Raw genomic sequence first — 72,089 nt, forward strand, 5'->3', positions numbered from 1 at the left:
TGGCTCGGGATATAACCAAATTCCAATGTACCCACCCGACCAAGAAAAAACCTCTTTCTTAACCCCAAAGGCAAATTACTGCTACGTTGTTATGCCCTTCGGTCTTAAAAATGCGGGAGCCACTTACCAAAGATTAATGAACAAAGTTTTTTCGGATCACATCGGAAAGATCATGGAGGTCTACGTAGATGACATGCTAGTGAAGACGCAAAACGAAGAAATGTTATTATCCGACCTGACACAAGCATTCAACACTATAAGACGACACAGCATGCGACTCAATCTCGCAAAATGTACCTTCGCAGTAGAAGCTGGTAAATTCTTGGGTTTTATGATCACACAGAGAGGAATCGAGGCAAACCCAGAAAAGTGCAGGGCCGTACTCGACATGAAAAGTCCGACTTGTATCAAAGAGGTACAACAACTCAACGGGAGGTTGGCAGCCTTGTCCAGATTTCTGGCTGGATCAGCAATAAGATCTCTCCCCTTCTACGCCACTCTAAGCAATGGAAAGAAGTTTGAATGGACACCAGAATGCGAGCAAGCCTTCCAAGACTTCAAAAAGTTTCTGTGACGGCCACCTATATTAAGTCGGCTACGGGAAGGAGAACCACTCATATTGTACCTCGCGGTGAAAAATCGGGGAATAGCCTAAGCACTGGTCCGAGAAGACAACAGTGGGCAACAACCCATATACTTTATTAGCAAAGCATTACAAGGATCTGAGCTGAACTACCAGAAAATAGAAAAGTTCACTTACACTCTCATAATAACATCCCGATGACTTCGCCCATATATCCAGTCTCACATCATTAAAGTTCGGACCAACCAGCCCATAAAAGGGATCTTACAGAAAACAGACTTGGCAGGCAGAATCTTGCAATGGGCAGTCAAGTTGTCTGAATTTGACCTTCAATACAAAGCTCAGACGGCCATCAAATCTCAATATCTGGCCGACTTCATTGCGGAATTTACGGACACATAGGAAATCCCGATAGAATGGAATCTATATGTGGATGGCTCCTCAAATAAAATGGGAAGTGGCGCAGGCGTAATAATTGAAAGCAATCAGGGAACCCAAATCGAACTCTCCCTCAAATTCGAGTTCCCTGCCTCAAACAATCAAATGGAATATGAGGCACTACTAGCTGGTTTAAAGCTGGCTAAGGAGGTTGGAGCTCAAAAACTTATCATCTTCAGCGATTCACAGGTAGTCACTTCACAAATAGCAAGAAGCTACCAAGCCAAAGATCCCACTATGAAAAAGTACTTGGACAAAACCAGGGAACAGCTTGGACAACTCAGAGAATATGAGATTCGTCACATACCTCGAAAACAAAATGCCCGGGCCGATGCACTCTCAAAACTAGCCAGCACCAAACCAGGAGGCAACAATAGAAGCCTCATACAAGAAATTCTACAGTATCCATCAATCTCAGAAGAAAAAAAGGTCCTAGCCATAACAGGTCGCGACCACGGATGGATGTCTCCCATAATTAACTACCTCAGAACAGAAGATCTCCCTACAGATGAGAAATAGGAAAAGAGGTTAAAACGAGAAGCACAATACTACACTGTTCCAAAGGTTACCTGAAACTGTAGGTCGATCTCGGTCGAGATCTTCTGTGTTGGTCGGAGCCGTCGTGTCCGGCAGGTGTATAGCGGCCGGAGCTGGTGTGTCCGACTTGTGGGACTGAAAGTGCTGCTGATCCTTCATCCCCAGAGGGTAGGGGATACCTGCAAGGGACTCTGATGCTTAAGTTAGCAAGGGTATTAAGTAGGTATTGAGTAGAATCAGAGTATGAGTTATACCTGGGTGCTCCAGTGTATTTATAATGGTGTGGAGTGACCTTTTTGGATAAGATAAGTTAGTTATCTTATCTTATCTTTTGAGTGAGGTCATCTTATCTTCAAGGGAACCGCCCTTCTCTTGTAGGCTTAGGCTGCCTTAGGGTCTGGGGCGTGTTCCTCTATTTTGGCCCTTTGTTTGGGCTTTCTCGTGATTTTGCCGAGATCTTTGAGAAGAGGTCGGATTGATCTGACCTGAAGAGGTCGGTCACTTTGTCTGTAGAACATCCCGGGTCGGGTAGCTCGACCCAGGGTATGAACAGTGCCCCTGCTTGAGCTCGGTCCTTTTGTTGAGGTCGAGTTTTTGACTTCGGTCCTTCTATGACAAAGCCGAACTCAAGCATTTTGTCGATTTCTTCCTTTTGTAGAATCTTTTGAATGTAGAACGTTTTCCTCTAAAAGCGCGCGCTTTTATATCAGCGCTTTTCTTTTGGGAACGGAGAGGGTTTAATACCTTCATTAATTGGTATTAATTGCCCCGTTTTCTCCTGGTTTTTATTTTGAATTTTCTTCAATCAAAAACGGTTTCTCTTCTTCGCTCTTCTTCGTAACTTCTCCCTTTACTCTCTCATTTTCTGTTTCTTTTGTAATTTCTTCCCGCAACGTCTGTTCTGTCAATGCTTTCTGTGATAGAGGGGTGATTTCCAGATTTTCTCCTTCTATCTTCGCAGTTTTCCGCTTCGAGGGGTGGCTTTGTTGCTTCTGCTCTTCGGCTTTCTTTCGAGGGTTTCTTCTGTTTCTCCAGGTTCAATTTTTCTTCCTCTGTTTCTTTATATGTCTGTAGAAAGTTTGAATTTTGCTCAGAGAAAGTTTGGATCTTTCTATTTTTACCGTGCCTGATTGTTGCGTGTTCTGGAATTTCTTCATTTTTGGTGCGAGTCTTTTTGCTTTTCTCGTTGCTTGAATCTTTTTTTAGGGCTTTTGCATGTTGTCGCCACTTCTGGTTGCGCTTTCAATGATGGTTTTTGCTTGATTCTGAAAAAGTTTGCGTCTTTGATGATTTTCCGCTTGGCATTTTTGATGTTTTGACAATGCTTTTTGCTGATAGACTGTAGAAAGGTGGTGACTTTGTGTTTTTACTTCCTTTGTTTCTTTTGAGACTTTATTTTCTTTCTGATGAGTGCCGGGACGTAAGCTGTAGAAATTTCTTGAATCCTTGCTTTGTTACTGCCTCCAAAGGATGCCCCAGGACTTTGGTTTGAATCTTGGGGCTTTCCTTTTTTGTTCGTCCGTCGAGTTGTTTTGCCCCTCGTCCGAGATGCTTTTTTAGTAATCCACTCTTCTTTTCTTATTGTAGGATTTAGTTGGCCTCATGTCTTCTCGCAATAACGTTGTAGAGATGCCTTCCCGGGTTCCTGAGGGCATGGCTGATTGGGTGGACTCAATGGTTCTTATGTGTGTCTCTTTGGTTGATCCAAGTTTTGCGCGCAGCTTAGGCAGTTTCATAGGGTCTGTAGTAATCATGGTGATGAGAAGAACTATGAACTTGTCCCTCCCTCCTCTGAAGAGAGAGTCTGCTTCTCTACTCGAGTTGTTGACGATCGCCCTTTCTTCTATGTTTATGACTTTTTCTTTGGTCAACTGGGTATCACCCTTCCTTTTACTTCATTTGAGGCCGACCTGTTATGGTCCTGCAATGTTGCCCCCTCTCAACTTCACCCTAATTCCTAGGGTTTCATAAAGATTTTTCAATTGTTGTGCAATGGTTTTGGTATCCCTGCTTCCCAATCTCTCTTTTTCTATATGTTTGTCTTGACTAAGCCTGGAGTGGTAAAAAAGAAGGCAGCTTGGGTCTCCTTTCGCTCTACCCAGGGAAAGAAGGTATTTTCCATGTTTGACGAGTCATTCTGTGATTTTAAAAACTACTTTTTCAAGGTCCGAGCTGTTGAAGGAGCTCGGCCCTTCTTTCTGGATGAGAATGACGAGCCTGCTTTTCCCTTGGAATGGCAAAAGGATGTGAGGGTGTCCCGATATACGTGAGAAATGTTGGATGAGGTTGAGCGAGACTTTGTGACTGTCCTGGAAGAACACTGGGGTCAACCTCCCCATCTCAACACAAAGAAATTTCTAACCAATCCTTCTCTTCTTCAAACTGAGCTGGGTATTTTGTGTTTCCTTTTTTATCTGTTTATATTGCTTGTGACTGTCTTTTCCGACTTGTGGCTTAATTTCTGTTTTATTTGCAGAGGCAATGAAGAATAATGAATCCATGAAAGCTTTTAAAAGAGCGCAGAGGGCGACTGCTGCTAGAAACATCTCGGCCAAGGCGGCTGGGGAAGGATCCTTCCAAGTGCGCATGAAGCCGTCTGTGCCGAGTTTCCCTGGGGTGAAGAAGGTGATCCCTACTCCCCGAGTTCGTCTGGTAGATCCTACTTCTGCTGCTCCTTCTGTTGCTTCTCCCAATAAAAAACAAAAAACAGCTGAGCCTTTCGACCTCGATGCTCCCGATTTTAATGCCATTGAATTTGTGGATCAGCAAATCGGTCCCTATGGTGCCCTCTCTATGGACGATGTGTCCATCCTCCATCATTTGGAATTTATGGCCCAAAATAACGTAAAGATGGCGTATATGGCGGCTGCTATATACCGAACTGCTCAGAATCTTCCTCTCCACGCCACCAAAGCATTTATGGAGGAGGCAAAGCAGGAGTTTGACCGGATGAGGGAGCTGAAGGAGGAACTTGAAGTAAAGGTGACCAAGTTGGAGAAAGATCTAGAGAACGAGAAGGCGAATTCCCTTTCACTGGCAGCTTCTTTGAGGTTGGCCGATGACACAGCCATGATGCATAAGGAAAGTTACTTTACATCTTATCGGGAGGTGATGCGCCTGAGGGGGGAGTTGAACAATGTCCGGGAAGATTATTCTGAGCTCCAAGGTCATCTCGTTGACAGCGTAACTGCTGCTTACGAGAACTTGAAGGAGCAAGCTCGGGTCATTGCTCCCGAGGCGAATCTTACCCCTTTCAGCTTGGACAACGTTGTCAGGGATGGCAAGATTGTCCCTGATGACGATGGTGATGATGATGCTGATCCTCCCCCTGTGTCCTCTGCCAAAGTGTCGACATCTTATGCTCCTCCGGTTGCACCTGATTCGGATTGCCAGGTTTTGAACCGGGAGGATGGAACTATAGACGCTGTGCCTATTCAGACTCGTCCTCCTTCTCCTTGTCCTGATGATGCCAAGAAGGCTCCTGATGCTTGCTGATCTCTTTCTGGATATTTGTGTAGTTGGCCCCGCTTTTGGGCTCTTAAAACTTTTTTGTTTATTTGCTGACATTTTCTAGTTGCTTGCTTTAGCAACTTTTACTTTGAAAAACAAAGAGTAGCTCGCTATCCTTTTAAGGTAGGTTTTGATGGCCTCCGAGGCTTTATAACTTGTTATCTCTTCTATTTTCTGAGAATGTTGGAACCTAGTAGCTTGACCTCTCTGAATTGCTTTGTACGTATTGTTTATAGCTTGGATCCTTTGAAGTTGTGTCTGTGTGGGTCCGACTTGTTTCTCGATTTTCTCGCTTTTGTACGTATTTTTGGCGCTCCGTAACCGATTCCTTTGCGTTGGTCCCTTTCTAAGTTATTTCTGTAATCCCCTTTCTTGGACCTTTATCAGGTTTCTTTCGGGGATTACTTTTATAACTTTGTTTTGTAGGAAACCGACTTCGTTAGGTCGATCTCTTTCTAAGTTATTTTTGTAATTCTCTTTCTTAGACCTTTGTCAGGTCTCTTTCAGAGATTACTTTTATAACTTTGTTTTGTAGGAAACCGACTTCGTTAGGTCGATCTCTTTCTAAGTTATTTTTGTAATCCTCTTTCTTGGACCTTTGTCAGGTCTCTTTCAGGGATTACTTTTATAACTTTGTTTTGTAGGAAACCGACTTCGTTAGGTCGATCTCTTTCTAAGTTATTTTTGTAATCCTCTTTCTTGGACCTTTGTCAGGTCTTTTTCAGGGATTACTTTTATAACTTTGTTTTATAGGAAACCGACTTCGTTAGCTCGATCTCTTTCTAAGTTATTTTTGTAATCCTCTTTCTTGGACCTTTGTCAGGTCTCTTTCAGGGATTACTTTTATAACTTTGTTTTGTAGGAAATCGACTTCGTTAGGTCGATCTCTTCTTAAGTTAAAGTAATCCTCTTTAATAGGGTTGGCCAGACCTCTTTCCAGGGTTTACTTATAACTTGGGTTGACTTGGTCCGACTTCTTAATGTTGGCCAGTCTTTAAGTTATTATTTTAGCTATCCGTAAGACCTTGTCAGGTTCTTTTTTGGATTGCTTTTGATAACTTCTTACATTATTCTGTGTTCATCTTTGCCGATTTGCAGAAAGTGGTTGGCATCTTTAGATCGTCTTTTGGGTGAATCGCGTTTTCACCTTTATCGGACGGTTATCTTTGTCGTGATCGTGCAGTGAAAGCCATTCGACGCTTTGATTATATCTGGAAGCCATTCGACGCTTTAGAGCTTCCTCCTTGATCCGAGCTCTTTCTTGGATTTCAGGTAGTAGGTCGAGCTCTTCCCTCTGAAGTTGGGAGTTTGCTCCCTCATTGTAATGAACTACTCTAGGAGATCTTTCCTCAATTTCTACTGGAATCATTGCCTCTGTTCCGTATGCTTACCGGAAGGGGGATTCCTTTGTGGTGGAATGTGGCGTCGTTTGATATGCCCATAGGACCTGTGGAAGCTCTTCTGCCCAGGCTCCCTTTGCATATTGTAATCTATGTTTTAACCCGGCCAATATGACTTTGTTGGCGGCTTCGGCCTGTCCATTGGCCTGTGGATGTTCGACGGAGGTGTACTGGTGCTTTATATTCAAGTCGGCTACTAGTTTTCTTAAGCCTGCATCTGTGAATTGAGTGCCATTGTCTGTGGTTATTGAATATGGGATTCCGAACCTTGTGACAATGTTTCTATATAGGAATTTTCGGCTTCTTTGGGCGATAGCGTTGGCTAAGGGTTCTGCCTCGATCCACTTTGGAAAGTAATCTACCCCTACTATGAGAAATTTAACTTGTCCTGATCCCTGGGGAAAGGGGCCGAGAAGATCGAGTCCCCATTTTGAAAACGGCCAAGGCGAAGTTACGCTGATGAGATCTTCTGGCGGGGTGATGTGAAAGTTGGCATGTTTCTGACATGGTGGACATGTCTTTACAAATTCTGTGGCTTCTTTCTGTAATGTTGGCCAATAGAACCCTGCCCGGAGTACCTTTTTGGCGAGGGCCCGTGCTCTAGGATGGTTGCCACAAATGTCGCCGTGTACTTCTTCTAACACTTCCTTTGTGTGGGAGGTCGGTACGCATTTTAATAATGGTACTGAGATCCCTCTTTTGTACAGGATGTTGTTTATGATGGTGTAGTACTGTGCCTCCCTTTTTAGCCTCTTTGCCTCCTTTTCTTCTGTGGGGAGTGTTCCTATTTTGAGGTAGTTGATTATGGGGGTCATCCATCCTTGGTCCTGGTTTACTATGGCTAGGACTTCTTCTTCTGAGATTGACGGGTTTTGTAACATTTCCTGGATGAGACTTCTATTGTTGCCCCCTGGTTTGGTGCTGGCTAGTTTCGAGATTGCGTCATCTCGGGTATTTTGTTCGCGGGGGATGTGGCAGATCTTATATTCCTCGATTTGTCCGAGTTGTTCCTTGGTCTTATCCAAATACTTTTTCATGGTGGGATCTTTGGCTTGGTAGCTCCCTGTTATTTGTGATGTGACCACTTGTGAATCGCTGTAAATATCGAGTTTTTGAGCTCCCAACTCTTCAACCAGCTTCAAACCAGCTAACATTGCTTCATATTCTGCCTGGTTATTTGAGGCCGGGAACCCGAACTTGAGGGAGAGCTCAACTTGGGTTCCTTGGTTGCTTTCTATTATTATGCCTGCGCCGCTTCCAGTTTCATTTTAAGAACCGTCCACATAGAGATTCCATTCTGTGACAGTTTCCAGGACATCTGTGAATTCTGTGATAAAGTCGGCCAGATACTGTGATTTGATGGCCGTCCGAGCTTCATATTGGAGGTCGAACTCTAACAGCTCGACTGCCCATTGTAGAATTCTGCCTGCTAAATCTGTTTTCTGCAATATTCCTTTTAGGGGCTGGTTAGTTCGAACTTTAATGATGTGAGCCTGGAAGTAAGGGCAGAGTCGTCGGGATGTTAAAATGAGAGTATAGGCAAATTTTTCTATTTTCTGGTAATTCAACTTGGATCCCTGTAGTGCTTTGCTGATGAAGTAGACGGGTTGTTGTCCATTCTCGTCTTCTCTGACTAGTGCTGAGGCTATTGCCCGGCATCCTACTGCGAGATATAATATGAGTGGTTCTCCTTCTCGTGGTCAAGATAGGATAGGTGGCCGTCCTAAGAACTTCTTAAAGTCTTGGAAGGCTTGCTCACATTCTGTTGTCCATTCAAACTGTTTTCCCTTTCTTAAAGTAGCATAGAAGGGGAGAGATCTTATCGCAGCTCCTGCTAAGAATCGGGATAGGGCGGCCAATCTCCCATTGAGTTGCTGTACTTCTTTGACACAGGTTGGGTTCTTCATGTTGAGTATGGCCTGACATTTGTCTGGATTTGCTTCAATTCCTCTTTGTGTGAGCATGAAACCTAAGAATTTGCCCGCTTCTACTGCAAAGGTGCATTTCGCGGGATTGAGTCGCATGTCATGCTTTCTTATGGTGTCGAACACTTGGGCCAGGTCGGACAATAATGTCTCTTCACTTTGTGTTTTTATTAGCATGTCATCCACGTAAACTTCCATGACCTTTCCGATGTGATCCGAGAAGACTTTATTCATTAGCCTTTGATAAGTAGCTCCTGCGTTCTTGAGACCGAAAGGCATCACAATGTAGCAGTAGTTTGCTTTTGGTGTTAAGAACGAGGTCTTTTCTTGATCTGGTGGGTACATGGGGATTTGGTTGTACCCTGAGTAAGCGTCCATAAACGAGAGATATCTATATTCGGAGGAAGCATCTACCAGGGCGTCAATACTTGGGAGTGGGTATGGATCTTTTGGACAAGCTTTGTTGAGATCGGTGTAATCAGTGCACATTCGCCACTTCCCATTTGATTTTTTCACCAAGATGACGTTGGCTAGCCATAGTGGGTATTTGACTTCTCTTATGAATCCTGCTTCCAGTAGTGCCTGTACTTGTTCTTCCACAGCCTGGGATCGCTCTGGCCCAAGTTTTCTTCGTCTCTGTTGTACCGGCCGAGATCCTGGGTAGACCACCAACTTATGACTCATTAGCTTAGGGTCTATTCCTGGCATGTCTGTGGCTTTCCACGCGAAGAGATCAACATTATCTCGTAAGAATTGTATTAGTAATTCTTTTGAATCTTCTCTTAGGATTGTGCCGATATTAGTTGTTTTTTTCGATGTATCCCTAATTTGAATCTTCTCTATCGCGCCTTCTGGTTGTGGACGAAGCTCTTCTCGTTGTTGGACTCCGCCCAGCTCGATTGTGTGGAACTCTTCTTCCCCGCCTCTTAGGTTTAGGCTTTCGTTATAACAGCGACGTGCCATCTTTTGATCTGCTTTTATCGTGGCTATTCCTTTCGTAGTGGGGAATTTCATACATAGATGTGGGGTCGAGACTATTGCGCCAAGTTGGTTGAGTGTTGTCTGACCTATGAGAGCATTGTAAGCTGAACTTACATCGACCACGATGTAGTCTATTCTGAGGGTTCTGGATTGGTTCCCTTTTCCGAAGTTTGTATGTAGTGGTATGTATCCCAGTGGTTGAAACGGGGTATCTCCTAGTCCAAACAGACTGTTTGGGTATGCTTTAAGCTCTTTTTCTTCTAAGCCGAGTTTATCGAAGGCTATTTTGAATAAGATGTCGGCGGAACTCCCTTGGTCTATTAAGGTGCGGTGTAGATTGGCGTTTGCCAATATGATGGTGATGACCATGGGATCGTCGTGTCCTGAGATGATGCCGGAGGCGTCCTCTTTAGTGAATGTTATTGCCGGGATGTTGAGTGCTTCCTCCTTTCCCTTGACATGATATACTTCTTTGAGATATCTTTTGCGAGATGATTTGGAGATCCCACCTCCTGCTAATCCGCCATGTATCATGTGGACATGTCTCTCTGGTGTCCGAGGTGATCGTTCAGTTCATTCGGTATCTTCATCCCTTCGTCTCTTTCTTTGATCATCATCTCGGGTGGCCAGAAATCGATCTAATTTTCCTTCTCTCACTAATTTTTCTATGATATTTTTTAAGTCGAAGCATTCATTTGTGGAGTGTCCACGGACTCGATGGTATTCACAATATTCCTTCCGGTTTCCTCCTCCCATTTTGCCTTTGAGTGGCAGTGCTGGGGGGATTTTTTCTGTATGGCAGACTTCTTTGTATATTTCGACCAGGGATGCCCTGAGAGGAGTGTAATTATGGTATTTTTTGATTTTCTCCCCTTGTCGATCTTCTTTTCTCTTGGATTCCTTGTCTTTGTCTCGGTAGGAGGTCCCCGATTTTGAGGTCTCTCCTAACCGAGCATTTTAATCCATGTTGATATATTTTTCTGCTCATTCCTGTACTTCGTCTAAGGAGGTCGGGTACTTTTTTGATATAGACTGGCTAAAAGGTCCCTCTCGTAGGCCATTGATGAGTCCCATGATGGCGGCTTCTGTTGGTAAACTTTGTATGTCCATGCATGTTTTGTTGAATCTTTCCATGTAGTTGCGGAGGCTCTCCCGATCTCCTTGTTTGATCCCTGATGAGCGGATAATTTATACGCTTTTTGGCATTGTTTTTAGTATGTTTTTTGTATGTTTTAGTTAGTTTTTATTACATTTTTATTAGTTTTTAGTTAAAATTAACTTTTCCGGACTTTACTATGAGTTTGTGTGTTTTTATGTGATTTCAGGTATTTTCTGGCTGAAATTGAGGGACCTAAGCAAAAATCTGATTCAGAGGCTGAAAAGGACTGCAGATGCTGTTGGATTCTGACCTCCCTGCCCTCGAAGTAGATTTTCTGGAGCTACAGAAGTCCAATTGGCGCGCTCTTAACTGCGTTGAAAAGTAGACATCCTGGGCTTTTCAGCAATGTATAATAGTCTATACTTTGCCTGAGATTTGATGGCCCAAACAGGCATTCCAAGTCAGCTCAAGAATTCTGGCGTAAAACACCGGAACTGGCACAAGAATGGGAGTTAAACGCCCAAACTGGCACAAAAGCTGGCGTTTAACTCCAAGAGAAGTCTCTTCATGAAAATGCTTCAATGCTCAGCCCAAGCACACACCAAGTGGGCTCGGAAGTGGATTTTTATGTAATTTACTCATCTTTGTAAACCCTAGGCTACTAGTTCCCTACAAATAGGACCTTTTACTATTGTATTATCATCTTGGTAGCTATCTTTGAGTAGTCTTATGCTATCTTAGATCATGGGGGCTGGCCTCTCGGCCATGCCTAGACCTTGTTCTTATGTATTTTCAACGGTGGAGTTTCTACACACCATAGATTAAGGTGTGGAGCTCTGCTGTACCTTGGGTATTAATGCAATTACTATTGTTCTTCTATTAAATTCAGCTTATTCTTCTTCTAAGATATCACTTGTTCCTCAACTTGATGAATGTGATGATCCGTGACACTCATCATCATTTTCACCTATGAACATGTGCCTGACAACCACCTCCGTTCTACCTTAGATTGAGTGGATATCTCTTGGGTTCCTTAATTAGAATCTTCGTCGTATAAGCTAGAATTGATGGCGGCATTCAAGAGAATCCGGAAGGTCTAAACCTTGTCTGTGGTATTCTGAGTAGGATTCAAGGATTGAATGACTGTGACGAGCTTCAAACTCGCGATTGTGGGGCGTTAGTGACAGACGCAAAAGAATCACTGGATTCTATTCCGACATGATCGAGAACCGACAGCTGAATAGCCGTGCTGTGACAGAGCGCGTTGAACATTTTCACTGAGAGGACGGGACTGTAGCCATTGACAACGGTGATGCCCAACATACAGCTTGCCATGGAAAGGAGTAAGAAGGATTGGATGAAGACAGTAGGAAAGCAGAGAGACGGAAGGGACAAAGCATCTCCATACGCTTATATGAAATTCTCACCAATGAATTGCATAAGTATCTCTATCTTTATTTTATGTTTTATGTTATCTTCCATAACCATTTGAATCTGCCTGACGGAGATTTACAAGATGACCATAGCTTGCTTCATACCAACAATCTCCGTGGGATCGACCCTTACTCGCGTAAGGTTTATTACTTGGACGACCCAATGCACTTGCTGGTTAGTTGTGTGAAGTTGTGATAAAGAGTTGAGATTGCAATTGAGCGTACTATGTTGATGGCGCCATTGATGATCACAATTTCGTGCACCAATCCCTAGTAAGCTGGGGGCGTGCTTGGCCTTATCTTTCTAAATGGAGAATCTGGCTAGGAATATTTTAGCTAGGTCATCAAAGCTTGAGATGGACTTTGGGGGTAGGTTGTCGAACCATCGAATTGTTGTCTTTGTGAGAGTTGTTGGAAAGGCTTTACAGCGAACAGCATCTGGGGCGTCGGTAAGGTACATTTTGCTTCTGAAGTTGCTGAGGTGGTGGTTGGGGTCCGTGGTGCCATCATATAGAGTCATATCCGGGAGTTTGAAGTCTTTTAGAATTTTGGTTTTCATGATTTCCCTGGTGAACGGGTCTTGCTCCTTGCATGAATTTTCTTCAGGATTGGCCCGGGGGGCTTTTAATTTAAGATCGGCTTCCAATTGCTATAGTTTTTATTCCAATTCTCGACGTCGCCGCACCTCTCTTTGTAGATCTTTTCCGATTTCTCGTTGTTGTTGGGTTTCTTTTTCAAATTGTTTTAGGCGATCTAGGAGCGCTTCTATTGCCCCGGAATTTAGTGAGTCTTTGTCTTTGTTGGTTTCTGGGGTATCTTATAGCGTGACATCCGCATTCTTGTGCGGTATTCTATCTTCCAGACCTGAATCATGGTCGCTGTCATGGTCGTCCGCCATGGTGATGGGATGACTTCCAGGTTCCCCGGCAATGGCGCCAATGTTCCGAGGGTTACCTGAAACTGTAGGTCGATCTCAGTCGAGATCTTCTATGTTGGTCGGAGCCGACGTGTCCGGCAGGTGTATAGCAGTCGGAGCTGGTGTGTCTGACTTTTGGGACTGAAAGTGCTGCTGATCATTCATCCCCGGAGGGTGGGGGGTACCTGCAAGGGACTCTGATGCTTAAGTTAGCAAGGGTATTAAGCAGGTATTGAATAGAATCAGAGTATGAGTTATACCTAGATGCTCCAGTGTATTTATAATGGTGTGGAGTGACCTTTTTGGATAAGATAAGTTAGTTATCTTATCTTATCTTTTGGGTGAGGTCATCTTATCTTCAAGGGAACCGCCCTTCTCTTGTAGGCTTGGGCTGCCTTAGGGTCTGGGGCGTGTTCCTCTATTTGGGCCCTTTGTTTGGGCTTTCTCGTGACTTGGCCGAGCTCTTTGAGAAGAGGTCGGATTGATTTGACCTGAAGAGGTCGGTCACTTTGTATGTAGAACATCCAGGGTCGGGTAGCTCGACCCAGGGTATGAACATACACCATCATAAATAATACTCTATACAAAAGAGGGATTTCAATACCACTGCTAAAATGCGTGCCGGCTTCTAACACAAAAGATGTTCTAGAAGAAGTACACAGTGGCATTTGTGGCAATCACCTCGGAGCGCAGGCACTGTCCAAAAAACTAATTTGGGCAGGATTTTATTGGCCAACTCTACAAAAAGAAGCCACAGAATTTGTAAGGACATGCTCACAATGTCAGAAGCATGCCAACTTCCACACCGCTCCGCCAGAGGAACTCATCAGCATAACCTCACCTTGGCCATTCGCAAAATGGGAACTCGATCTCCTCGGACCTTTTCCTCGAGGATTAGGACAAGTTAAATTCCTCATAGTAGGAATAGACTACTTCACAAAATGGATCAAGGCAAAACCCCTAGCCAACGCCACAGCTCAAAGAAGTCGAAAATTTCGATATAGAAACATCGTCACAAGGTTCGGAGTTTCATACTCCATCACTACAGACAATGGTACCCAGTTCACAGACGCAGGCTTCAGAAAACTAGCGGCCAACCTGAATATAAAACAACAATTCACCTCTGTTGAGCACCCTCAAGCCAATGGACAAGCTGAAGCTGCTAACAAAGTCATATTAGCAGTGTTAAAATGGAGATTATTGGATGCAAAGGGAGCCTGGGCCGAGGAACTCCCACAGGTTCTATGGGCATATCGAATGACGCCACATTCCACTACAAAGAAATCACCCTTCCGATTAGCATATGGAATGGAGGCGATGATCCCAGTAGAGGTCAAAGAAGGGTCACCCAGAGTGATCCACTTTAGTGAGAAAGCCAATTCCCAACTTTAAAGGGAAGAGCTCGACTTACTTCCAGAAATCCAAGAAAGAGCTCGGATAAGAGAAGAGGCGCTAAAACAACGAATGGCCTCCAGGTATAACCAAAAGGTAATATGACGGACCTTCACTGAGGATGACCTCATCCTAATACGAAACGACATCAGAACAACTCGACCGGGAGAAGGAACGCTGGCAGCAAACTGGAAAGGACCCTACCGAGTCATGAAGTGCTGGGAAAGGGCTATTACAGGCTTTCCGAACTCGACGGGCGAGAGCTTCCCAGGTCATGGCATGCCTGCAACCTAAGAAGGTACTACAGCTAAAGGTGATAAAAGATCTTGGACAAGGCACACTCTTTTTCCTGAAAAAGATTTTTTAACAAGGGGCCAAGCCAAGACCTACAAATCACCCGACTTAGAAAAATTAAACATGTATATTTGCATTTTCTTTTAATAAAACTTGTTCAGATTTTCTACAAACGCTCAAGTCGTATTATTCTGAAACATTCATCGCTCGATTATAAAGCTACAGATCGACAGAAAGTGAAAACCAAAAATTCACTGCGTGATCACGATAAAAACGAGGGTTAAAACCCAAATTCTACAAAATCGGCAAAGATGAAAATAGAATAATGCAAGAAGTTATAGAAAGTGATCCATAGAAAGGACCGGACGAGGTCCTAATAAAATGGATTGCTATAAAATAACTTAAAAGACTGGCGCAATAGTCTCGTTTATGGACGCATACTCGGGGTACAACCAAATCCCTATGTATCCACCAGATCAAGAAAAGACCTCATTCTTAACACCGAAAGCAAACTACTGCTACATTGTGATGCCTTTCGGTCTCAAGAACGCAGGAGCTACTTATCAAAGGCTAATGAATAAAGTCTTCTCGGATCACATCGGAAAGGTCATGGAAGTCTACGTGGACGACATGCTAATAAAAACACAAAGCAAAGAGACATTATTGTTGGTGGACGAAATTGTGATCCATATTCCTTTGTACTTGTATGAAATCATTATTATGGCACCAGTTGAATTCACAACTCCGTTCAACTAACCAGCAAGTGTACTGGGTCGTCCAAGTAATAAACCTTACGTGAGTAAGGGTCGATCCCACAGAGATTGTTGATATGAAGCAAGCTATGGTCACTTTGTAAATCCCAGTCAGGAGGATAAAATTATGGAATTTAGAAAATCAAATATGATTAATAAAAATAAATGGAAAATAAAAAGGGATAGAGACACTTATGTAAATCCATAGTGAGAATTTCAAATAAGCGTATAGAGATGCTGTGCTCCTCTTGAAACTCTACTTCACTACTCACTCTTCCTTCAATCCTTCTTACTCCTTTCCATGGCAAGTTGTATGTAGGGCATCACCATCAACGGTGGCTACTTTCAATCCTCTCGGGAAAATGATCCTATGCGCTGTCACGGCACGGCTAATCGTCTGGAGGCATCACCCATGGTTGATGGCTACATCCCGTCCTCTCAGTAAAAACGTTCCTATGCTCTGTCACTGCACGGCTAATCATCTGTCGGTTCTCAATCAGGTTGGAATAGAATCCATTGATTCTTTTGCGTTTGTCACTAACGCCCAGCCTTCAGGAGTTTGAAGCTCGTCACAGTCATTCAATATCGGAATCCTACTCGGAATACCACAGACAAGGTTAGACTTTTTGGATCCTCATGAATGCCGCCATCTATCTAGCTTATACCACAAAGATTCTGTTGGGGAATCTAAGAGATATGCGCCCGGTCTAAGGTAGAACGGAAGTGGTTGTCAATCACGCGCGTTCATAGGTGAGAATGATGATGAGTGTCACGGATCATCACATTCATCAAAGTGTTGTGCAACGTATATCTTGGAATAAGAATAAAAGAGAATTGAATAGAAAGTAATAATAATTGTATTGAAACTTGAGGTACAGCAGAGCTCCACACCCTTAATCTATGGTGTGCAGAAACTCCACTGTTGAAAATACATAAGTAGAAGGTTCAGGCATGGCCGAATGGCCAGCCCCCTTGAGTGATCAAGAGACCGAATAATCAAAGGCTAAACAGTCAAGAGATTAAACTGTCAAAAGATGTCTAATACAATAGTAACTTATCCTATTTATACTAGACTAGCTACTAGGGTTTACATGAGTAAGTAATTGATGCATAAATCCACTTCCGGGGCCCACTTGGTGTATGTTTGGGCTGAGCTTGATCTATCCACGAGCTGAGGCTTTTCTTGGAGTTGAACTCCAAGTTATGACGTGTTTTGGACGTTCAACTCCGGATCATGACGTTTTTCTGGCGTTTAACTCCAGATAGCAGCATGTACTTGGCGTTCAACGCCAGGTTACGTCGTCAATTTCCGAACAAAGTATGGACTATTATATATTGCTGGAAAGCTCTGGATGTCTACTTTCCAACGCCGTTGAGAGCGCGCCAATTAAAGTTCTGTAGCTCCAGAAAATCCATTTCGAGTGCAGGGAGGTCAGATTCCAACAGCATCAGCAGTCCTTTTGTCAGCCTTTTTCAGAGTTTTGCTCAAGTCCCTCAATTTCAGCCAGAAATTACCTGAAATTACAGAAAAACACACAAACTCATAGCAAAGTCCAGAAATGTGAATTTAACATAAAAACTAATGAAAACATCCCTAAAAGTAGCTTGAACTTACTAAAAACTACCTAAAAACAATGCCAAAAAGCGTACAAATTATCCGCTCATCAATTGTCTGACCTGGCCCAAGTGTTCGACACCATAAGAAAGCATGACATGCGACGCAATCCCGCGAAATGCACCTTTGCAGTAGAAGCGGGCAAATTCTTAGGTTTCATGCTCACACAAAGAGGAATTGAAGCAAATCCAGACCAATGTCAGGCCATACTCAACATGAAGAGCCCAACCTGTGTCAAAGAAGTACAACAACTCAACAGGAGATTGGCCGCCCTATCCCGATTCTTAGCAGGAGCTGTGATAAGATCTCTCCCCTTCTATGTTACTTTAAGAAAGGGAAAACAGTTCGAATGGACAACAGAATGTGAGCAAGCCTTCCAAGACTTTAAGAAGTTCTTAGGACGGCCACCTATCCTATCTTGACCACGAGAAGGAAAACCACTCATATTATATCTCGCAGTAGGAAGCCGGGCAATAGCCTCAGCACTAGTCAGAGAAGACGAGAATGGACAACAACCCGTCTATTTCATTAGCAAAGCACTACAGGGATCCGAGCTGAACTACCAAAAAATAGAAAAATTTTCCTATACTCTCATTTTAACATCTCGACGACTCCACCCTTACTTCCAGGCTCACACCATTAAGGTTCGAACTAACCAGCCCTTAAAAGGAATATTGCGGAAAACAGATTTAGCAGGTAAAATTCTACAATGGGCAGTCGAGCTGTCAGAGTTCGACCTCCAATATGAAGCTCGGATGGCCATCAAATCACAATATCTGGCCGACTTTATCGCAGAATTCACAGATGCCCTGGAAACCCTCACAGAATGGAATCTCTATATGAACGGTTCTTCAAATAAAACTGGAAGCGGCGGAGGCGTAATAATAGAAAGCAACCAAGGAACCCAAGTTGAGCTCTCCCTCAAGTTCGGGTTCCGGGCCTCAAATAACCAGGCGGAATATGAAGTATTGTTAGCTGGTTTGAAGCTGGCTGAAGAGGTGGGAGTTTAAAAACTCAACATTTACAGCGATTCACAAGTGGTCACATCACAAATAACAGGAAGCTACCAAGCCAAAGATCACACCATAAAAAAGTATTTGGATAAGACCAAGGAACAGCTCGAACAAACCGGGAAATATAAGATCTGCCACGTACCCCGCGAACAAAATGTCCGAGCTGACGCACTCTCGAAACTAGCCAGCACCAAACCAGGGGGCAACAATAGAAGCCTCATCCAGGAAATGTAACAGAACCCATCAATCTCGGAAGAGGAAAAAGTCCTAGCCATAGTAAACCAGGACCAAGGATGGATGACCCCCATAATCAACTACCTCAAAACAGGAACACTCCCCACAGAAGAAAAGGAGGCAAAGAGGCTAAAAAGGGAGTGTTAGAAGAAGTACACGGTGGCATTTGTGGCAATTATCTCGGAGCACGGGCCCTCGCCAAAAAAGTACTCCGGGCAGGGTTCTATTGGCCAACATTACAGAAAGAAGCCACAGAATTTGTAAAGATATGTCCACCATGTCAGAAACATGCCAACTTTCACATCGCCCCACCAGAAGAGCTCATCAGCGTGACTTCGCCTTGGCCGTTTGCAAAATGGGGACTCAATCTTCTCGGCCCCTTTCCCTAGGGATCAGGACAAGTTAAATTTCTCATAGTAGGGGTAGATTACTTTACAAAGTGGATCGAGGCAGAACCCTTAGCCAATGCCACCGCCCAAAGAAGCCGGAAATTCCTATATAGAAACATTGTCACAAGGTTCGGAGTTCCATATTCAATAACCACAGACAATGGCACTCAATTCACAGATGCAGGCTTCAGAAAACTAGTAGCCGACTTGAATATAAAGCACCAGTACACCTCCGTCGAACATCCACAGGCCAATGGACAGGCCGAAGCCGCCAACAAAGTCATATTGGCCGGGTTAAAACGAAGATTACAAGATGTAAAGGGAGCCTGGGCAGAAGAGCTTCCACAGGTCCTATGGGCATATCGAACGACGCCACATTCCACTACAAAAGAATCCCCCTTCCGATTAGCATACGGAATAGAGGCAATGATTCCAGTAGAGATTGAGGAAAGATCGCCTAGAGTATTTCATTACAATGAGGGAGCAAACTCCCAACTTCAGAGGGAAGAGCTCGACCTACTACCTAAAATCCAAGAAAGTGCTCGGATCAGGGAGAAAGCTCTAAAGCGCCGAATGGCTTCCAAATATAATCAAAGGGTAGTACCGAGAAGTTTTGCAGAGAATGATCTTATCCTAATCCGAAATGATATTGGAACAACTCGACCAGGAGAAGGAAAGCTGGCAGCAAACTGGAAAGGACCCTACCGAGTTATAGTAGTACTTGGGAAGGGCTACTACAGACTGTCCGAACTCGATGGACGAGAGCTTCCCAGATCATGGCACGCCTGCAACCTAAGAAGGTACTATAGTTAGAAAAGGTAAAGGATCTCATTATTGGATGCACTCTTTTTCCTGAAAAGGTTTTTTAATGGGGCACCAGGTTGAGACATAGACACTATCCGACTTAAAAGGATGAAAAAATTCCCACATGTATATATTCGCACTTTTCTTTGAATAAAATTTATTTAGATATTCTACAAGATTTCAAGACGTATTAATCTGAAGTATTCATCGTCCGATTATAAAGCAACAGATCGGCAGAAAGTGAAAAACAATTTCATTGCACGATCACGATAAAGATAACCGTCTGATAAAGGTGAAAATGCGATTCACCCAAAAGACGATCTAAAGATGCCAACCACTTTCTACAAATCGGCAAAGATGAACACAGAATAATGTAAGAAGTTATCGAAAGCAATCCAAAAAAGAACCTGATGAGGTCTTACGGATAGCTAAAATAATAACTTAAAGACTGGCCGATGTTCAGAAGTCGGACCAAGTCAACCTAAGTTATAAGTAAACCCTGGAAAGAGGTATGGCCAACCCTATTAAAGAGGATTACTTTAACTTAGAAAGAGATCGACCTAACAAAGTCGGTTTCCTACAAAAAAAAGTTATAAAAGTAATCCCTGAAAGAGACCTGACAAAGGTCCAAGAAAGAGGATTACAAAAATAACTTAGAAAGAGATCGACCTAACGAAGTCGGTTTCCTACAAAACAAAGTTATAAAGGTAATCCCTGAAAGAGACCTGACAAAGGTCCAAGAAATAGGATTACAAAAATAACTTAGAAAGAGATCGACCTAACGAAATCGATCTCCTACAAAACAAGTTATAAAAGTAATCCCCGAAAGAAACGTCAAAGGAATCGGTTATGGAGCGCCAAAAATACGTACAAAAGCGAGAAAATCGAGAAACAAGTCAGACCCACACAGACACAACCTCAAAGGATCCAAGCTATAAACAAAACGTACAAAGCAATCCAAAGAGGTCGAGCTGCAAGGTTCCAACATTCTCAGAAAATAGAAGAGATAACAAGTCAAAAACCTTGATATAATCTACAAAGTTATAAAGCCTCGAAAGCCATCAAAACCTACCTTAAAAGGATAGCGAGCTACTCTTTGTTTTTCAAAATAAAAGTTGCTAAAACAAGCAACTAGAAAACGTCAGCAAATAAACAAAAAGTTTAAGAGCCCACAAGCCGGGCCAACTACATAAATATCCAGAAAGAGATCAGCAAGCATCAGGAGCCTTCTTGGCAGCATCAGGACAAGGAGAAGGAGGATGAGTCTGAATAGGCACAGCATCTATAGTTCCATCCTTCTGGTTCAAAACCTGGCAATCCGAATCAGGTGCAACCGGAGGAGCAGAAGAGGTCGACACTTTGGCAGAGGACACAGGGGGAGGATCAGCATCATCATCACCCTCGTCATCAGGGACAATCTTGCCATCCCTGACAACGTTGTCCAGGCTGAAAGGGGTGAGGTCGGCCTCGGGAGCAATGACCCGAACTTGCTCCTTCAAGTTTTCGTAGGCAGCAGTCACGCTGCCAACGAGATGACCTTGGAGCTCAGAATAATCTTCCCGGGCATTGTCCAACTCCCCCCTCAGGTGCATCACCTCCCGATAAGACGTAACGTAACTCTCCTTATGCATCATGGCTGTGTCCTCGACCAACCTCAAAGAAGCTGCCAGTGAAAGGGAACTCGCCTTCTCGTTCTCTAGATCCTTCTCCAACTTGGTCACCTTTACTTCAAGTTCCTCCTTCAGCTCCCTCATCCGGTCAAACTCCTGCTTTGCCTCCTCCATAAATGCTTTGGTGGCGTGGAGAGGAAGATTCTAAGCAATCCGGTATATAGCAGCCGCCATATACGCCATCTTTACGTTATTTCAGGCCATAAATTCCAAATGATGGAGGATGGACACATCGTCCATGGAGAGGGTACCATAGGGACCGATTTGCTTATCCACAAATTCAATGGCATTAAAATCGGGAGCATTGAGGTCGAAAGGCTCAGCTATTTTTTGTTTTTTATTGGGAGGAGCAACAGAAGGAGCAGCAGAAGTAGGGTGAGGATCCACCAGACGAACTCGAGGAGTGGGATCACCTTCTGCACCCCAGGGGAACTCGGCACAGACGGCTTCACGCGCACTTGGGAGGATCCTTCCCCAGCCGCCTTGGCCGAGATGTTTCTAGCAGCAGTCGCCCTCTGCGCTCTTTTAAAGGCTTTCATGGATTCATTATTCTTCATTGCCTCTGCCAACAAAATAGAAATTAAGCTACAAGTCAGAAACGACAGTCACAAGCAATATAAATAGATAAAAAAGGAAACACAAATACCCAGCTCAGTTTGAAGAAGAGAGGCATTGGTTAGAAATTTCTTTGTGTCGAGATGGGGAGGTTGACCCCAGTGTTCTTCCAAGACAGTCACAAAGGCTCGCTCAACCTCATCCAACATTTTCCACGTATATCGGGACACCCTCACATCTTTTTGCCATTCCAAGGGAAAAGCAGGCTCGTCATTTTCATCCAGAAAGAAGGGCCGAGCTCCTTCAACAGCTCGGACCTTGAAAAAGTAGTTTTTAAAATCGCGGAATGACTCGTCAAACATGGAAAAGACCTTCTTTCCCTGGGTAGAGCGAAAGGAGACCCAAGCTGCCTTCTTTTTTACCACTCCGGGCTTAGTCAAGACAAACAGATAGAAAAAGAGAGATTGGGAAGCAGGGATACCAAAACCATTGCACAACAATTGAAAAATCTTTATGAAACCCCAAGAATTAGGGTGAAGTTGAGAGGGGGCGGGATTACAGAACCATAACAGGTCGGCCTCAAATTTAGTAAAAGGAAGGGTGATACCCAGCTGACCAAAGAAAAAGTCATAAACATAGAAGAAAGGGCGATCGTCAACAACCCGAGTAGAGAAGCAGGCTCTCTCGTCAAAAGAGGGAGGGACAAGTTCATAGTTCTTCTCAACACCAGGATTACTACAGACACTATGAAACTGCCTAAGCTGCGCGCAAAACTCAGAATCAACCAGAGAGACACACATAAGAACCATCGAGTCCACCCAATCGGCCATGCCCTCAGGGACCTGGGAAGGCATCTCTACAACGTTATTTTGGAAAGACATGAGACCAACTAAATCCTACAAAAAGAAAAGAAGAGTGGATTACTTAAAAAACATCTCGGATGAGGGGCAAAACAACTCGACGGACGGACAAACAAAAAAGGAAAACCCCAAGACTCAAGCCAAAAGTCCTGGGGCATCCCTTGGAGGCAGTAACAAAGCAAGATTTTTTAAGAAATCTCTACAGCTCACGTCCTGACACTCATTAAAAAGAAAATAAAGTCTCAAAGGATACAAAGGAAGTAAAAACACAGAGTCGCCACCCTTCTACAGTTTATCAGCAAAAGCATTGTCAAAAACACCAAAAAATGCCAAGCAGAAAAACAGCAAAGACGCAAACTTTTTCGGAATCAAGCAAAAAATCATCAGCGAAGGCACAAGCAGAAACGGCGACAACATAAAGAAAAAGATTCAAGCAACAAGAAAAAGATTCGCACCAAAAACGAAGAAATTCCAGAGCATGCAACAATCAGGCATGATAAAAGCAGAAAGACCCAAACTTCCTTTAAACAAAATGCAAACTTTCCACATATAAGGAAACAGAAGAAAGAAAAAACAAACCTGGAAAAAAGTAGAAGAAAACCTCGAAAGCCGAAAGAACAGAAGCCACAAAGCCACCCATCGACAGAACAGACGGAAGAAGCTACGAAAGAAACAGAAAATGAGAGAGTAAAGGGAGAAGTTACGAAGAAGAAGTGAAGAAGAGAAACCGTTTTTTGATTGAGAAATTCAAAATAAAAGACCAGGAGAAAATAGGGAAATTAATGCCAATTAAATGCAGATATTAAAACCTTCTCGCGTTCCCAAAAAAGCGCTGATATAAAAGCGCGCGCTTTTAGAGGAAAACGTTCTACATTCAAAAGATTCTACATAAGGAAGAAATCGATGAAATGCTTGAGTTCGGCTTCATCATAGAAGGACTGAAGTCCAAAAAACTCGACCTCGACAAAAAGACCGAGCTCAAGCAGGGGCACTACTCATACCCTGGGTCGAGTTACCCGACCCGGGATGATTGGCGATAAAAGCGACCGACCTCCTTAGGTCCGACTAGCCGACCTCTTCTCAAAGAGCTCGGCCAAATCGACAAGAGAGCCCAGTAAAGGGCCCAAACAGAGAAACATGACCCAAATCCTAGGGCAACCCAAGCCTATAAAGATAAAGGCGGTTCCATTGAAGATACGCTGACCTCAGCTCAAAGATAAAGATAAGATAAGATAACTAAATTATCTTATCCAAAAAGTCACATATCATCATTATAAATACATTGGAGCACCCAGGTATAACTCATACTCTGATTCTACATAAAACCTGCTTAATACCCTTGCTAACTTAAGCTTCCGAGTCCCTTACAGGTACCCCCACCCTTTGGTGATAGAGGATCAGTAGCACCTTCAGTCCAACAAGTCGGATGTACCAGCTCCGGCTGTCATCCACCTGCCGGACACACCAGCTACGACCAGTACGGAAGATCTCGTCCGAGATCGACCTCCAGTTTCAGGTAACCCTCGGAACAATATCAGAAAAATTATAGAGGATCTAAAGCCTTCCCAGTAGCAGCATCTTGGGGGGAACCAGGGCGAGTTTGAAGGGGAACTGCGTCCACTGTCTCGTCATCCCGGTTCAAAATCTAGACGTCTGGATCAGATTTCGACTGAGTAGCTTCAACTGCTGAGGTTGAGGAAGGCGGGACAACAGAGGCTTTGGCAGAAGTAACCGGAGGAGGGACGACATCATCATCATCATCGGGATCATCAGGGACAATCTTACCATCCCTCACAACATTGTCCAAGCTAAATAAAGCAAGATCAGCTCCCGAGGCGATAACCTGAACCTGCTCCTTCAGGTTCTCATAAGCAGCAGTTACGCTACCACAAGATGACCCTGGAGCTCGAAATAATCAACTCGAACCGACTCTAGCTCCTACCGAAGACGCATCACTTCTCGGTAGGACATGACGTAGCTTTCTTTGTGCTTCAAAGCCACATCCTCAGCCAATCGCGCAGAGGCCGCCAGGGCAAGAGAGCTGGCCTTCTCCCCCGCCAGCTCCTTCTTCAGTTTAGTCACCTCCGCTTCAAACTCCTCCTTTAGACCCTTCATCCGATCAAATTCCTGCTTAGCTTCCTCCATGAAAGCTTTGGTAGCATGCAGAGGCAAATTTTGGGCAGTGTGATACAAAGCAGCCCCCATTTGAGCCATCTTAACACTACTCTAAGTTATAAAATCTAAGTGATGAAGGAGAGATACATTATCCATTGAAAGAGCACCATAAGGAGCGATCTGCTGGTCCACAAAACCAATAGGATCAAAATCTGGGGCAACTAGATTGAAAGGTTCAACAGTTCAAGTTTTTTTTTTTAGGAGGGGCTGCCGAAAAAGAAACCACAGAAGCAGTAGAAGATTGAGGGGGATCCACTAAACGGACCCGAGGTGTAGAGATCATTCTCCTCGGGCCAGGAGAGCTCGGCACGGGTGGCTTCGAAGGAGCTTGGGAAGTTCCCTCCCCATCGGCCCGAGCCGAGATGTTTTGAGCTGCTGTAGCTTTCCTCGCCTTCTTGAAAGCCTCCATTGCATCATTATTTTTTGCCATCTCTAAAAAATGAAAAACAACAATTAATCAAATCAGGAGAAAAATAGGAAGGAATCAACAAAACAAAATATATCAAGGCAGTCCCAAAGCAGTTCGAATAAAGGACGGATCTCCCAAAGACTTTTTAGTATCCAAGTGAGGAGGATCTCCCCAAATATCCTCCAAAACATTCACAAAGGCCTGCTCGACCTCGCTCAACATCTCCCAAGTATATCGGGATACCACTACATTCCTCTGTCACTCTAAGAGAAAGCAGGGCTCATTATTTTCATCCAGAAAAAAAGGTCGGGCTCCTTCAATAGCCCGGACCTTAAAGAACTAGTTCTTAAAATCTCGGAAAGATTCGTCATACATGGAAAAAACCTTGTGCCCCTGGGCAGACCTAAAAGAAATCCAAGAAGCTTTCTTCTTGGTAGTCCCAAGTTTGGTCAACACAAAAAGATACAGAAAAAGAGTTTGAGAAGGCGTAACACCAAATTCTTGACAAACAAGCTGAAAAATCTTGATGAAACCCCACAAATTCGGATGGAGCTGCAAAGGGGCTACGTTACAAGATCATAGTAGGTCAGTTTCAAAAGAGGTAATAGGAAAGGTGATGTTCATTTGGCCAAAAAAGAAATCATAAGCGTAGAAGAAGGGACGCTCCCCCTAGGTCAGGATTGGGAAGCAAACTCTATCACCAGAATTGGGTGCCACTAACTCATAATTGCTCTCCTGATCCTCACTCCTACAGACACGATGATGCCTTCTAAGCGTCACACAAAATTTGGAATCGGCTAAAGAAACACACAACAAGACAAGAGAGTCCAGCCAATCGGACATCCCTTCAGGAACCATAGGAGATGCCTCGACAATATTTTTTCGGGAAGACATGGCCAACTAGTCTTATAAACAAGAAAAAAGATTGGGTTACTAAAAAGGTAAAAGCATCCCAGATCAAATCAAAACAACTCGAAGAGCACAACCCAGCGATAGTATAACAGATAAAAAGGAAAACCCCTGAACACAATCCAAGGTCCAGGGGCATCCTTTGGAGGCAATTGGGAAATAAAACTTTCAGGAAAATCTACAAGGCTAGCGTCTCAACGGAAACCCTTCCCAAGAAAAACAAACACAAAGAAGATCATACGAACCGCAAAAAAAAGGCTATAACAGTTTAGAAATCAGCAAAATAGCAGACAAAATCCTAAATAGCCAAATCAGGGAGATACACTCAGAAGCATACGAAAGGACAAAAAAGGAAGCATACATCACAGTAACAAAACAAGGCACCATAAAAATCCAAGCTTCCCAACAGGCACTCAGTCAAAATCAAAGCTTCAAAACCAAACATGACACAGTGGAACAGCAAGATAAAAAGAGAAGACAAACCAACCTGAAAAAAGGAGAAGCGTGCGGAGAGCGAAGACGAAAGAGTTCAAGAGTTTCCGTCGAAAGCAAGAAGAACACCTACGATATTCAAAGCAATGTCACAAAGAAAAAACGCGAAAGGGCAGATGATAGCAACAGAAGTGAGAAAGAAAAGGGGAAGTTACAAAGAGGAGAAAAAACCATTTCTATATGTAAAGTTCAAAATAAAAAGAAGCAAAAGAAACGGAGCATTGAAAACCAATTAATGGGGGCATTAAAAACCCTCACGCATTCCCAAGGCAAAAACACTAAATGCAAAAGCGCACGCTTTCAAAAGAAACGAAACAGAAACGCTCCACATTCAAAAAGGAACTCTACAAAGACAAGATCGACAAAATCCTCGAATTTGGCTTCACCCAAGAAAGTTCGAAGTCCTAAAACTAAGACTCGACCTCCAAGCAAAAGCCGAGCTCGTGCAGGGGCACTGTTCATACCCTGGGTCGAGGTGTCCGACCCGAGATGTTCTACAGACAAAGCGACCGAACTCTTCAGGTCAGGATGACCCGACTTCTTCTTAAAAAGCTCGGCCAAATCACAGGAAAGCCCTATAAAGGGCCCAAATAGAGGAACACGACCACCCCAATCCAAAGGCAGCCCAAGCCTATAGAGATAAGGGCAGTTCCCATGAAAGATAAAAGATAAATATAAAGATAAGATAACTAACTTATCTTATCCGCAAAGGTCACTCTACACCATTATAAATACACTGTAGCACCCAGGTATATCTCATTGTTCCGAGCGTTACCTGAAACTGTAGGTCAATCTCGGACGAGATCTTCTACGCTGGTCGGAACGGTTGTATCCAATTTGTTGAGCTTGATGGTGATACTGATTCCTTCGTCTTCGAAGGGTGAGGGGTACCTGCAAGGGACTCTAATGCTTAAGTTAGCAAGGGTATTAAGCAGGTTTTGAGTAGAATCAGAGTATGAGTTATACCTGGGTGCTCCAGTGTATTTATAATGGTGTAGAGTGACCTTTGTGGATAAGATCAATTAGTTATCTTATCTTTATCCTTCATGGGAACCACCCTTATCTCCCTTCATGTAGAACATCCCGAGGAGTTTGAAGCGGATGTGACTAAACTGAAGAAGGAGTGATGACAAGTCATCATATACCCATTTTTCAAGCTAATTTCATTTGTTTTGTTAGTCTTTATGCACTTTCTTGCTTCTTAAGTAAGTGATTTGGAGTGAAAATGCACAACTTTTTTAAATCAAGCAACCACCATGAAATTAATGTTAATCCATGAGGTTTAAGCTAATTTTAATTGAATTTTAATTGATTCATAAGCCTCTTGAATTTAGTGATACTTTGAGTGGTTGTTTTGGTTTATTGTAGGTGAAGAAAAGAAGAAAAAAGGAAAAGCGTGGCCTAAGGAAGTGTGACCCAAGGAAAAGAAAGTGTGGTCAAAGAGAGAAGAAGTGTGGCGCATAACATGAGGGGAGGCAAGCATTGCCCTCCACAAGGGCACACTGCCCTCTAGGAGGGCAACATAAGGGAACTAAGCAAAGAAGGCAACTCTGCCTTGCCCACTACAAGGGCAGAGCACAATTTTGTGCCTTGGAATCAAGAGGAATAAAATGTTGCCCTGCCCTCCACAAGGGCAGTATCGGGCTCACCAAGGGAGAAAATCAAAGGAAAATGTCTCCAAATGCTTGCCACAAGAGTTGAACACGGGACCATGAGGAAGCTAGGACTTAAGGCCCATTACCGTGCCAAGAAACCAAGGAAAATGATGTAGCATGTGTTTCTGCCCGGATTCGAACACAGGACTGCATTTTGGAAACACTGCCCTGCCCTCCGCGAGGGCAGGGCAGCATTTGGTTGGTGCACAATTCTGGCGCACCAAGAAGTGAATCTGGCGCATCAAATCACTACCCTGGCAGCACCTGCGCGCACCACACTCGATCCTGGCAGCACCATATTTTTCTGCCCTGCACTCCGCGAGGGCAGGGCAACATCTTGTGCACCAAGACTCAATTCTGGCGCATCACAGCTCGATCCTGGCAGCACCAAGCACGCACCATGGCACATCTTGGCAGCACCAATTTTTCCTGCCCTGCCCTCCGCAAGGGCAGGGCAGCGTTCTGCGCACCAGCAAGCACCAGACCGCACCAAGCCACACCAGACCGCACCAAGCAAGCACCAACATGCACCAAATCCTGCCCTGCCCTCCACAAGGGCAGGGCAGCCTCCTGGAAGCTATTATCTTGGGCCGAAAAATTCAATTAAAAGGCCAATTTAATTCATTTCTTCACCAAATCAAAAGCCCATCCAAATCCCAAAATCCAAGAATAGAAAGTGTATAAATAGGATCTAGTTTGATGTAATTAGGACCTTTTTGCTTTGCTTTTGAATTTTGCACTTTCTTTGAGCTTTGAATTTTATTTTTGCACTTTGGAACTTCTCTTGGTGTCTTCACTGAGATTTCAGAGAATTAGGGAGGAGAATTGATCTCTCTCCTTCCTCGTTCTTGCTTGGGTCTTTTTAATTTCTTTGTTTTGATTCTTGGGTGTTAAGAATTGAGGAAATTCTGTCTCAATCTCCACTCAAGAACTCTTTAGTTTCTTTTCTGCATAATTGAATCCATTCACATTCTCTTTACTGTTTCTTCTTCAATTTCTTGTCAATTGCTTTGAGAACTTGGATCTAGGAAGGTAATTGAGATCTAGTCTCTGCTACCTAGTCTCTTGAACCCTGAGATCCCAATTTACTTTTGGTTCTTCTGTGAACCTTGCTGCACTTTAATTTCAATTTCTGTTTGAATCCTCATTGCTTTTAATTCAATTTCTGCTCTATTAATTGTGGCAATTAAATTTCTCTTTGTTTAGATTCTGCAATCCCAGTCCTCCAACCCCTTTTATATTCAAGCAATTTACATTTCTTGCACTTTAAGTTTCTGCAATTTACATTTCTTGCACTTTAAGTTTCAGTCATTTACTTTCTTGTTCTTTAAGATTCAGCAAGTTTACTTTCCTGCTCTTTAATTTACTGCAATTTCCCCTTCTCCCTTTACATTCCAAGCAATTTATATTCTGTTAAATACAACCCACTCAACCAAAACTTGATTCGCTTGACTAAATCAACCACTAAACTAAAATTGCTCAATCCTTCAATCCCTGTGGGATCGACCTCACTCATGTGAGTTATTATTACTTGATGCGACCCGGTACACTTGCCGGTGAGTTTTGTGTTGGATCGTTTTCCACACATCAAGTTTTTGGCGCCGTTGCCGGGGATTGAAATAGATTGACAATGATTAAGTGAAGTGGAGGTCTAGATTAAGCACTTTTTCTTTTCTGTCATTCTAATTCTTACTAACACACTAACTGTTTGAATTTTTGCTTAAACTAACTAAAACTTCATTCTAGTTATAGATTGAAGTTTCATTGGTTTTCTGGATCTGTGTGTTTATTGTTGTGTGTTTGTATGTCAGGTACAGGAAGATCTTCCCCTGTCCTCTCTGAAATTGACCAAAGAACTCTTCGAAGAATAAGAAGAGCTGAAAGAGGGAAGAACGTTATTGGAGAGGAAGAATCTGAGGAGGAATTCCAAGAGATGGAAGGAGATCCCAATCAACCAGGAGAAGGAGCCAACAATAACCAACAACAACGAAGAGTCTTGGCTTCATACACATTTGCAAATGCTAGACACTGCGGAAGTAGCATTCTTCCTCCTAATGTCAATGCAAACAATTTTGAACTAAAGCCACAACTCATCACTTTGGTTCAAAACAATTGTTCTTTTGGAGGAGGGTCTTTGGAAGATCCAAATCAACATTTGTCTACCTTCTTGAGAATCTGTGACACGGTGAAAACCAATGGTGTGCTTCCTGATAGCTACAAGTTGCTGCTTTTTCCATTTTCTCTCAGAGATAAAGCCACTCAATGGCTAGAGACCTTTCCAAAAGAAAGCATCAACACTTGGGATGACTTAGTGAGCAAATTCCTTGCCAAATTTTATCCCCCTCAAAGAATCCTAAGATTGAAGACTGAGGTGCAGACATTCACTCAAATGGAGGCTGAGAACTTATATGAAGCATGGGAAAGATATAAGGCTCTATTGAGGAAATGTCCACCAGAGATGTTCACTGAGTGGGACAAGTTGCAGAACTTCTATGAGGGACTCACTCTTAAAGCTCAAGAAGCACTTGATCATTCAGCTGGAGGCTCTTTGCAACTCATGAAAACCACAGAGGAAGCTCAAAACCTCATTGATATGGTGGCCAATAACCAATATTTCTTTGCTCATCAAAGACAACGCTAACCATCACAAAGAAGAGGAGTAATGGAGTTGGAAGGAGTGGACTCAATTCTAGCTCAAAACAAGATAATGCAGCAGCAGATTCAACAACAGTTTGAACAAATGGCCAAAAGAATTGATGGCTTGCAAGTTGCATCAGTGAGTGCCACAAGCCAACCACCAACTACTAGGGTGCAAAGTGAAGAAACTCAAGAAGAGCAACAGCAAGAGTAAGTCCAGTACATGCACAACCAAAATCCTGGAACAAATGAAGTCTATGGTGATACTTGATGAGCGGATAATTTATACGCTTTTTGGCATTGTTTTTAGGTAGTTATTAGTAAGTTTAAGCTACTTTTAGGGATGTTTTCACTAGTTTTTATGTTAAATTCACATTTCTGGACTTTACTATGAGTTTGTGTGTTTTTCTGTGATTTCAGGTAAATTCTGGCTGAAATTGAGGGACTTGAGCAAAACTCTGAAGAAGGCTGACAAAAGGACTGCTGATGCTGTTGGAATCTGACCTCTCTGCACTCGAAATGGATTTTCTGGAGCTACAGAACTCCAAATGGCGCGCTCTCAACGGCGTTGGAAAGTAGACATCCAGGGCTTTCCAGAAATATATAATAGTCCATACTTTATTCGAAGAATGACGACGTAACTTGGCGTTGAACGCCAAGTACATGCTGCTGTCTGGAGTTAAACGCCAGAAAAACGTCATGATCCGGAGTTGAACGCCCAAAACACGTCATAACTCGGAGTTCAACTCCAAGAGAAGCCTCAGCTCGTGGATTAATCAAGCTCAGCCCAAACACACACCAAGTGGGCCCCGGAAGTGGATTTAAGCATCAATTACTTACTCATGTAATCCCTAGGAGCTAGTTTATTATAAATAGAACATTTATCTATTGTATTAGAGGTCTTTGATCATTCGGTCTTGTGACCACATGGGGGCTGGCCATTCGGCCATGCCTGAACCTTTTACTTATGTATTTTCAACGGTGGAGTTTCTGCACACCATAGATTAAGGGTGTGGAGCTCTGCTGTACCTCAAGTATTAATGCAATTCCATTGTCTTTTATTCAATTCTCTTTTATTCTTATTCCAAGATATTCATTCGTACCCAAGAACATGATGAATGTGATGATAAGTAACCCTCATTATCATTCTCACTTATGAACGCACGTGATTGACAACCACTTCCGTTCTACATTCAACAAGAGCTTGAATGTGTATCTCTTAGATTCCCCAACAGAATCTTCGTGGTATAAGTTAGATAGATGGCGGCATTCATGAGGATCCGGAAGGTCTAAACCTTGTCTGTGGTATTCCGAGTAGGACTCTATGATTGAATGACTGTGACGAGCTTCAAACTCCTGAAGGCTGGGCGTGATGACAAGCGCAAAAGAATCAAGGGATTCTATTCCAACCTGATTGAGAACCGACAGATGATTAGCCGTGCTGTGACAGAGCATAGGAACGTTTTCACTGAGAGGATGAGATGTAGCCATTGACAACGGTGATGCCCTACATACAGCTTGCCATGGAAAGGAGTAAGAAGGATTGAGTTGAAGCAGTGGGAGAGCAGGCGTCCTTGAGCCATACAGTACCTCCATATGCTTATCTGAAATTCCTACCAATGAATCTGCATAAGTATTCTTATCCCTTTTATTATTTATTTTCTTATTTCTATTTTCGAAAACCCATGAACCAATTTAATCTGCCTAACTGAGATCTACAAGGTGACCATAGCTTGCTTCATACCAACAATCTCTGTGGGATCGACCCTTACTCACGTAAGGTTTATTACTTGGACGACCCAGTACACTTGCTGGTTAGTTGAACGGAGTTGTGTCCACTCGTGCCAATTTCTAAATTCCATAATTTTACAATGAATGCAATTCAAAGAATAGTGATCACAATTTCGTCCACCAAGTTTTTGGCGCCGTTGCCGGGGATTGTTCGAGTATGGATAACTGACGGTTCATCTTGTTGCTCAGATTAGGTAACTTTCTTTTCAAAAACTTTTTCAAAAATTTTTCTTTTATTTTTCGTTTTTCCAAAAATGTTTTTCGAAAAAATCAATAAAAATACAAAAAAAAAAATTAGAAAATCATAAAAATAAAAAATATTTTGTGTTCTTGTTTGAGTCTTGTGTTAATTTTTAAGTTTGGTGTCAATTGCATGCTTTTAAAATTTTTCTTGCATTTTTTCGAAAATCCCATGCATTCATAGTGTTCTTCATGATCTTCAAGTTGTTCTTGACAAGTCTTCTTGTTTGATCTTGATGATTTCTTGTTTTGTGTCTTTTGTTGTTTTTCATGTGCACTTTTGCATTCATATTTTTCATACATTAAAGATTTCTAAGTTTGGTGTCTTGCATGTTTTCTTTGCATCAAAAATTTTTCAAAAATATGTTCTTGATGTTCATCATGATCTTCAAAGTGTTCTTGGTGTTCATCTTGACATTCATAGCATTCTTGCATGCATTCATTGTTTTGATCTAAAAATTTCATGCATTGAGTATTTTTGTTGTTTTTCTCTTTCATAATTAAAAATTCAAAAATCAAAAAAAAAAATATCTTTTCCTTATTTCCCTCCAAAATTTCGAAATTTTGGGTTGACTTGGTCAAAAAAAATTTTCAAAATTAGTTGTTTCTTACAAGTCAAGTCAAAATTTCAATTTTAAAAATCTTATCTTTTTAAAATCTTTTTCAAAAATCATATCTTTTTCATTTTTTATATAATTTTCGAAAATTTCGAAATTATTTTTCAAAATATTTTCAAAAATCTTTTTTCTTATCTTTATATCAAATTTTCGAAAATTAGCTAACAATTAATGTGATTGGTTCAAAAATTTGAAGTTTGTTACTTTCTTATTAAGAAAGGTTCAATCTTTAAGTTCTAGAATCTTATCTTGTAGTTTCTTGTTAGTTAAGTCAAATTTAAAATTAAATCTTTTTCAAAATATCTTTTTCAAATATATCTTTTTATCTTTTATCTTATCTTTTTCAAAAATTTTATCTTTTTCAAAATTTGATTTCAAAATATCTTATCTAACTTCTTATCTTCTTATCTTTTTCAAATTTTGATTTCAAATCTTTTTCAATCAACTAACCAACTTTTTGTTTGACTCTTATCTTTTTCAAAACCACCTAACTACTTTTCCTTCTCTAATTTTCGAAAATTCTCCCTCTCTTTTTCAAAAAAAAATTCTTTTTGTTTTAAATTTTAATTTTAATCTCATCTCATCTTTAATTTTCGAAAATTACTAACCTCTTTTTCAAAATTATTTTCGAAAATTTCTCTTCTCTTTTCTTCTTCTATTTAATTATTTAATTACTAAAACTTCTCTTCACCTCTCCTCTTCCAAAAATCCGAATCCATTCTTCTTCATTCTTCTACCCCCTTCTTCTTTTACTAACATAAGGGAATCTCTATACTGTGACATAGAGGATTCCTTTTTCTTTTCTTGTTTTCTTCTCCTTCATATGAGCAGGAACAGGGAAAAAGGCACTCTTGTTGAAGTTGATCCAGAACCTGAAAGGACTCTGAAGAGAAAATTAAGAGAAGCTAAATTACAACAATCCAGAAACAACCTTTCAGAAATTTTTGAACAAGAGAAGGATATGGCAGCCAAAAATAATAATAATAATAATGCAAGGAGAATGCTTGGTGACTTCACAAAGCCAACATCCAAGTTTGATGGAAGAAGCATCTCCATTCCTGCCATTGGAGCCAATAACTTTGAGCTTAAGCCTCAACTAGTTGCCTTGATGCAACAGAACTGCAAGTTTTATGGACTTCCATCTGAAGATCATTATCAGTTTTTAACTGAGTTCTTGCAGATCTGTGAGACTGTAAAGACTAATGGAGTTGATCCTGAAGTCTACAGACTCATGCTTTTCCCTTTTGCTGTAAGAAACAGAGCTAGAATATGGTTGGATTCACAACCTAAGGATAGCCTGGACTCCTGGGATAAGCTGGTCACTGCCTTCTTGGATAAATTCTTTCCTCCTCAAAAGCTGAGCAAGCTAAGAGTGGATGTTCAAACCTTCAAACAAAAAGATGGTGAATCCCTCTATGAAGCTTGGGAAAGATACAAACAGTTGACCAAAAGATGTCCTTCTGACATGTTTTCAGAATGGACCATGTTAGATATATTCTATTATGGTCTCTCTGAATTTTCGAAAATGTCACTGGACCATTCTGCAGGTGGATCTATTCACCTGAAGAAAACGCCTGAAGAGGCACAAGAACTCATTGACATGGTTGCAAACAACCAGTTCATGTATACCTCTGAGAGGAATTCTGTGAATAATGGGATACCTCAGAAGAAAGGAGTTCTTGAAATTGATGCTCTGAATGCCATATTGGCTCAGAACAAAATGCTGACTCAACAGGTCAACATAATCTCTCAAAATCTGAATGGATTGCAACATGCATCCAACAGTACTAGAGAGGCAGCTTCTGAAGAAGCTTATGATCCTGAGAACCCTGCCATGGCAGAGGTTAATTACATGGGTGAACCTTATGGAAACACCTATAACCCATCATGGAGAAATCATCCAAATTTCTCCTGGAAGGATCAACAAAAGCCTCAACAAGGCTTTAACAATGGTGGACGCAATAGGCTAGGCAATAGCAAGCCATATCCATCATCTTCTCAGCAACAGACAGAGAACTCTGAACAAAACACTTCTAATTTAGCCAATATAGTCTCTGATCTGTCAAAGGCCACTTTCAGTTTCATGAATGAAACCAGATCTTCCATCAGAAATTTGGAGGCACAAGTGGGCCAGCTGAGTAAGAAAGTTATTGAAACTCCTCCCAGTACTCTCCCAAGCAATACAGAAGAAAACCCAAAAGGAGAGTGCAAGGCCATTGATTTAATCAAAGTGGCCGAATGCATAGGGGAGGAGGAGGACGAAAATCCTAGTGAGGAAGACCTCCTGGGATATCCTTCAAGCAAGAAGGAGTTTCCTATTAAGGATCCTGAGGAATCAGAGGCTCATACAGAGACCATAGAGATTCCATTAAACCTCCTTCTGCCATTCATGAGCTCTGAAGACTATTCATCCTCTGAGGAGGATGAAGACGTGACTGGAGAGCAAGTTGCTCAATATTTAGGAGCTATCATGAAGCTGAATGCCAAGCTGTTTGGTAATGAGACTTGGGAAAGTGAACCTCCCTTGCTCATTAGTGAACTAGATACTTGGATTCAGAAAACTCTACCTCAAAAGAAACAAGATCCTGGCAAGTTCTTAATACCTTGCACCATTGGCACCATGAGCTCTGAAAAAGCTCTATGTGATCTTGGGTCAGGGATAAATCTGATGCCACTCTCTGTAATGGAGAAGCTAGGGATCATTGAGGTACAACCTGCCTTGTTCTCATTACAATTGGCAGACAAGTCAGTGAGACAAGCTTATGGAATAGTAGAGGACGTGCTAGTAAAGGTTGAAGGCCTTTACATCCCTGCTGATTTCATAATCCTAGACACTAGGAAGGAAGATGATGAATGCATCATCCTAGGAAGACCTTTTCTAGCCACAGCAGAAGCTGTGATAGATGTTAACAGAGGTGAGTTAGTCCTTCAATTGAATGGGGACTACCTTGTGTTTAAGGCACATGGCCATCCCTCTGTGACAAAAGAGAGTAAGCATGAAGAGTTTCTCACAGTTCAGAGTCAAGAAGAGCCCACACAGTCAAATTCTAAGTTTGGTGTTGTGAGGCCACAACCAAACTCTAAGTTTGGTGTTAAGATCCCATATCCAAACTCTAAGTTTGGTGTGGACAACTATACAACATTGACCTGATCACCTGGTGGCTCCATGAGAGCCACTGTCAAGCTATTGACATTAAAGAAGCGCTTGTTGGGAGGCAACCCAATTTTATTTATCTAATTTTATTTTATTTTGTTTTAGTGTTATTTTTGTGTTTAATTAGGTACATGATCATGAGGAGTCACGAAAAAATAAAAAAAATTAAAAACAGAGTCAAAAACAGAAGAAAAAAATTTTTCACCCTGGAGGACGCACGGGCTGGCGTTCAACGCCAGTAAGGTGCATCTGGCCGGCGTTCAACGCCAGAACAGAGCACCATTCTGGCGCTGAACGCCAGAAACAAGCAACATTCTGGCGCTGAACGCCAGGAATGTGCCCAGAGAGGAAAAACTGGCGCTGAACGCCAGTAACAAGCATCAAACTGGCGTTCAACGCCAGAAACATGCTTTACATGGGCGTTGAACGCCCAGAATGTGCACCAATGGGCGTTTAAACGCCAGAATAGTGTGCCAAGGCATTTTACATGCCTATTTGGTGCAGGGATGGAATTCCTTGACACCTCAGGATCTGTGGACCTCACAGGATCCCCACTTACCTCGCCCTCTCTCACTCCATTCATGGTGATCCCTTCTGTTTTTCATTCACCTCCTACATCTATCCACTCTTCCCCATACACCCCGCCTACCTTTACAATTCAACTTCTCTTTCCCACCCAATCCCACCCATATAGCCGAATCCATCTCCCCCCACTCACTTCCATCTTCTTCTTCTTCTTCTCTTCTTTCTTTTCTTGCTCGAGGGCGAGCAATATTTTAAGTTTGGTGTGGTAAAAGCATAGTTTTTTTTGCTTTTCCATTACCATTAATGGCACCTAAGGCCAGAGAAACCTCAAAGGGAAGGCAAAAGCTTCCACCTCTGAGTCTTGGGAGATGGAAAATATAAGCCGTCATAGCTCAGTGGTAGAACATGTGGCTGCAAATCAAGAGATCCCTGAGATACCTCAGGGGATAAATTATCCTCCACACAACTATTGGGAGCAAATAATGATAAAAACACCAAAATCACTAGGAATCATGCAACAGAAGCAAGGAAGAGACATAAAGGAGCTCAAAAAGCACCATTGGATCTTCAAGAAGGCCCCACCCTCACTCAGGTGGACTCATTCCTTGTTCTAAAATTTTTTTTTCCTACTTTTCGTTTTTTTATATGTTTATCTACTTCATGATCATTAGTATGTAGTAACTATGCCTTAAAGATTATGAATAATTCCATGAATCCTTCACCTCTCTTAAATGAAAAATGTTTTAATTCAAAAGAACAAGAAGTACATAAATTTCGAATTTATCCTTGAATTTAATTTAATTATATTGATGTGGTGACAATACTTTTTGTTTTCTGAATGAATGATTGAACAGTGCATATGTCTTTTGATATTGTTGTTTATGAGTGTTAAAATTGTTGGTTCTTGAAAGAATGATGAACAAAGAGAAATGTTATTGATGATCTGAAAAAATCATGAAATTGATTCTTGAAGCAAGAAAAAGCAGTGAAAAGGCAAAAGCTTGTGAAAAAAAAAATTGGCGAAAAATTGAGAAAGAGAAGGAGCAGTAGAAAAAGCCAATAGCCCTTAAAACCAAAAGGCAAGGTAAAAAGGATCCAAGGCTTTGAGCATCAATGGATAGGAGGACCCAAGGAAATTAAATCCAGGCCTAAGCGGCTAAATCAGGCTGTCCCTAACCATGTGCTTGTGTCATGAAGGTCCAAGTGAAAAGCTTGAGACTGAGTGGTTAAAGTCGTGATCCAAAGCAAAAGAGTGTGCTTAAGAGCTCTGGACACCACTAACTGGGGACTTTAGCAAAGCTGAGTCACAATCTGAAAAGGTTCACCCAGTTATGTGTCTGTGGCATTTGTGTATCCGGTGGTAATACTGGAAGACAAAGTGCTTAGGGCCACGGCCAAGACTCATAAGTAGCTGTGTTTAAGAATCAACATGCTTAACTAGGAAAGTCAATAACATTATCCAAAATTCTGAGTTCCCAGAGACGCCAGTCACTCTAAACTACAAAGGAAAAAGTGAGATGCCAAAACTGTTCAGAAGCAAAAAGCTACAAGTCCCGCTCATCTAATTAAATTAATATTCATTGATATTCTGGAATTTATAGTATATTCTCTTCTTTCTATCCTATTTGATTTTCAGTTGCTTGGGGACAAGCAACAATTTAAGTTTGGTGTTGTGATGAGCGGATAATTTATACGCTTTTTGGCATTGTTTTTAGGTAGTTTTTAGTAAGTTTAAGCTACTTTTAGGGATGTTTTCACTAGTTTTTATGTTAAATTCACATTTCTGGACTTTACTATGAGTTTGTGTGTTTTTCTGTGATTTCAGGTAAATTCTGGCTGAAATTGAGGGACTTGAGCAAAACTCTGAAGAAGGCTGACAAAAGGACTGCTGATGCTGTTGGAATCTGACCTCCCTGCACTCGAAATGGATTTTCTGGAGCTACAGAACTCCAATTGGCGCGCTCTTAACGGCTTTGGAAAGTAGACATCCAGGGCTTTCCAGCAATATATAATAGTCCATACTTTATTCGAAGAATGACGACGTAACTTGGCGTTGAACACCAAGTACATGCTGCTGTCTGGAGTTAAACGCCAGAAAAACGTCATGATCCGGAGTTGAACGCCCAAAACACGTCATAACTCGGAGTTCAACTCCAAGAGAAGCCTCAGCTCGTGGATTAATCAAGCTCAGCCCAAACACACACCAAGTGGGCCCCGGAAGTGGATTTAAGCATCAATTACTTACTCATGTAAACCCTAGGAGCTAGTTTATTATAAATAGAACATTTATCTATTGTATTAGAGGTCTTTGATCATTCGGTCTTGTGACCACATGGGGGCTGGCCATTCGGCCATGCCTGAACCTTTTACTTATGTATTTTCAACGGTGGAGTTTCTGCACACCATAGATTAAGGGTGTGGAGCTCTGCTGTACCTCAAGTATTAATGCAATTCCATTGTCTTTTATTCAATTCTCTTTTATTCTTATTCCAAGATATTCATTCGTACCCAAGAACATGATGAATGTGATGATAAGTAACCCTCATTATCATTCTCATTTATGAACGCACGTGATTGACAACCACTTCCGTTTTACATGCAACAAGAGCTTGAATGTGTATCTCTTAGATTCCCCAACAGAATCTTCGTGGTATAAGTTAGATAGATGGCGGCATTCATGAGGATCCGGAAGGTCTAAACCTTGTCTGTGGTATTCCGAGTAGGACTCTATGATTGAATGACTGTGACGAGCTTCAAACTCCTGAAGGCTGGGCGTGATGACAAGCGCAAAAGAATCAAGGGATTCTATTCCAACCTGATTGAGAACCGACAGATGATTAGCCGTGCTGTGACAGAGCATAGGAACGTTTTCACTGAGAGGATGAGATGTAGCCATTGACAACGGTGATGCCCTACATACAGCTTGCCATGGAAAGGAGTAAGAAGGATTGAGTTGAAGCAGTGGGAGAGCAGGCGTCCTTGAGCCATACAGTACCTCCATATGCTTATCTGAAATTCCTACCAATGAATCTGCATAAGTATTCTTATCCCTTTTATTATTTATTTTCTTATTTCTATTTTCGAAAACCCATGAACCAATTTAATCTGCCTAACTGAGATCTACAAGGTGACCATAGCTTGCTTCATACCAACAATCTCTGTGGGATCGACCCTTACTCACGTAAGGTTTATTACTTGGACGACCCAGTACACTTGCTGGTTAGTTGAACGGAGTTGTGTCCACTCGTGCCAATTTCTAAATTCCATAATTTTACAATGAATGCAAATCAAAGAATAGTGATCACAATTTCGTCCACCAATACTTACAATCCATCTTGGAAGAACCACCCCAACCTCAGATGGGGAGACAACCATAATCAAAACCAACAACCATGGCAAAGAAACACAAGTCAGAATAATTGGAAAAGCACAAACCATAACCCCCAGCCAAACACTAACCAAAATACATATAGAAAACCACAAAATAACTACCCCAACTCTAACCATTATCCACCCAATAACCACCCAACAAATCAAACCACTTATCATCATCCATCAACAACCCAAAATCAACCAATTTCACATGAATCCCAGAGGATCACCAATCTAGAGTTGCTCATGGAGAAAATGATGAAGAACCAAGAATTGACAACAAAGAACCAAGAAGCATCCATGAAGAACTTAGAAAGGCAAATTGGGCAAATCTCAAAACAAATTTCTGTTGAAAAACCATCAAGTTCACTACCTAGTGACACCATTCCCAATCCAAAGGAAGAATGCAAGGTCGTGCAACTAAGAAGTGGAAAAGTGTTATTGGATGGTAACCAAGGAGCAACCAAGAACAATGACAATGAGCCAACAAAGAATGATGAAGCCATCAACAAGGACATGATAAGCAAAAATGTCCCAGAAAAACTCACAGAGGAAGACAACAAACCACAGACTTTGAAGAAAGGAAAGCAAATCATGGAAGAACCAACCCCAAGACAACATCAAGTGGAGAAGAGCTCAACACCACCATTGCCTTATCCACAGAGATTTCACAAAGAGACAAAGGACCAGCATTTCCACAAATTTCTTGAGACTTTCAAGAAGCTGGAAATTAACATACCTTTAGCTGAGGCTTTGGAGCAAATGCCTCTGTATGCCAAATTCTTGAAGGAACTCATTAACAAGAAAAGAAGTTGGAATGAAAAGGAAACTGTAATGCTTAGTGAAGAATGCAGTGCACTCATTAAAAAGGGACTCCCTCCCAAGCTTGAAGATCCTGGAGGTTTCTTCCTATCATGCACTATTGGAAATCTATTCATCAACAAAGGAATGTGTGATTTAGGAGCAAGCATAAATCTAATCCCATCTTCTTTAGTGAAAAAGCTTGGCATAGAGGAAGTGAAGCCAATACAGATGCCCTTGGAGTTGGTGGATCAATCAGTGGTGTATCCTAAAGGGCTGATTGAGAACCTTTTAGTTAAGGTTGACAAGTTCATCTATCCTGCAGATTTCGTGGTCTTGGATTCTTCAGAAAATGGAAATGACTCCATAATACTTGGTCGACCATTTTTGGCCACTGCTAGGGACATTGTGGATATAGAGCAGGGAGAGTTAACCCTCAGGATGCATGAGGAGAGCATCACTCTGAAAGTCTTTCCAGAATTACACAGGAATGAAGAAATAAGCAAAACAAGTGGTGACTTCCTTCCAAAGCAAGCAACCAACGCGGCAGTAGAACAGAAAAACAAGCTTGTACAAGAAGAAAAAGGAATTCAAAAGGAAGCAGGGGTGATAAACAAGAAGGAAGGTATCATAACTCAAGTCACTGTCAAGAAAGAAAGATCAACAAGAAAGAAAAAGATGAAGAGCAAGAAAAAGGCTCACAAAGGGTGGAAGAACAAGAAAATCCCAACTGAAGGATTTTCTAAAGGTGATAAGGTGCAACTAGTATATCAACAGCTGGGAACAGAAGATTACTACACTGTCAACCAAATACTTTCTCTTGAGCATATGGAAATTGAGCATCAAGGCACACAGAGAAAGTTTACAGTGAGAGGTGACAAGTTGAGACATCACCAACATCAACCACCCTAAAGGGGAGTTCAATGTCAAGCTAGTGACAATAAAAGAGCGCTTCATGGGAGGCAACCCATGATTTAAGATTTCTGTCCTCTCTTTCATTTAATAAGCTATGATTCCTCTGAATATGATTTTGAACTTTCATGCCAGATAAATGCATACATTGTTTTGAAGCACATGTCAAACCTCTAAGTTTGGTGTACCTTAAGGCACACCCAAGTTCATTTTTCAAAAAAAAAAGGGGGATTATTCTTAAAACATATGCATAATTCTTTTGATAAGCATGTGACCAAACACTAAGTTTGGTGTCTACATGTGTAACAATGTTCAGAAGATCACTTTCCAATCATGGACTCAAAACCATACAAAAAAAAGGGGGATCATACATCAAATTTTTCTTAAATGCATTAATTGTGAAGAACGGTTTGCAATGTTAAGCCGCCCCCCTCAATAAAAGATAAGTTTGGTGTTCAGCAAATTTTCATTTTTATTAGGGACACAATTGATCACAGAAAAATTCAAATAACTATTAAACAAACCAAAACAATTTATTTTATTCTTGCAAATAAATTGCCAACGACTATATTAATGTTCTAAGCTAGCTGTTTTGGTTCAGGTAGGAGAAAAAGATTAAGACAAAAGCTAGGAGGGGCCATGATGAGCGGATAATTTATACGCTTTTTGGCATTGTTTTTATATAGTTTTTAGTAAGTTTGAGCTACTTTTAGGGATGTTTTCATTAGTTTTTATGTTAAATTCACATTTCTGGACTTTACTATGAGTTTGTGTGTTTTTCTGTGATTTCAGGTAAATTCTGGCTGAAATTGAGGGATTTGAGCAAAACTCTGAAGAAGGCTGACAAAAGGACTGCTGATGCTGTTGGAATCTGACCTCCCTGCACTCGAAATGGATTTTCTGGAGCTACAGAAGTCCAATTGGCGCGCTCTCAACGGCGTTGGAAAGTAGACATCCAGGGCTTTCCAGCAATATATAATAGTCCATACTTTATTCGAAGAATGACGACGTAACTTGGCGTTGAACACCAAGTACATGCTGCTGTCTGGAGTTAAACGCCAGAAAAACGTCATGATCCGGAGTTGAACGCCCAAAACACGTCATAACTCGGAGTTCAACTCCAAGAGAAGCCTCAGCTCGTGGATTAATCAAGCTCAGCCCAAGCATACACCAAGTGGGCCCCGGAAGTGGATTTATGCATCAATTACTTACTCATGTAAACCCTAGGAGCTAGTCTAAGTATATATAGGACATTTATCTATTGTATTAGGTATCTTTTGACCACTTTAAGTCTTTGATCATTCGGTCACTTGATCATGGAGAGGGCTGGCCATTCGGCCATGCCTGAACCTTTTACTTATGTGTTTTCAACGGTGGAGTTTCTGCACACCATAGATTAAGGGTGTGGAGCTCTGCTGTACCTCAAGTATTAATGCAATTCTATTTTTTTTATTCAAATCTCTCTTATTCCTATTCCAAGATATTCATTCGTACCCAAGAACATGATGAATGTGATGATAAGTAACCCTCATTATCATTCTCACTTATGAACGCGCGTGATTGACAACCACTTCCGTTCTACATGCAACAGAGCTTGAATGCGTATCTCTTAGATTCCCCAACAGAATCTTCGTGGTATAAGCTAGATAGATGGCGGCATTTATGAGGATCCGGAAAGTCTCACCTTGTCTGTGGTATTCCGAGTAGGATCCTGGGAATCCGGAAAGTCTAACCTTGTCTGTGGTATTCCGAGTAGGATTCCGGTAATGAATGACTGTGACGTGCTTCAAACTTGCAACCTGCTGGGCGTTAGTGACAGACGCAAAAGAATCAAGGGATTCTATTCCAGTAGGAGCGGGAACCAACCGGTGATTAGCCGTACTGTGACAGAGTGCGTGAGCATTAGTTTTCACTGCGAGGATGGGATGTAGCCATTAACCATGGGTGATGCCTCCAGACGATTAGCTGTGCGACTGACAACCGCATAGGATCATTTTCCCGAGAGGATTGAAAGTAGCCACAGCTGATGGTGAACCCCTATACAAAGCTTGCCATGGAAAGGAGTAAGAAGGATTGAGTAGAAGCAGTAGGAGAGCAGACGTCCTTGAGCCATGCAGCATCTCCATTCGCTTATCTGAAATTCCCACCAATGAATCTGCATAAGTCTTCTATCCTTTTATTTAATCTATTCTTTTATCTTTATTTTCGAAACCCATAAACCATTTTAATCTGCCTGACTGAGATTTACAAGGTGACCATAGCTTGCTTCATACCAACAATCTCTGTGGGATCGACCCTTACTCACGTAAGGTTTATTACTTGGACGACCCAGTACACTTGCTGGTTAGTTGAACGGAGTTGTGTCCACTCGTGCCAAAAATCCTAAGTTCCACAATTCTACAATAAATGCAATTCAAAGAATAGTGATCACAATTTCGTCCACCAAGTTTTTGGCGCCGTTGCCGGGGATTGTTCGAGTATGGACAACTGACGGTTCATCTTGTTGCTCAGATTAGGTAATTTTCTTTTCAAAAACTTTTTCAAAAAAAAAATTTTTTTTTCTTTCTTATTCGTTTTTTCCAAAAATGTTTTCGAAAACAAAAAGTAATAAAAATACAAAAAATTAGAAAATCATAAAAATCAAAAATATTTTGTGTTCTTGTTTGAGTCTTGTGTTAATTTTTAAGTTTGGTGTCAATTGCATGCTTTTAAAAAAATTTTCTTGCATTTTTCGAAAATCTCATTCATTCATAGTGTTCTTCATGATCTTCAAGTTGTTCTTGATAAGTCCTCTTGTTTGATCTTGATGTTTTCTTAGTTTGTGTCTTTCCTTGTTTTTCTTGTGCACTTTTGCATTCATATTTTCCATGCATTAAAGATTTCTAAGTTTGGTGTCTTGCATGTTTTCTTTGCATCAAAAATTTTTCAAAATAATGTTCTTGATGTTCATCATGATCTTCAAAGTGTTCTTGGTGTTCATCTTGACATTCATAGCATTCTTGCATGCATTCATTGTTTTGATCTAAAAATTTCATGCATTGAGTATTTTTGTTGTTTTTCTTTCTCATAATTAAAATATTCAAAAAAATAAAAAAAATATCTTTTCCTTATTTTCCTCCAAATTTTCGAAATTTTGGGTTGACTTGGTCAAAAAAATTTTTAAAATTAGTTGTTTCTTACAAGTCAAGTCAAAATTTCAATTTTAAAAATCTTATCTTTTCAAAATCTTTTTCAAAAATCATATCTTTTTCATTTTTTATAATTTTCGAAAATTTCAAAAATCTTTTTCAAAATATTTTCAAAATCTTTTTCTTATCTTTTATATCTAATTTTCGAAAATTAACTAACAAGTAATGTGATTGGTTCAAAAATTTGAAGTTTGTTACTTTCTTGTTAAGAAAGGTTCAATCTTTAAGTTCTAGAATCTTATCTTGTAGTTTCTTGTTAGTTAAGTAATTTTAAAAATTAAATCTTTTTCAAAATATCTTTTTCTTAAAAATCTTTTTATCTTTTTATCTTATCTTTTTCAAAAACTTTATCTTTTTCAAAATTTGATTTCAAAATATCTTATCTAACTTCTTATCTTCTTATCTTTTTCAAAATTTGATTTCAAATCTTTTTCAAATCAACTAACTAACTTTTTGTTTGTTTCCTATCTTTTTCAAAACCAACTAACTACCTATCCCTCTCTAATTTTCGAAAATTCTCCCTCTCTTTTTCAAAAATTCTTTTTTGTTTTAAATTTTAATTTTGATTATATTTTGTCTTAGATTTTCAAAAATTACTAACTCCTCTTTCAAAAATTATTTTCGAAATTTCTCCTCTCTTCTCTTATTCTATTTAATTAATTAATTACTAACACTTCTCTTCACCTCTCTTCATCTAAGAATCTGAACTTCTTATATCCCTTGTATTTGGATTCTTCTACCCCCTTCTTCTTCTACTAACATAAGGGAATCTCTATACTGTGACATAGAGGATTCCTTTTTCTTTTCTTGTTTTCTTCTCTTTCATATGAGCAGGAACAGGAAAAAGGGCACTCTTGTTGAAGTTGATCCAGAACCTGAAAGGACTCTGAAGAGAAAATTAAGAGAAGCTAAATTACAACAATCCAGAAACAACCTTTCAGAAATTTTCGAACAGGAGAAGGACATGGAAGCTGAAAATAATAATAATAATAATGCAAGGAGAATGCTTGGTGACTTCACAAAGCCAACATCCAAGTTTGATGGAAGAAGCATCTCCATTCCTGCCATTGGAGCCAATAACTTTGAGCTTAAGCCTCAACTAGTTGCCTTGATGCAACAGAACTGCAAGTTTTATGGACTTCCATCTGAAGATCATTATCAGTTTTTAACTGAGTTCTTGCAGATCTGTGAGACTGTAAAGACTAATGGAGTTGATCCTGAAGTCTACAGACTCATGCTTTTCCCTTTTGCTGTAAGAGACAGAGCTAGAATATGGTTGGATTCACAACCTAAGGATAGCCTGGACTCCTGGGATAAGCTGGTCACTGCCTTCTTGGATAAATTCTTTCCTCCTCAAAAGCTGAGCAAGCTGAGAGTGGATGTTCAAACCTTCAAACAAAAAGATGGTGAATCCCTCTATGAAGCTTGGGAAAGATACAAGCAGTTGACCAAAAGATGTCCATCTGACATGTTTTCAGAATGGACCCTATTAGATATATTCTATTATGGTCTCTCTGAATTTTCGAAAATGTCACTGGACCATTCTGCAGGTGGATCTATTCACCTGAAGAAAATGCCTGAAGAGGCTCAAGAACTCATTGACATGGTTGCAAACAACCAGTTCATGTACACCTCTGAGAGGAATTCCGTGAATAATGGGATACCTCAGAAGAAAGGAGTTCTTGAAATTGATGCTCTGAATGCCATATTGGCTCAGAACAAAATGTTGACTCAACAGGTCAACATAATCTCTCAAAATCTGAATGGATTGCAACATGCATCCAACAGTACTAGAGAGGCAGCTTCTGAAGAAGCTTATGATCCTGAGAACCCTGCCATGGCAGAGGTTAATTACATGGGTGAACCTTATGGAAACACCTATAACCCATCATGGAGAAATCATCCTAATTTCTCCTGGAAGGATCAACAAAAGCCTCAACAAGGCTTTAACAATGGTGGACGCAATAGGCTAAACAATAGCAAGCCATATCCATCATCTTCTCAGCAACAGACAGAGAACTCTGAACAAAACACTTCTAATTTAGCCAATATAGTCTCTGATCTGTCAAAGGCCACTTTCAGTTTCATGAATGAAACAAGATCCTCCATCAGAAATTTGGAGGCACAAGTGGGCCAGCTGAGTAAGAAAGTTATTGAAACTCCTCCCAGTATTCTCCCAAGTAATACAGAAGAGAATCCAAAAGGAGAGTGCAAGGCCATTGATTTAATCAAAGTGGCCGAATGCATAGGGGAGGAGGAGGACGAAAATCCTAGTGAGGAAGACCTCCTGGGATGTCCTTCAAGCAAGAAGGAGTTTCCTATTAAGGATCCTGAGGAATCTGAGGCTCATACAGAGACCATAGAGATTCCATTAAACCTCCTTCTGCCATTCATGAGCTCTGAAGACTATTCATCCTCTGAAGAGGATGAAGATGTGACTGGAGAGCAAGTTGCTCAATACTTAGGAGCTATCATGAAGCTGAATGCCAAGCTGTTTGGTAATGAGACTTGGGAAAGTGAACCTCCCTTGCTCATTAGTGAACTAGATACTTGGATTCAGAAAACTCTACCTCAAAAGAAACAGGATCCTGGCAAGTTCTTAATACCTTGCACCATTGGCACCATGAGCTTTGAAAAAGCTCTATGTGATCTGGGGTCAGGGATAAATCTTATGCCACTCTCTGTAATGGAGAAGCTAGGGATCATTGAGGTACAACCTGCCTTGTTCTCATTACAATTGGCAGACAAGTCAGTGAGACAAGCTTATGGAATAGTAGAGGACGTGCTAGTAAAGGTTGAAGGCCTTTACATCCCTGCTGATTTCATAATCCTAGACACTAGGAAGGAAGATGATGAATGCATCATCCTAGGAAGACCTTTCCTAGCCACAGCAGAAGCTTTGATAGATGTTAACAGAGGTGAGTTAGTCCTTCAATTGAATGGGGACTACCTTGTGTTTAAGGCACATGGCCATCCCTCTGTGACAAAAGAGAGTAAGCATGAAGAGCTTCTCTCAGTTCAAGGTCAAGAAGAACCCACACAGTCAAACTCTAAGTTTGGTGTTGTGAGGCCACAACCAAACTCTAAGTTTGGTGTTGAGATCCCATCTCCAAACTCTAAGTTTGGTGTGGACAACTATACAACATTGACCTGATCACCTTGTGGCTCCATGAGAGCCACTGTCAAGCTATTGACATTAAAGAAGCGCTTGTTGGGAGGCAACCCAATTTTATTTATCTAATTTTATTTTATTTTGTTTCTTTGTTATTTTTGTGTTTAATTAGGTACATGATCATGAGGAGTCACGAAAAAATCAAAAAAATTAAAAACAGAGTCAAAAACAGAAGAAAAAAAAATTTTCACCCTGGAGGCAGCACAGACTGGCGTTCAACGCCAGTAAGGTGCATCTGGCCGGCGTTCAACGCCAGAACAGAGCACCATTCTGGCGCTGAACGCCAGAAACAAGCAACAACCTGGCGTTTAACGCCAGGATGTGCACACAGAGGACAAACTGGCGCTGAACGCCAGTAACAAGCATGAAACTGGCGTTCAACGCCAGAAACATGCATTACATGGGCGTTGAACGCCCAGAACGTGCACCAATGGGCGTTTAAACGCCAGAATGATGCATGGAGGCAAATTACATGCCTATATGGTGAAGGAATGGTATTTCTTTTCACCTCAGGATCTGTGGACCCCACAGGATCCCCACCTCAGGATCTGTGGACCCCACAGGATCCCCACCTACCACATTCCCACCTTTTCTTTAATCCTAATCACACTCTCCTAATCCAAATCTCATTTTCACTCTTTCCCATGTCACACTTCCCAAAAACCTTCACCAATCACCTCAATTCCTCTTCCCAATTCCCCCATTCACCATTCACATCATCCTCCTCTTCCCCATAAACCCCACCTACCTCCATAAAATTCAAATTCACTTTCCCACCCATTCCCACCCAAAATGGCCGAATACCCACCCTCCCTCTCCCTATAAATACCCTTCTTTTCTTCTTCATTTTCACACAACACAAACCCCTTCTTCTCCCACATAGCCGAACCCCCTTCTTCCCCTCTCTCCTCTATTCTCTTCTTCTTCTTTTCTTTTCTTTTCTTTCTTGCTCGAGGGCGAGCAAAATTTTAAGTTTGGTGTGGAAAAAGCCTAAGCTTTTTGTTTTTTCATTCACCATCAATGGCACCTAAGACCGGAGTATCCTCAAGAAAAGGGAAAGGGAAGACAAAAGCTTCCACCTCCGAGTCATGGGAGAAGGAGAGATTCATCTCCAAGAGCCATCAAGACCACTTCTATGATGTTGTGGCAAAGAAGAAAGTGATCCCCGAGGTCCCTTTCAAGCTCAAAAAGAATGAGTATCCGGAAATCCGACATGAAATCCAAAGAAGAGGTTGGGAAGTCTTAGCCAACCCCATGCAACAAGTCGGAATATTGATGGTTCAAGAGTTCTATGCCAATGCATGGATCACTAGGAACCATGATCAAAGTATGAACCCGAATCCAAAGAACTATATCACAATGGTTCGGGGGAAATACTTAGATTTTAGTCCGGAAAATGTGAGGTTGGCGTTTCACTTACCCATGATGCAAGGTGATGAACGCCCCTACACAAGAAGGGTCAACTTTAATCAAAGGTTGGACCAAGTCCTTACGGACATATGTGTGGAAGGCGCCCAATGGAGAATAGACTCCAAAGGCAAGCCAGTCCAACTAAGAAGACTGGATCTCAAGCCTGTGGCTAGAGGATGGTTGGAGTTCATTCAAAGATCCATCATCCCTACTAGCAACCGATCTGAAGTTACTGTGGATCGGGCCATCATGATCCATAGCATCATGATTGGAGAGGAAGTAGAGGTTCATGAAGTCATCTCCAATGAACTCTACAAAATAGCCGACAAGTCCTCACCCATGGCACGGCTAGCCTTCCCTCATCTTATTTGCCATCTATGTTACTCAGCTGGAGTTATCATAGATGGAGATGTCTCCATTGAAGAAGACAAGCCCATCACCAAGAAAAGGATGGAGCAAACAAGAGAAGTTCCTCACGGCCCTCAAGAAGAACATGAGGAAGTTCATCATCAACAAATGCCTCAAGGAATGCACTTTCCTCCCAACAACTATTGGGAGCAACTCAGTACCTCTTTAGAAGATTTGAGCCATAATGTGGAACAATTAAGGGTGGAACATCATGAACACTCCATCATTCTCCAAGAAATAAGAGAAGATCAAAGAGCAATGAGGGAGGAGCAACAAAGGCAAGGAAGGGACATAGAAGAGCTCAAAAAGCACCATTGGACCTTCAAGAAGAAGACGCCACTAAAGGTGGATTCATTCCTTGTTCTTTATTTCTTTCTGTTTTCGTTTTTAATATTGTGTTTATCTATGTTTTGTGTCTTTACTCCATGATCATTAGTATGTAACCATGCCTTAAAGATTATGAATAATTCCATGAATCCTTCACCTCTCTTAAATGAAAAATGTTTTAATTCAAAAGAACAAGAAGTACATAAATTTTGAATTTATTATTGAATTTAATTTAATTATATTGATGTGGTGGCAATAATTTTTGTTTTCTGAATGAATGCTTGAATAGTGCATATTTTTGATCTTGTTGTTTATGAGTGTTAAAATTGTTGGCTCTTGAAAGAATGATGAACAAAGAGAAATGTTATTGATGATCTGAAAAATCATGAAATTGATTCTTGAAGCAAGAAAAAGCAGTGAAAAAGGAAGCTTGCAAAAAAAAAAAAGTGGCGAAAAAAAAATAGAAAGAAAAAGAAGGAGCAGTAGAAAAAGCCAATAGCCCTTAAAACCAAAAGGCAAGGGTAAAAAGGATCCAAGGCTTTGAGCATCAATGGATAGGAGGGCCCAAGGAAATAAAATCCAGGCCTAAGCGGCTAAATCAAGCTGTCCCTAACCATGTGCTTGTGTCATGAAGGTCCAAGTGAAAAGCTTGAGACTGAGTGGTTAAAGTCGTGATCCAAGGCAAAAGAGTGTGCTTAAGAGCTCTGGACACCACTAACTAGGGACTCTAGCAAAGCTGAGTCACAATCTGAAAAGGTTCACCCAGTCATGTGTCTGTGGCATTGATGTATCCGGTGGTAATACTGGAAAACAAAGTGCTTAGGGCCACGGCCAAGACTCATAAGTAGCTGTGTTCAAGAATCAACATGCTTAACTAGGAAAGTCAATAACACTATCCGAAATTCTAAGTTCCTAGAGAAGCCAATCACTTTAAACTTCAAAGGAAAAAGTGAGATGCCAAAACTGTTCAGAAACAAAAAGCTACAAGTCCCGCTCATCTAATTAAATTAATTCATTGATATTCTGGAATTTATAGTATATTCTCTTCTTTTATCCTATTTGATTTTTAGTTACTTGGGGACAAGCAACAATTTAAGTTTGGTGTTGTGATGAGCGGATAATTTATACGCTTTTTGGCATTATTTTTATATAGTTTTTAGTAAGTTTGAGCTACTTTTAGGGATGTTTTCATTAGTTTTTATGTTAAATTCACATTTCTGGACTTTACTATGAGTTTGTGTGTTTTTCTGTGATTTCAGGTAAATTCTGGCTGAAATTGAGGGATTTGAGCAAAACTCTGAAGAAGGCTGACAAAAGGACTGCTGATGCTGTTGGAATCTGACCTCCCTACACTCGAAATGGATTTTCTGGAGCTACAGAATTTCAATTGGCGCGCTCTCAACGGCGTTGGAAAGTAGACATCCAGGGCTTTCCAGCAATATATAATAGTCCATACTTTATTCGAAGAATGACGACGTAACTTGGCGTTGAACGCCAAGTTCATGCTGCTGTCTGGAGTTAAACGCCAGAAAAACGTCATGATCCGGAGTTGAACGCCCAAAACACGTCATAACTCGGAATTCAACTCCAAGAGAAGCCTCAGCTCGTGGATTAATCAAGCTCAGCCCAAGCATACACCAAGTGGGCCCCGGAAGTGGATTTATGCATCAATTACTTACTCATGTAAACCCTAGGAGCTAGTCTAAGTATATATAGGACATTTATCTATTGTATTAGGTATCTTTTGACCACTTTAAGTCTTTGATCATTTGGTCACTTGATCATGGAGAGGGCTGGCCATTCGGCCATGCCTGAACCTTTTACTTATGTGTTTTCAACGGTGGAGTTTCTGCACACCATAGATTAAAGGTGTGGAGCTCTGCTGTACCTCAAGTATTAATGCAATTCTATTTTTTTTATTCAAATCTCTCTTATTCCTATTCCAAGATATTCATTCGTACCCAAGAACATGATGAATGTGATGATAAGTAACCCTCATTATCATTCTCACTTATGAACGCGCGTGATTGACAACCACTTCCGTTCTACATGCAACAGAGCTTGAATGCGTATCTCTTAGATTCCCCAACAGAATCTTCGTGGTATAAGCTAGATAGATGGCGGCATTTATGAGGATCCGGAAAGTCTCACCTTGTCTGTGGTATTCCGAGTAGGATCCTGGGAATCCGGAAAGTCTAACCTTGTCTGTGGTATTCCGAGTAGGATTCCGGTAATGAATGACTGTGACGTGCTTCAAACTTGCAACCTGCTGGGCGTTAGTGACAGACGCAAAAGAATCAAGGGATTCTATTCCAGTAGGAGCGGGAACCAACCGGTGATTAGCCGTACTGTGACAGAGTGCGTGAGCATTAGTTTTCACTGCGAGGATGGGATGTAGCCATTAACCATGGGTGATGCCTCCAGACGATTAGCTGTGCGACTGACAACCGCATAGGATCATTTTCCCGAGAGGATTGAAAGTAGCCACAGCTGATGGTGAACCCCTATACAAAGCTTGCCATGGAAAGGAGTAAGAAGGATTGAGTAGAAGCAGTAGGAGAGCAGACGTCCTTGAGCCATGCAGCATCTCCATTCGCTTATCTGAAATTCCCACCAATGAATCTGCATAAGTCTTCTATCCTTTTATTTAATCTATTCTTTTATCTTTATTTTCGAAACCCATAAACCATTTTAATCTGCCTGACTGAGATTTACAAGGTGACCATAGCTTGCTTCATACCAACAATCTCTGTGGGATCGACCCTTACTCACGTATGGTTTATTACTTGGACGACCCAGTACACTTGCTGGTTAGTTGAACGGAGTTGTGTCGACTCGTGCCAAAAATCCTAAGTTCCACAATTCTACAATAAATGCAATTCAAAGAATAGTGATCACAATTTCGTCCACCAGGCCACGGCTAGAAGGAGCTATGTGAGGATGGTCACATGTGCCTAGAAGAATGCGCTCATGGGGAAACAGAATTTGTATGCATGCATGCATCATTGAAAGCCTAAATGCATGCAGCCAATGGGAGGAGGATCCTCGTCAAGCCTCAACAATGCATGCAGACCGTCCATTCCATGAATCCTTTAGATGAACAACTCAATCTCAACCCTTCATGAGCACTAACGAGTTCCTTCTTCATTCATTGTGGTTTTGTTGGAAAGCTTGAAGACTTTGCTTATTAATAGCCGTTGCACCAAACGGTTTACACACTCATTCAAGCTACTCTCATATGAGAATCATAATCCTCTTTACTCCTAAAACCAACATAATCCCCTTGTCTCACAACAAAACCGAACCAAAACTCTTCCCAAACACAACACAAACTTCTTCTTTTCTCACTTCTTCTTTCTTTTCACCTCAACTTCAATGGCCTCCTCAAGTTCAAAAAGAAGGCCGGGAAAGGAACCTATGGTAGCCGAACCTCCATCCTTTGATGCAACCAAATTTAGATCCCAATTCCATGAAGAGAGATATCATAGGTTCATGGAGGCAAAGAATGTCATCTATGAGAAAGGTCTTGATTTGAAGGAAGGAGAATACCCCATCATGAGGCAAATTACTAGAGAAAGAAGGTGGGAACTCTTGTGTGCTCCTCTAGTTGACATCAGTGCAGTTATGATTAGGGAGTTCTATGCAAATGCTGTGAAGGAAAACAAAGATAGTGCTCCTTACACAAGTTATGTCAGAGGAGTTGAAGTGAGCTTCAGTCCAGCAGCCATCACTAGGGCTCTAAAGTTGAGAACCATAACTTATGCAGAGCCTAGTTATGAGGCTAGATTGCAAATGGAAAATAATCCTGATGAGATCCTGCAAGGGTTATGTGTGGAAAATACAGATTGGGAAAGAGATTCAAAGGGAGTTCCAAGCCACTTGAGAAGGATAAATCTTACTCCTGTAGCCAAGGGATGGTATGAAATAGTGAGAAGATCTATCCTTCCTACTGGAAACGCCTCGTGGGTCACAATCAAACGGGCACTCTTGACATACTGCATATTACATGGAGGTGAAATCAACCTTGCACAACTCATAGCCGACAGTATTCAAGAAATGGCCAATAGCACAAGCAAATCAAGTAGTCTTGGACACCCAAGTACCATCCTCAGACTATGTGAGAGAGCTAAAGTAATCTTTGAAGATGAGGACACAACAAAAGTGAAGAAAGGGAAAGGGATTACCAAGAAGAGCATGGAGGGAATAAACGAAGAAGAAGATCAAGAAGGGGTAGTAGCTCCTAGACAAAGGAGATCACAAAGAGAGGAAGGACGAAATCAAGCTCATGATGCCATAAACATGAGCCAATTACAAAGATCAATTGAAGAACTATCTCAGCAACTCATGCAGGCTCAACAAAGCCAAAATCAGGGAGGCCAAGAGAAATATCTACAGCCCCATCCAGAATTTATGGAGCAATTCTTGAAAGAAAAAGAGGAACGAGAAGCTTGGCAGCATCAAATGGAGGAGAAACAAGAGAGATGGCAACAACAAATGATGACTCAGCAGCAAGAATTTCAAGCACAGATTCTTGAAGGACAAAAAGAGCAATACAAAGAATTCAAAGAATCATATGATAAGCTGTATTTTAGTCAAGCTAAAGCAGGGGAATATAATCACAACCTGTATCAATGGAAGAATGTTCATCATACCATGGGAGAAGTTAGATACGCACAAAGAATGGAGAATGATGAAAACATGCAAGCAAGGTTGGAGTACTTAACCCACAATTTGCCAACACTCAATCCTGAGATCAAGCCATTTGAGCAATGCCCTGAATTTTTAGCCAAGCAACAAGCAAGATCTCATCAATATACTGAGGCAACCTTTAAAAGATTGGAAGATGTTGGGCTCTCAGGACTCTTAGATTCTGTTTGGGGTAGAAGATGTCCTGGTGAAGAGATCCGAGATTATTCCAAGACAGGGAAGAGAAAGAAGAAGAAAGGAGAATCAAGCAGCAGCCATGACCATTAGAAGGTGGCAAAGTTCTTTCATATTTCCTCTTTCATGTCTTTAATAAGGAGATGCATGTCTGAAACATGACATGCCTCCATTAATTATTTCTTTTACTTCATGCAATTTTTGTTCTTTGTTTTTCATTTTAGTTAGTTAATAAATAGCTAGGAAAATGCTAAATCTACATAATGCTTGTTATCCATCACTTAGCTTGAAATGTTGTTTTGTTTCCCATATGCTTAAATAAAAGAGATTTGTTTGAATTGAAAAGTGAAATATCCAGTGTTGCATAAGTAAGAATGGAAGTTGGTGGTGGTATATGTGTTTGATTAAATGCATAACTCATGAAATAATTGTTGCATAATACCATTCTCATTCAAGTGTGAGTTAGCTTGCTGTTGAAAAGACTCTTATCAATAATGAAAAAGCCCTTGGGAACAAAAACAGAAAGAAAAGGAAGAAGAAAAAGCCAAAATGGCAAGAAAAACAAAGAATAAAGGTTGGACACCAATAGCTTGGACCCTAGGTCATATGCTTGTGGTGTTCTTGTACTAAGATATGCTTGGATGAGTAAATTCTAAGGGGTATTTTAAAATCCGGTCACTTAGATCAACTGATTTGGGATGGCCAATTGAAAATCCACAATAAAGAGCAACTTAGATACAGAACATTTAGTTATCCAAAGAGATGCTGGGCATCAATGATCCTAGGAAGAATTAGTGAGCCATGTGTCTGTGGTGGAAAGATGTTGAGTAAAAGAAAAAGAAAATAAAGCCAAAGGCTAATACTGCAACATTTGACACCGAACCTCTAAAAGAATAATAAGCTTGTTAAGCATTGTAAGCCAAGAAAAGTTAGCAAGGGAGTAATTAAAAAGTGAGTCTTATAACAGCAAGGTTAGCAAGCCTTTGAGGAAAGATGTGTATTATGTAGCAGCAACAATAAGTGAGTTGTCATTGTCTGCATAAAGACTCCATAAATCAAGTTCTGCTATATGCCTAATAAGGATATGTGTTCTTTTCTTATTCATGTCATTTACTCTTATTTTTGATGCTTGCTTGGGGACAAGCAAGATTTAAGTTTGGTGTTGTGATGACAAGTCATCATATACCCATTTTTCAAGCTAATTTCATTTGTTTTGTTAGTCTTTATGCACTTTCTTGCTTCTTAAGTAAGTGATTTGGAGTGAAAATGCACAACTTCTTTAAATCAAGCAACCACCATGAAATTAATGTTAATCCATGAGGTTTAAGCTAATTTTAATTGAATTTTAATTGATTCATAAGCCTCTTGAATTTAGGGATACTTTGAGTGGTTGTTTTGGTTTATTGTAGGTGAAGAAAAGAAGAAAAAAGGAAAAGCGTGGCCTAAGGAAGTGTGACCCAAGGAAAAGAAAGTGTGGTCAAAGAGAGAAGAAGTGTGGCACATAACATGAGGGGAGGCAAGCATTGCCCTCCACAAGGGCACACTGCCCTCTAGGAGGGCAACATAAGGGAACTAAGCAAAGAAGGCAACTCTGCCCTGCCCACTACAAGGGCAGAGCACAATTTTGTGCCTTGGAATCAAGAGGAATAAAATGTTGCCCTGCCCTCCACAAGGGCAGTATCGGGCTCACCAAGGGAGAAAATCAAAGGAAAATGTCTCCAAATGCTTGCCACAAGAGTTGAACACGGGACCATGAGGAAGCTAGGACTTAAGGCCCATTACCGTGCCAAGAAACCAAGGAAAATGATGTAGCATGTGTTTCTGCCCGGATTCGAACACGGGACTGCATTTTGGAAACACTGCTCTGCCCTCCGCGAGGGCAGGGCAGCATTTGGTTGGTGCACAATTCTGGCGCACCAAGAAGTGAATCTGGCGCACCAAATCACTACCCTGGCAGCACCTGCGCGCACCACACTCGATCCTGGCAGCACCATATTTTTCTGCCCTGCCCTCCGCGAGGGCAGGGCAGCATCTTGTGCACCAAGACTCAATTCTGGCGCATCACAGCTCGATCCTGGCAGCACCAAGCACGCACCATGGCACATCTTGGCAGCACCAATTTTTCCTGCCCTGTCCTCCGCAAGGGCAGGGCAGCGTTCTGCGCACCAGCAAGCACCAGACCGTACCAAGCCACACCAGACCGCACCAAGCAAGCACCAACATGCACCAAATCCTGCCCTGCCCTCCACAAGGACAGGGCAGCCTCCTGGAAGCTATTATCTTGGGCCGAAAAATTCAATTAAAAGGCCAATTTAATTCATTTCTTCACCAAATCAAAAGCCCATCCAAATCCCAAAATCCAAGAATAGAAAGTGTATAAATAGGATCTAGTTTGAGGTAATTAGGACCTTTTTGCTTTTCTTTTGAATTTTGCACTTTCTTTGAGCTTTGAATTTTATTTTTGCACTTTGGAACTTCTCTTGGTGTCTTCACTGAGATTTCAGAGAATTAGGGAGGAGAATTGATCTCTCTCCTTCCTCGTTCTTGCTTGGGTCTTTTTAATTTCTTTGTTTTGATTCTTGGGTGTTAAGAATTGAGGAAATTCTGTCTCAATCTCTACTCAAGAACTCTTTAGTTTCTTTTCTGCATAATTGAATCCATTCACATTCTCTTTACTGTTTCTTCTTCAATTTCTTGTCAATTGCTTTGAGAACTTGGATCTAGGAAGGTAATTGAGATCTAGGCTCTGCTACCTAGTCTCTTGAACCCTGAGATCCCAATTTACTTTTGGTTCTTCTGTGAACCTTGCTGCACTTTAATTTCAATTTCTGTTTGAATCCTCATTGCTTTTAATTCAATTTCTGCTCTATTAATTGTGGCAATTAAATTTCTCTTTGTTTAGATTCTGCAATCCCAGTCCTCCAACCCCTTTTATATTCAAGCAATTTACATTTCTTGCACTTTAAGTTTCTGCAATTTACATTTCTTGCACTTTAAGTTTCAGTCATTTACTTTCTTGTTCTTTAAGATTCAGCAAGTTTACTTTCCTGCTCTTTAATTTACTGCAATTTCCCCTTCTCCCTTTACATTCCAAGCAATTTATATTCTGTTAAATACAACCCACTCAACCAAAACTTGATTCGCTTGACTAAATCAACCACTAAACTAAAATTGCTCAATCCTTCAATCCCTGTGGGATCGACCTCACTCATGTGAGTTATTATTACTTGATGCGACCCGGTACACTTGCCGGTGAGTTTTGTGTTGGATCGTTTTCCACACATCAAGGAGATGGCGGGGGAGAATGCCAGCTCTCTTGCCCTGGCGGCCTCTGTGCGATTGGCTGAGGATGTAGCTTTGAAGCACAAAGAAAGCTACGTCACGTCATACCGAGAAGTGATGCGTCTTCGGGAGGAGCTAGAGTTGGTTCAGGTTGATTATTCCGAGCTCCAGGGTCATCTTGTGGGTAGCGTAACTGCTGCTTATGAGAACCTGAGGGAGCAGGTTAGGTTATCGCCCCGGGAGCTGATATTGCTTTATTTAGCTTGGACAATGTTGTGAAGGATGGTAAGATTGTCCCTGACGATCCCGATGATGATGATGATGTCGTCCCTCCTCTGGTTACTTCTGCCAAAGCCTCTGTTGTCCCGCCTTCCTCAACCTCAGCAGTTGAAGCTACTCAGCCGGAATCTGATCCAGACGTCCAGATTTTGAACCAGGATGACGGGACAGTGGATGCAGTTCTCCTTTAGACTCGCCCTCCTTCTCCCTAAGATGCTGCTACTGGGAAGCCTTTAGATCCTCTATAATTTTTCTGATATGTTTGTGTATAGCCTGGTTTTTATGGGCTTTTGAACTCTTTATTTTGTAAGTTTGTGATCTCTGACCTTGGATACTCCAGTTGCTACTTTAGCAACTTTGTTTTGAAAAACAAGATAATTTCTCTTGCTCTTGGGGTCGGCTTCAAGCGGCCTCTTAGGTCTTGTTTATGGTAACTGCGTTGTTTCTTTGTGATATGCTTGCCTGCAGCTTTCTTTAGCTTGACTTGTCTTCTTTGATAGAATACTTTGCAGATTGATTTTGGCGGGGTCGTGGTCTTTCGGGTCGAGTTATCTCCCTTTTGACGCGTGCCTTCTGTTGGTTGATTCTCTTAGTTGATCTTTTCTTGAGCTATTTCTAGTAACCCCTTGGGTTTACTTCTTATAACTTTTTGTAGCTTTAGTCTGACTTCTTCATGTCGGTCCCTGTTCCGTTACTAGGTAATCCCTTTTCTTGGATCTTTGTTCATATCTCTTTTGGGGATTTACCTTTTGTAACTTTTATCTTTCTGGGCCGACTTCGTCATGTCAGGCCCTGTCGCGCTACTTGATAATCCTCTTTCTTGGACCTAGTTCTGGTCTCTTTTAGGGATTTATCTTTTGTAACTTTGTCTTTTTGGGCCGATTTCGTCACGTCGGGCTTTGTCGAGTTACTTGATAATCATCTTTCTTGGACTTTATTCAGGTCTCTTTCAGGGATTATCTTTGTAACTTTATCTTTCTGGGCCGACTTCATCATGTCGGGCCCTGTCAAGTTACTTGATAATCCTCTTTCTTGGACCTTGTTCAGGTCTTTTTCAGGGATTATCTTTGTAACTTTTTTGTAGGAGTCCGACTTCATCATGTCGAGCTCTTCGAAGTTATAGTAATCCTCTTTTATAGGGTTGGCCAGACCTTTTTCCAGGGCTTTACTTATAACTTGGGTTGTTGTGGCTGGTCTGACTTTTTGTGCCGGCCAGTCTTTTAAGTTATTTTATAGCAATCTATTTTATTAGGACCTCGTCAGGTCCTTTCTATGGATCACTTTCTATAACTTCTTGCATTATTCTGTTTTCATCTTTGCCGATTTTGTATAATTTGGGTTTTAACCCTCGTTTTTATCGTGATCGCGCAGTGAATTTTTGGTTTTCACTTTCTGTCGATCTGTAGCTTTATAATCAGGCGATGAATGTTTTAGAATAATATGACTTGAGCATTTGTAGAAAATTTGAACAAGTTTTATTAAAAGAAAATGCAAATATACATGTTTAATTTTTCTAAGTCGGGTGATTTGTAGGTCTTGGCTTGGCGCCTCGTTAAAAAACCTTTTTTCAGGAAAAAGAGTGCGCCTTGTCCAAGATCTTTTATCACCTTTAGCTGTAGTACCTTCTTAGGTTGCAGGCGTGCCATGACCTGGGAAGCTCTCGCCCGTCAAGTTTGGAAAGCCTGTAATAGCCCTTTCCCAGCACTTCTATGACTCGGTAGGGTCCTTTCCAGTTTGCTGCCAGCTTTCCTTCTCCCGGTCGAGTTGTTCCGATGTCGTTTCGTATTAGGATGAAGTCATCCTCAGTGAAGGTCTGTTGTATTACCTTTTGGTTATACCTGGAGGCCATTCGTCGTTTTAGCGCCTCTTCCCTTATCCGAGCTCTTTCTCGAATTTCCAGAAGTAAGTCGAGTTCTTCCCTTTGAAGTTGGGAATTAGCTTTCTCACTAAAGTGGATCACTCTGGGTGACCCTTCTTCGACCTCTACTGGGATCATCGCCTCCATTCCATATGCTAATCGGAAGGGTGATTCCTTTGTAGTGGAATGTGGTGTCGTTCGATATGCCCATAAAACCTGTGGGAGTTCCTCGGCCCAGGCTCCCTTTGCATCCTGTAATCTCCGTTTTAACCCTGCTAATATGACTTTGTTAGCAGCTTCAGCTTACCCATTGGCTTGAGGGTGCTCAACAGAGGTGAATTATTGTTTTATATTCAGGTCGGCCGCTAGTTTTCTGAAGCCTACATCTGTGAACTGGGTACCATTGTCTGTAATGATGGAGTATGAAACTCCGAACCTTGTGACGATGTTTCTATATAGGAATTTTCGACTTCTTTGAGCTGTGGCGTTGGCTAGGTTCTGTGATAAACTACTATTTTATGGTTTATCTTGTGCTCAATTGAGTGGTTTTTATCAAGCCTTTGCCCACTTATTCATATGATTTGCATGGTTTTACATTCCCCTCCATGATTTTTTGCTATGATTGAAAACATGCTTCTTTGACTTTTATTTTCTTTTATTTAAATCCTCTCTTATTATCATTCGATGCCTTGATATGTGTGTTAAGTGATTTCAGAGATTACAGGGCAGGAATGGCTCAGAGGATAGAAGGGAAGCATGCAAAAGTGGAAGGAATACGAGAAGTTGAAGAAATTGCCAAAGCTGTCAGCCTGACCTCTTCGCACTCAAACGGTCATAACTTGAGCTACAAAGATCCAAATGAGGCGGTTCTAGTTGCGTTGAAAAGCTAACGTCCTGGGCTTCGATATGATATATAATTTGCCATAGTGGCTATACAGCTAGGCAACAAAAACGCATACTCCACGCAGACACATCACAGTGACAAAAATCAGCGTGGCAGATTTCACAACCAGTGAATCCTGGGCTATTTCCGGCCCAGTTTCAAGCCCAGAAATCACAGATTAAAGGCTAAAAAGTGGAGGAATAAAGGAGACACCTGAGATCATATCATAATTCACTTTTCATAATTTTAGATGTAGTTTTTAGAGAGAGAGGTTCTCTCCTCTCTCTTAGGATTTATGATTAGGATTTCTATTAGGATTAGGATTTATTTCTCTTCTACTTTTATTCATTCTATTATTTTATTTTAGTTTGCCAAATTGACTTTTGAACTTTTCATGTTAGGATTTTCTTAACTAATACAATTTGAGGTATTTTCAGATATATGATTTTAATTTAGCTTTTTACATTCTTGGCTTTGGTTGAGTAATTGGTAACGCTTGAGTTATCAAAATAAAGCAGTGGTTAAAATTGGGAGTTGCTAATTAATTTGGATTCCACTAACTCTAGCCTTTCCAAGGGAAAGACTAGGAATTGAGGATCAAATTGATTGGTCCACTTGACTTTTCTTTATTTAGTAAGTTTAACTAAGTGAGCGCAATAAATAATTCTCATCACCATTGATAAGGATAACTAGGACAGGACTTCCATTTTTCATACCTTGCCAAGAGTTTTATTAGTTATTAATTTATTAATTCCTGCAATCTCTTTCTCCTATTCAAAACCTTTTCAAAACCCAAAATATACCTTTGCATAACCAATAATAATTCATACTTCCCTGCAATTACTTGAGAAGACAACCCGAGGTTTGAATACATCGGTTTATAAATTTTATTGGGTTTGTTACTTGTGACAACCAAAACTTTTGTAAGAAAGGTTGATTGCTTGGTTTATAAACTATACTTGCAACGAGAATTTATTCTAAATTCTAAACCATCAATCTTCAGTTCTTCATTCTGCCTCGATCCATTTTGTGAAGTAGTATATTCCTACTATGAGGAATTTGACTTGTCCTGATCCTTGAGGAAAAGGTCCGAGGAGATCGAGTCCTCATTTTGTGAATGGCCAAGGTGAGGTTATGCTGATGAGTTCCTCTGGCGGAGCGGTGTGGAAGTTGGCATGCTTCTGACATGGTGAGCATGTCCTTACAAATTCTGTGGCTTCTTTTTGTAGAGTTGGCCAATAAAATCCTGCCCGAATTACTTTTTTGGCGAGTGCCTATGCTCTGAGGTGATTGCCACAAATGTCACTGTGTACTTCTTCTATAACATCTTTTGTGTTGTACGTTGGCACGCATTTTAGCAGTGGTATTGAAATCCCTCTTTTGTATAGAGTATTATTTATGATGGTGTAGTATTGTGCTTCTCGTTTTAACCTCTTTGCCTCTTTCTTATCTGTGGGGAGATCTTCTGTTCTGAGGTAGTTAATTATGGGAGTCATCCATCCCTGGTCGTGACCTGTTATGGCTAGGACCTTTTCTTCTTCTGAGATTGATGGATTTTGTAGAATTTCTTGTATGAGGCTTCTATTGTTGCCTCCTGGTTTGGTGCTGGCTAGTTTTGAGAGTACATCGGCCCGGGCATTTTGTTCTCGGGGTATGTGACGAATCTAATATTCTCCGAGTTGTGCAAGCTGTTCCCTGGTTTTGTCCAAGTACTTTTTCATAGTGGGATCTTTGGCTTGGTAGCTTCCTGCTATTTGTGAAGTGACTACCTGTGAATCACTGAAGATGATAAGTTTTTGAGCTCCAACCTCCCTAGCCAGCTTTAAACCAGCTAGTAGTGCCTCATATTCTGTTTGATTGTTTAAGGCAGGGAACCCAAATTTGAGGGAGAGTTTGATTTGGGTTCCCTGATTGCTATCAATTATTATGCCTGTGCCACTTTCCGTTTTATTTGAGGAGCCATCCACATATAGATTCCATCTGTCGGGATTTCTGGTGTGTCCGTAAATTCTGCAATGAAGTCGGCCAAATATTGAGATTTGATGGCCGTCCAAGCTTCGTATTGAAGGTCAAATTTGGACAACTCGACTGCCCATTGCAAGATTCTACCTGCCAAGTCTATTTTCTGTAAGATCCCTTTTATGGGCTGGTTGGTCCGAACTTTAATGGTGTGAGACTGGAAATATGGGCGAGGTCGTCGGGATGTTATTATGAGAGCGTAAGCGAACTTTTCTATTTTCTGGTAGTTCAGCTCGGATCCTTGTAATGCTTTGCTGATAAAGTATATAGGTTGTTGCCCACTGTTGTCTTCTCGGACCAGTGCTGAGGCTATTGCCCAATTTCCCACCACGAGGTACAATATGAGTGGTTCTCCTTCCCGTGGTTGACTTAATATAGGTGGCCGTCCCAGAAAGTTTTTTAAGTCTTGGAAGGCTTGCTCGCATTCTGGTGTCCATTCAAACTCCTTTTCCTTCCTTAGAGTTGTGTAGAAGGGGAGAGATCTTATTGCTGATCTAGCCAGGAATTTGGACAAGGCTGCCAACCTCCCGTTGAGTTGTTGTACCTCTTTGATACAAGTCGGACTTTTCATGTCGAGTACGGCCCTGCACTTGTCCGGGTTTGCCTCGATTCCTCTCTGTGTGATCATAAAATCCAAGAATTTACCAGCTTCAACTGCGAAGGTACATTTCGCGGGATTGAGTCGCATGTTGTGTCGTCTTATAGTGTTGAATGCTTGTGTCAGGTCGAATAATAACATTTCTTCGTTTTGCGTCTTCACTAGCATGTCGTCTACGTAGACCTCCATGATCTTTCCGATGTGATCCAAAAAAACTTTGTTCATTAATCTTTGGTAAGTGGCTCCCGTATTTTTAAGACCGAAGGGCATAACAACATAGCAGTAATTTGCCTTTGGGGTTAAGAAAGAGGTTTTTTCTTGGTCGGGTGGGTACATTGGGATTTGGTTATATCCCGAGTATGTGTCCATAAAGGAGAGGTATTTGTATCCGGAGGAGGCATCTACCAGTGCGTCGATACTTGGGAGTGGATAAGGATTCTTTGGGCATGCTTTGTTGAGGTCGGTATAGTCAGTACATATTCACCACTACCCGTTTGACTTTTTTACTAATACGACGTTAGCGAGCCATAGCGGGTATTTGACTTCTCTTATGAAACCTGCCTCCAATAGAGCTCGTACTTGTTCTTCCACAGCTTGAGAGCGTTTTGGTCCTAGCTTTCTACGTCTCTGTTGTACCGGCTGGGACCCTGGGTAGACTGCTAGCTTGTGGCACATTAGTTTAGGATCTATACCTGGCATGTCTGTGGCCTTCCATGCAAAGAGGTTGGCGTTGTCTCGTAGAGACCGTATGATTGATTTTTTTATGTCTCCTTTTAGGAGTGTGCTGATGTTGGTTGTTTGGTCCGGGGTGTCTCCGATCTGGATTTTCTCTATTTCTCCTTCAGGTTGTGGGCGGAGTTCCTTCCTCCTCTGATCTCCTCCGAGCTCAATTGTGTGGAATTCTTCTCCTCTGCCTCTGAGGTTTAGACTTTCGTTGTAACAGCGGCGCACCATCTTCTGATCAGCTTTTATTGTGGTTATTCCTCCTGTAGTTGGAAACTTCATGCATAGATGCAAAGTCGAGACTATTACGCTGAGCTGATTGAACGTTGTCCGACCTATTAGGGCATTGTAGGCTGAGCTTACGTCGACTATGATGTAATCTATTTTGAGTGTTCTTGACTGACTTTCTTTTCCGAAAGTTGTGTGGAGCGAGATGTATCCCATTGGTTGAACTGGGGTATCTCCTAACCCGAACAGGATGTCCAGATATGCTCTGAGTTCTTTTTCTTCCAAGCCGAGTTTGTCGAAAGCAGTTTTGAATAAGATATCGGTAGAGCTCTCCTGGTCTATCAACGTGCGATGAAGATTTGTGTTTGCCAGTATAATAGTGATGACCATGGGATCGTCATGCCCTGATGCGACGCCGGATGCATCTTCCTTGGTAAAAGTGATCACCGGGATGTCGGGTGCTTCCTCCTTTTCTGCAACGTGATATACGTCTTTGAGATGTCTTTTGCGAGATGATTTGGAGATTTCTCCCCCGGCGAATCCGCCGTGTATCATGTGGACATGTCTTTCTGGCGTTCGAGATGATCGCGCGGTTGGTCCGACATCTTCTGCTCTTCTTCTTTTTCTTTGTTCATCATCATGGGTGGCCAGATATCGATCTAGCTTTCCTTCTCGTACGAGTTTTTCTATGACATTTTTTAAGTCGAAACACTCATTGGTGGAATGCCCGCAGATTCGATGGTATTCACAATATTCAGCCCGATTTCCTCCTTCTTTTTTGCTTTTGAGTGGTCGAGCTGGTGGTATTTTTTCTGTGTTGCAAACCTCTCTGTATACATCCACAAGAGACACCCGAAAAGGGGTGTAATTGTGGTATTTTTTGATTTTTTCTCCATGTCCATCTTCCTTCTTCCTGGATTCTTTGTCTTTATCCCGGGGGTGAACCCGGCCTTCGAGGTTTCTCCTAACCGGGAGTTTTCCTCCATGTTGATGTATTTTTTCGCTCGTTCCTGCACCTCGTTCAGAGATGTGGGGTACTTTTTTTATATAGATTGACTAAAGGGCCCTTCTCGCAAGCCATTAATGAGGCCCATAATAGCGGCTTTAGTTGGTAAGTTCTGTATATCCATACATGTCTTGTTGAATCTTTCCATGTAGTTATGCAGGGTTTCCCGTTCTCCTTGCCTGATTCCTAATAAGCTCGGAGCATGTTTCGCTTTGTCTTTTTGGATGGAGAATTTGGCCAGGAATTTCTTAGCCATGTCGTCGAAACTTGAGATGGACCTAGGAGGGAGATTGTCGAACCATCTAATTGCTGTTTTTGTTAAAGTAGTTGGAAAGACTTTGCAACGAACTGCATCTGAGGCGTCGGTGAGATACATTCTGCTTCTGAAGTTACTGAGATGATGGTTGGGATCTGTAGTGCCGTCGTATAAGGTCATGTATGGGAGTTTAAAGTCCTTTGGGATTTTCGTCTTCATTATCTCTTTGGTAAATGTATCTTGCTCCTTTCGTACGTTGTCTTCAGGAGTGGATCGGCTGGCTTTGGTCTTGACATCGGCTTCAAATTTTAGGAGTTTTCTTTCCAATTCCCGGCGTCACCTTTTTTCTCTTTATAGATCCTTCTCAGCCTCTTGTTGACGTAGAGCATCTTCCTCAAGTTATTTTAACCGATCTTGAAATGCATCCAGGGCTCCCTCATTTGGGGAGTTCTTCTTATTGTTGATTTGGGGAGTATCTTTTGGTGTGGTGTCCGCGTTTTTATGCGGCATTATTCCTTTTAGATCTGAGGTGTGATCGTTGTCATGGTCATCCTCCATGGTAATGGGATGACTTCCAGGTTCCCCGGCAATGGCGCTAATGTTCCGAGGGTTACCTGAAACTGTAGGTCGATCTCGGACGAGATCTTCTGCGCTGGTCGGAACGGTTATATCCGATTTGTTGAGAATGATGGTGATACTAATTCCTTCGTCCTCGGAGGGTAGGGGATACCCGTAAGGGACTTCGATGCTTAAGTTAGCAAGAGTATTAAGCAGGTATTGAGTAGAATCAGAGTATGAGTTATACCTGGGTGCTCCAGTGTATTTATAATGGTGTAGAGTGACATTTGCAAATAAGATAAGTTAGTTATCTTATCTTTATCTTTCATGGCAACCGCCCTTATCTCTATAGGCTTGGGCTGCCTTTGGATTGGGGTCGTGTTCCTCTATTTGGGCCCTTTATAGGGCTTTCCTGTGATTTGGCAAGCTCTTTAAGAAGAGGTCGGGTCATCCTGACCTGAAAAGGTCGGTCGCTTTGTCTGTAGAACATCCCGGGTCAGACACCTCGACCCAGGGTATGCACACTCATACTCTGATTCTACTCAATACTTGCTTAATACCCTTGCTAACTTAAGCATCGGAGTCCCTTGCAGGTACCCCCCACCCTCCAGGGACGAAGGAATCAGTATCACCATCAAGCTCAACAAATCGGATACAACCATTCCGACCCGTGCAGAAGATCTCGGCCAAGATCGACCTACAGTTTCAAGTAACCCTCGGAACAGGTACCTCACTAGGCATCTGGAGTTCCTGTCGCAGCACTGTTGGGTTGTCATACATTGGATGTTTTGATATATATGTACTTATGTATCGAATTCTCCCATGATATATTTTGTTGTTGTACCTCAGAGGTTTTTGATGGAAAACTAGGTTTTTTGAGTACTTTGGGATTATATGTATGTATGTATTTATTCTCCGGTCAGCCTTAGCTTCACAGGTTGAGCCCGGGACTTGAATATTTTATATCCTTGACTTTCTACTCTTATATATGTATATATGTATCTCTTCTATCTTCATATGATGGTAAACGTTACTTTTAAGCATTGTGTTTTTAATTTTTCATGATTTTGAATTAACTTTGTTTCAAGGCTCCTCGAATATTCTATTCTTTATATATATATATATATATATATATATATATATATATATATTATTTTAAAGGTCGTAATACCTTGCCACCTCTATTTTATGACTTGAGCATAAGACTCTGTGTGGTAGGGTGTTACAGACGGCACCAGCGGAGCTGGGTACCGCCGTCGCCATCGTTGTTGTTGGACCAGAAGAGAGAGAAATAGAGAGAGGAAGAGAGAGAGAGAGAGAGAGAGAGAGAGAGAGAGAGAGAGAGAGAGGGAGAGATAGCAGCGCTGAATGGGATGAGAAGTAGTCACCGCTACTGGAGGGTTCCTCATCGCCGCCACTGCAACTTGCAGTTGTCGTCGTCGTCATTGTCATCGTCTACATTGCCGTCCGTGAAGCCATCGCCACCGTCGAAGCTCAGAGTTGCCATCGAACAGAACGTGAAGAGAAAAAGGGAGCTCACGAGTGCAGACAAGGACACACTGGTGGTAGGTAGTCACCGCAATGCTGCCGCTGTCGCTACCACTGCCGCTGCCGTTGCTTCCACCGTCTCCGCCGGAGCTCCTCGATGCAGTTTTTACCACCGGGGGTTACTGTCGGAGCTACTGCGGCTTGTTCCGTCATTCTTCATGAGTGGGGTAAGTGTTCTTTGTCTAGAACCCTCAAAAATTATAGTTCTGTTAAAGTTTGTTAAAGATGTTGAGGTGTTGGTACCATAGGGTTGAGTTTTGGTAATTGCATGTCAAAAATTAAGGTTGCTGCTTAACCACCGGAGCTTTTGGTCGCTGTCAGAGCTGCTGTCAGGTCAGTTTGGAGACTGCTATTTCGTTCTTTTATTGCAGTAAGTTAACCATATTCTGAAACTATCACTGCTAGTGTTTTGGTTATTTGTTATTGAGAATTTTGCAATGTTAACATTCTAGGATCGAGTTTTGGTAATTGTATGATTTGAAATAAAATTTGTTGCTGTTGTTTCGGAAGTAAACGAAGCCATGGATACAGCTACTGCTATTGTGGGCCAAAGGAAAAAAGGGATTTAATGTATTTAATTATGTAAATCACGGTTAATTGAGGTAGGGGATTTAAATTAAAATACTTTAAACATTGAATAATTGACAAATTTAGTAAATTAATGCAAATGAATGAATGTCAGTGATGTAAATGATCTTCTACTGTAATTGAATATGTTATGTTTGTTAGTGATTTATTGATTTCTGAATTTTGGTGGAACTGGTTGATTTTCTTGTGTTTGAATTTTTTGAAAGATTATTTAGAATCTTTGGAAGCAATTCTTTTAATTTTCAGTAAAAATTTAGTTGGGAAAAAGATTGAAATGTGATTTTAAAGTTTGAAATTAAATGGCCGATGATGGTTTGGAATATGTAAATGTCGTTGTTGACTATAGAAGCTAGTTGAAGTTGAATTAAGGAAACTCGCAAAGGGTGGTAAACTCCAGATTTAGGAAAGGTTATGTCGGGAGTTTTTGTAAAAATGGAAGAGTTTTGGAAGTTTTGGTTATGGTTTCAGAAATGAGTTTGGTTTGATTAATTCATTAAAAGAAATATGTCTCGAGTACTTTTAAGATTTTAAAGCATGTAATAGATTTGAGGATAAATGTTTTTGAGATTTTCAATTAGGATTTTCAATTTTTAATTAATATAGCTTGGAACCTTATTGAAAAAGTTTTGAAGTTTGAAATGGTTTTGAAATCGGTTTTTTATTTAACTTATTTAATTTTGAATAACAAAAATGAATTTATTTATTTAGTTGAAGTTTAAAAAGTTAAATTACTTATTAATCAACATGTTTGGATTTAGGAATTGTGAAATGAGATAGGGTTAATAGAGCTAAATAATGGAGTTGAAGGAAAAAGAGATACTTGTGAAACGTATAGTTAAGTGGCAATTTATAAGAATTATGAGATAATAGTTGAGGACATTGAGAGTACTTTAAACTGAAATTGTGAATTATGGAGGATTGGTTTGTTAGCCTATAAGTGATAAATTAAAGAATGGTATAATGAGCTTGAATAAGAAAGACAAGATGGTCTTTGAATTAGCTTTAGGTTGAGTATAACAGATTTTGTTCTATAAGCTAGTTTATTCGCAACATTGACCTCAAGTCTAGGGTGTCGTATTAGAGACCTCATACCCGTAAGCCGTATGGAACGGCCTTTAACTCGGTGAGCATAAGAGTGTACGAAGTAGGGTTTATAATAATGATGAGAATTCTGTCTAGTATGAGATCATTAATGATAAGTGAGATTAATCTAAAGCTTATGATGAGAACTTGATTAAGTTAAGATATGTGCGAGAGATTATGATTGAGGATGATGATTATGTCATTAATGATGTGATTAGTGATGATTATGGTTATGCTAAATGATAAATTTGGTGATGATGTTGACTGTTGTGATCTACTTCACTGTTTATGGCAGATTGGCTGAGTTGGCAAAGTCTGGGTGTTATCCCGCTTGCATATTGAAATGAATTGATTGATATGATATGTGATTTGAGATATCTGAGTCGTGAATCTCCTTGGGTAGATGCAGTGGTTCACCCCCACTTGCTTCTGGTTGAGATTTGAGACTTTGTTGACCCTCCGTCACAAGATGTGACCGGACACTTAGACCATTCTGGATAATTTCTCCAAGAGATGTGAATTCCTCTTGAGAAATGTGCACATTAAGGAACTGTCCAGGGTTAGCTACCGGACATGTCGGGTTTGGCTGTATAACCGACAAATGAGCTCATTAGCTATAGAACAGACATGCACTATTTATATTTGTGTGTATTATTTTGGTGTGCATCTTGTATTTGGTTTGTCTATTTGAATAATTGGATCTATATGCTATTTGATCTAATTGCTCTATCTGTACTCTCTATTTGTATATTTTTTGTATTGCTTTGTCCGTATTTGAAAACTGACAGATTCCTCATGCTGGTGATGGTGACGCTGAGGGTTGTTCCTGATGTGGTGATGGAAGTTGAGGCAAATTAGACTTGGTATTGCGTTGATACTCTAGTTTATGTATTGGACTGATAGGAATGAGTGATGTAAATTTATTGAGTAGGAAGCCCTTAGGCACACCTTTGGTCTTTGGAAACTAAAGAAGATTCGTTACGACTTTTTTAAAATAAGATTTTTCATAGAGCTCTTCCAAAAGGTTATTTAAAAGATAAACTATTTTTATAATGGAATTCTTTCTATTTACAAGTATTTCTTTGTTTTGATGGTATTCTCTTCTCTACTAAGAACTCAAAAGAATAATGTTCTCACCCCTTTTTATATCCAACATTGATAGGTTCAGGAAGCTTTAGCACAAAATTGCAACCGAACTACAGAGCTATATGTATTTATATTTTCTGAATTTTGGTTTAGTTGAGATTTTTTCCCTCGTCATTTGTCATTTTGAATTTTTAGAGGGACAGAACTTATATTTGGAGATTGTTGAATAATGTTATATATTATATATTATCTATGATGTAAATATACTTATATGGTTAAGTGGTTTAAAACAAAGGTTTTTCATTTTCATAATTAAAAATTCAGTTTGTATTTGCGAAGATTCAATACTAAATAAATATAGTACTAAATTAAAAGAGTAAAAGTAAGTAGTACATAAATTTTTAGTATAATTATGAGGTGTTACAAGTTAGGATATTATAGAAAAAAACAAAAAATAATTTATGCTTTTGCATATATTTTTGCAATCATACATTATATAAACTATGTAAATATTATTTTTGCATTTTCAGCTTAGGTGAAAATGCAACTAAATATATGTAATATATAGAAATTTACGCGGATCGAATATAGCTAAAATCTCTATCTGATTTGTACTAAA

At 41.1% G+C, this 72,089-nt stretch overlaps 2 non-coding genes across 2 annotated transcripts; both read right to left on the minus strand.

Moving 5' to 3' along the window:
* Window positions 1-34,688: 34,688 nt before the first annotated feature.
* LOC112764639 (small nucleolar RNA R71) lies at window positions 34,689-34,792 on the minus strand. The gene has a single exon (XR_003183271.1). It is a non-coding gene; the product is annotated as a small nucleolar RNA R71 (small nucleolar RNA).
* Window positions 34,793-46,643: 11,851 nt separating this feature from the next.
* LOC112767608 (small nucleolar RNA R71) lies at window positions 46,644-46,747 on the minus strand. The gene has a single exon (XR_003185055.1). It is a non-coding gene; the product is annotated as a small nucleolar RNA R71 (small nucleolar RNA).
* Window positions 46,748-72,089: the final 25,342 nt, after the last annotated feature.

The sequence above is a fragment of the Arachis hypogaea genome, chromosome 2, assembly GCF_003086295.3.
Source record: "Arachis hypogaea cultivar Tifrunner chromosome 2, arahy.Tifrunner.gnm2.J5K5, whole genome shotgun sequence".
NCBI classification, from domain to species: Eukaryota; Viridiplantae; Streptophyta; class Magnoliopsida; order Fabales; family Fabaceae; genus Arachis; species Arachis hypogaea.